This window comes from Schistocerca nitens, chromosome 3, assembly GCF_023898315.1.
Source record: "Schistocerca nitens isolate TAMUIC-IGC-003100 chromosome 3, iqSchNite1.1, whole genome shotgun sequence".
In the NCBI taxonomy this organism is placed as follows: Eukaryota; Metazoa; Arthropoda; class Insecta; order Orthoptera; family Acrididae; genus Schistocerca; species Schistocerca nitens.
The window spans coordinates 891409209-891481297 of record NC_064616.1 but is presented as its reverse complement, the minus strand read 5'-3'; the positions used below and the strand labels follow the sequence as shown (position 1 = coordinate 891481297).

At 40.2% G+C, this 72089-nt stretch overlaps 1 protein-coding gene across 1 annotated transcript; it reads left to right on the top strand.

Moving 5' to 3' along the window:
• Window positions 1-11694: 11694 nt before the first annotated feature.
• Window positions 11695-56529, top strand: LOC126248946 (V-type proton ATPase 21 kDa proteolipid subunit c''-like). Its single transcript, XM_049950470.1, has 7 exons — window positions 11695-11852; window positions 12572-12620; window positions 16669-16752; window positions 21343-21490; window positions 33791-33926; window positions 45963-46078; window positions 55590-56529. The coding sequence occupies exons 1-7, from the start codon at window positions 11792-11794 to the stop codon at window positions 55620-55622; spliced, it is 627 nt and encodes a 208-aa protein (XP_049806427.1). The 5' UTR covers window positions 11695-11791; the 3' UTR covers window positions 55623-56529.
• Window positions 56530-72089: the final 15560 nt, after the last annotated feature.

The following is a 72089-nucleotide window of genomic DNA, read 5'->3' as shown; positions in this document are numbered from 1 at the left end:
TTCCTGTAGGCAGTATCTATCTTGCCCCTAGTGATACTCGCTTCTACATCCTTACATTTGTCCTCTAGCCATGCCTGCTTAGCAATTTTGCACTTCCTGTCGATCTCATTTTTGAGACGTTTGTATTGCATTTTGCCTGCTTCACTTACTGCATTTTTATATTTTCTCCTTTCATCAATTAAATTCAATATATCTTCTGCTACCCAAGGATTTCTACTAGCGCTCGTCTTTTTACCTACTTGATCCTCTGCTGCCTTCACTACTTCATCCCTCAGAGCTACCCATTCTTCTTCTATTGTATTTCTTTCCCCCATTCCTGTCAATTGTTCCCTTATGCTCTCCCTGAAACTCTGTACAACCTCTGGTTTATTCAGTTTATCCAGGTCCCATCTCCTTGAATTCCCACCTTTTTACAGTTTCTTCAGGTTTAATCTACAGATCATAACCAATAGGTTGTGGTCAGAGTCCACATCTGCTCCTGGAAATGTCTTACAATTGAAAACCTGGTTCCTAAATCTCTGTCTTACCATTATATAATCTATCTGATACCTTTTAGTATCTCCAGGATTCTTCCATGTATACAACCTTCTTTTATGATTCTTGAACCAAGTGTTAGCTATGATTAACTTATGCTCTGTGCAAAATTCTACCAGGCGGCTTACTCTTTCATTTCTTAGGCCCAATCCATATTCACCTATTACATTTCCTTCTCTCCCTTTTCCTACTACCGAATTCCAGTCACCCATGACTATTAAATTTTCGTCACCCTGCACTATCTGAATAATTTCTTTTATTTCATCATACATTTCTTCAATTTCTTCGTCATCTGCAGAGCTAGTTGGCATATAAACTAGTATTACTGTAGTAGGCATGGGCTTCGTATCTATCTTTGCCACAATAATGCGTTCACTATGCTGTTTGTAGTAGTTTACCCGCATTCCTATTTTCCTATTCATTATTAAACCTACTCCTTCATTACCCCTATTTGATTTTGTATTTATAACCCTGTAGTCACCTGACCAGAAGTCTTGTTCCTCCTGCCACCGAACTTCACTAATTCCCACTATATCTAACTTTAACCTATCCATTTCCCTTTTTAAATTTTCTAACCTACCTGCCCGATTAAGGGATCTGACATTCCACACTCCGATCCGTAGAACGCCAGTTTTCTTTCTCCTGATAACGACATCCTCTTGTGTAGTCCCCGCCCGGAGATACGAATGGGGGACTATTTTACCTCCGGAATATTTTACCCAAGAGGACGCCATCATCATTTAACCATACAGTAAAGCTGCATGCCCTCGGGAAAAATAATGGCCTAAGTTTCCCCTTGCTTTCAGCCGTTCGCAGTACCAGCACAGCAAGGCCGTTTTGGTTATTGTTACAAGGCCAGATCAGTCAATCATCCAGACTGTTGCCCTTGCAACTACTGAAAAGGCTGCTGCCCCTCTTCAGGAACCACACGTTTGTCTGGCCTCTCAACAGATACCACTCCGTTGTGGTTGCACCTACAGTACGGCTATCTGTATCGCTGAGGCACACAAGCCTCCCCACCAACAGCAAGGTCCATGGTTCATGGGGGGGGGGGGGGGTCATAGACAATGCGATAGCATATCTACGTAGTTGCTGGAATCCACTTTTATACGAAAATTACTTTTATCGGACACACATGGTTTGCAGCTTGTGGGGATTCCTTGTATATTAGAGAAGGGAAACAGAAGAGTGAACCAATGCAAAAAAAAGAAGAGTGTGGTTCCAAAAAATGGCATTATGTGGAACGGAAGGGGAATTTCATGCTCTCTACAGGGAGTCTGAGGAAGAGAAATCAGCATTTTATAGATTTTTAGAAAGTCGAAGCACCAATTTTTTCATTTGTTACATCAAATCGCACACAAAATTAGTAAAAGAAACGCAGTGTTATGAGCTGCTGTAACACCCCAGGTAAAATTGGTCGCTTTAGGGTTAATTTTAGTTTGCATACCAGTGCAAATTTTCATATAATAGTCGTATCTCTCTCAATACATTTCCCTTCAAGATTTATAGGTTGCCTTTGCATCTTATATTTGGTTTTTAATAGTTCCAGTGCCTTATTTGTACTGAGGATAGCTAGTGAAATCATAAAAATACTGACCATAGATGCTCGCAAAACTGTTTCACAAACAATCCAGAGAGCTACTTAAATTTCACTTCAAAATCTATCTGATTCTTCCCACAGTATTTCCTTCACTTCAAGTTGCAGTCATATTGCAATGCATTTAATTGCAAAATATTAAATACCGCACTGGCATGTATGAAAATCCACTTCATAAATGTAGTAGAGGGCAAGAATTTTAGTATGTTTGTGTCGTACAGTTCAGACTGCTGCCTCACAGCTTCAATTAATCTTTCGTCATTCAGTATGAAATCACGAATTTTAACAAAAGAAATAACGAAACAAAGCAGTTTATAACAAACAATAAAAATGACGAATAACAAAGATTTCGAATAACAGGTGATATCAACAACGAAAAGAACGACGAAACAAAGTATGGAGATGAGCGAACGGCTGAGAATCGGGAGGAAACGAGCACTTAGATGTTAGCGCCAGACGCCATCCTAGAGCTTCGGGCTGAACGCTAGCTAGGAGAGCCGAACTGCTATAGTTTACGAAGCGACGCTGCAATCCATGCTCTCAAAAGAAGTGCCGATAGCTTCCTCTTATTGCATTTGGTAGTGCAGTCCGTGAAGAAAGCAGTAGCTCTTCGTTATTGTATTCGGTGGTGGTGTCTATTCAACACGAATATGTCGTTCTCAGAATGTGGGATTAGATACAAACGCAACAAAAATCTGCAGAAGCATGTTTCTAATGCTCACCAAGAGGAACTTAATGAATCAGGTCATGACTAAAGCGACAGGTATCTTTTGCATATAGCTGTCAAATCTGTGGCAAGAGTTTCAGTTATGAGTACAATTTTAAACGACGTCACCGAGATCATGACGATGAACCACTGACTGACAACGAATTCCTTGAGTGTGGGGTCGCAAGTTCAGTGTTTAGTAAGGCTCATTTGATAGTGTTATGTTAACAATTATGACAGGAAAAATATTAGTTGCTAATGACTCACCATGTGCATCAGGAGGGCGACAGAAAATGGGTGTCTGAAGTTGTAGAGATCAGCCTCCTGTGGGATGTATGTATTACACTTCACAAAATGGACATCGTTAACAGTCAAGAAATGTTCGAAACAAACCATTAACTTGCTCCATGAACACCGACTGAAAAATGGCGTGCTACAGCGATTACAAAGGCTCATGGCATCAAGATCGAAGGTAAACTCCTGGAGACTTACAAACCATACAAGACATTCAGCTAGATATCCACTCTCAAAAAATGCTTATAGAATCAGACTGGTGGAATGGGGTGATGAGAACTGATGGAATGTAATGGCATGCAACTGAATGCAACACAGTCTGTTGTGGAGCTTAACATGAGACAAGCTATCCTTTAAGGCGTAAGGCATAGCAGATAGTGTGATAATATGTTTTTTATAGACACGGAAGCAACAAATATCCAGAGGCTGAATGTGTCCAGTGGTTCCATGTGGTATGATCTGCAATGTCACCACTTTTCAGGAGAGGCAGTTTGCTCTCAAGGAGTATGGTATCAAGCAAAAGCAAGTTATTTTCATCAGCTATTTGCCAAAACCAGTGCTCATAACATAGTTGTAGTTCTCTTACTCCCATTTTCCCACTCTGTAACATAAATATTACCTACTGCCTCTGCAAGATCACACATATGAGAAAGAATCGTAGGGGACAGAGCACCTACAATTTCTTGCAGCACAATAAATAATTTTCAAGCCAATTTACCATCCAGATTAACAGTCAGCGTAATGGTTTACGAATGTGTTAAGGCATTAACGTTAGTTAACTCTCTAAGTACCCCTAATTTTCAGGATTCCTTACATATGCATTTCTTCTTCATATTTCTACTGGTTGGAGTTGAAAACAAAACTGAGCGATAGGATCAATTTGCTTGTCTTACCTACAAATTTTCAGGCTGATTTCACAAGTTTTCTGTGCATTTTCAAGTTGATGCTTTGTATGAAATTACGTTATCTTATGTCTTTTAATTGTGTAGCACTGTTTGAAGTTATATAACCATCCACTGCTTCCCTTGAAATTACTATAATCTACGTTGCACGCAATTTTATGTGCATAACATAGTAGGTCACTATCATGCACATCCTGTAAATTGTATCCACCATCCTTGAAACACACAAACACCACCTTTTATACCAAGTCAGCATTGTCCTCCCTTGAATATCCGTAGCTTTTCTTGTGCACTACATGGTCGTATTGCTGCGGACTTATTCGAATTCTGTTCCTCACTTTTTTTTACTGTGCTGCAGATGATCTTCCATATGCCTAATTGTATTTAGTATTTGCTGCTTGGATAATGATTGTCCTTTACTGTGTTTCACTGGAGATGGGATTTGTGGCTCCCTGTCTGACAAGGATGATGAACTACATCACTCAACACCTATTTCAATATCACTTTCACTTGTTAAGCACATATTGTCATCATTCCACTCCTCATGTATGTAGTTCACATAGTCGAGCACATACAACGCCACTCATTCCACTAACTCAGCTTGCAGAAACGCTATTATTTCATCTACCGCTTCTTTCTCACTCTGCCAAATTCCTTGGGTCCCTTTCTGACGAAATTTCAACTTTGGCAACTGTTGTTGTAGATATAATGCAATGCTTGCTTTGTTTATCGTTTCCATTGCTCTGCTTTGTATCGACACAATTTGCACTGTAGCACTGTTGTCAATTACTCGACAACTAAGCAATTCATCTACACTCTATAGCTTCATACTGTACTCACTAGCCGGCCGCTGTGACCGAGAGGTTCTAGGCGCTTCAGTTCGGAACCGCCCTGCTGCTGCGATCGCAGGTTCGAATCCTGTCTCAGGCATGGATGTGTTAGGTTAGTGAGGTTTAAGTATTTCTAAGTCTCGGAGACTGATGACCTCAGATGTTAAGTAACATAGTGCTTAGAACCATTTGAACCATTTTTTGTACTCACCATTGGATACCTCCAATCCCGCCCCTTGTTGCCATTAGCAGCCAAAATTGTGGTTGCTTGGTAGACAATATATGGGGCATCGAATGCTGTAAACATCATTGGCCTTTTGCGAACCCACACACAAGGAGTTCCTTGTGAGACAAGATCAGTGAAGTCTAGAATATGTAATTATGAACTTCTTACAGAGCGCCATTATTTTGAACACTCAGGATTGGCACATGATGTACGAGTATAAAGTCCGAAGAGCTACGTTTTTCATCATTTGAATGGAATGTGGAAACTGAGAAGTCTGCACAAGTGATGTTTGTAAAATATCTTGCTCACATTTTCCCGCTGACAACAATATGACATTATTATGCATGTTATCGCTCAGAGAATTTTGTGTTGAGCAAAGGCATCAGGCTGCTCAAATTACAAGGCAGCCATAAAATTTGTGAATGTTCTACAAAAATAAAGTCACTCAGGTCAAAGGTAAATCCTGCCATGTCAAATCTGTGTCTACTAACGTTGATCACACACACAAATTAAATCACTTGCGATTGACTGAAACTGAAAAGAAAAGTGTAACTGTTGATATCACAAATAAAGTCCCTTTCCGCACTATACCAAATAAAGTTTGAGGCTCGGTTTCTGACCCTCAACTTGAAAGAATTCACCCGTTAACGAGGCAAGCCTTATGTAACACTATGCATTACTACAACCTGTGCTCTGCAATGCCTAGGCATCATAATGATGCTACCAGCGTAGATGCGTGGCGCATAAAGTTAAGGAAGGGCAAAGCCTGTGTGAATTATTTTATAAACTGCAGGACACAATTAAGGAGTCACACCCAAAGCTGAAAAGCACAGATTTTCTGTTAATTACAATGAACAATGTGCAGTAATTGTGATTTTGGGGCCATGACTGGTGTTGGATGATATGAGGCAAGGATTCCCATGTCTCCTCCCCACATCAAACAGAAGCAATCAACAAGCACTGTCCGTATTCTTCGAGTACACAGAAGCTGCAGTTGGAGTCATTTTATCAAAACTTATCATGCCAGACATGGCAGAAACTTTCTTTAATGGGTGGAAGGTTTCAAACGAAGCTCCAAAGAGGAGACACTATTGCATGTGGCACGTAGCCAAGGCCTGGAGGAAAAACATAAACATTAAATTAAGGGGCCGAGAAAAATAAGAGGAGGTGTATGGGATTCTGAGGACGATGTTACAGGACAGAGATATTGCTGCATTTGAAATTGTGCTACCTGCTGTAATAGCAAACTTAGAGCATGTGTCTGATACAGCAGAATATGGAACCTACTTTCTGGTGAACTATGTCTGCAACATGCACTGCTGGGTGTATTGCCACAGACTATATGCCAGACTGAACACGAATATTCATATCGAAAGAATGCATGACACTTTGAAATATATCTATCTGGAGGAAAAGCATGTTAGGTGTCTTGATAATGCTCTTTTTGTACTAACATCTTTTTTCAAAAATTAATTATGAGACCAGATAATGGTGATGATGAAAGGAAATCTCATCAGCAAGATGAAAGGTATTTGTCACAGGCATAATTCGAGTGCAGAAATAAGGAAGGACCTCAGTATAGGGAAAGATAGTGATTCGAAAGTGCATCTGACTCAGCTGTCATGGAAATTTATTTGATCAAAGACAATCGAGTGGAATGCAGCTGCAGACTGATGTGTCCTGACTACAAAACTATCATATGTCGCTTCGAGTGTAAAATGGAACGAAAACTGACACTGCACATGCCAGAAGAGAAAAATCATTCAACAACAGAGACTGTTTACAGCGAACAAGGCAAGAGCTACCCAGTCCATCCCATTCTCAAGCCCTGCCCAACAGAGAGCAATAGAATGGTGATGTCTTTGTTGAAAGATAAGAATGAAGGAATTGATGTTCCATCAGATTACAACACTGAATCGATGACTGAAGTTCGTGAGAAAATGGATAGTCGCCGAAACAAGATTTGATGAAACAACCTTGAAAAATACAAAGCCAGCTATAAACAGTATTATCAAGTGTTTTCTATTTTAGTTTCATATTATTTAGAATATAGTGTGGAAAGCATGATCACGTCACCCTGTGTGCATTCTGTCTGATGAAACTGTGCAACTTGCAACTCTTCAGCTCTATTTATTAATTTTTATTTATCTAGTTTTGGTCCTGTGACATCTTGTCAGATATAGGACAGGTCATTAAATGATGCAGAAAGTTAAAAATTACACACACACACACACACACACACACACACACACACACACACACACACACACACACATATATATATATATATATATATATATATATATATATATATATATATATAATGCTGTGGACTGCAAATATCTACATTAATAAAATTCTTTTTCATTGTGAGAGGTATTCATTTACAGAGGAGAAAATGTGGTCCATCAGAAATGACTTCAGCTTTTTTTGAGCAAGCTGTCTTGCTTTACCAACTTGATGTTGTTAGGAAGGTGGTTATATAATTGTGTACCGCTATGAAGGATACTCTTCTGGTAGGCTGATGTTCTGGCATATGAGACATGAATGTTATTGCCATTTCTTGTTGTGTAATTGTGCACTGAGCTGTTCAGCTGATAGGCATTGGAGGTTCTTAAATATTCTCATACAAAGACTATTGTTTCAAATATACAGGGTGAGTCACCTAACATTACCGCTGGATATATTTCGTAAACCACATCAAATACTGACGAATCGATTCCACAGACCGAACGTGAGGAGAGGGGCTAGTGTAATTGGTTAATACAAACCATAAAAAAATGCACGGAAGTATGTTTTTTAACACAAACCTACGTTTTTTTTAAATGTAACCCCGTTAGTTTTGTTAGCACATCTGAAAATATAAACAAATACGTAATCAGTGCCGTTTGTTGCATTGTAAAATGTTAATTACATCCGGAGATATTGTAACCTAAAGTCGACGCTTGAGTACCACTCCTCCGCTGTTCGATCGTGTGTATCGGAGAGCACCGAATTACGTAGGGATCCAAAGGGAACGGTGATGGACCTTAGGTACAGAAGAGACTGGAACTGCACATTACGTCCACATGCTAACACCTTTTTATTGGTCTTTTTCACTGACGCACATGTACATTACCATGAGAGGTGAGATACACGTACACACGTGGTTTTCGTTTTCAATTATGGAGTGGAATAGAGTGTGTCCCGACATGTCAGGCCAATAGATGTTCAATGTGGTGGCCATCATTTGCTGCACACAATTGCAATCTCTCGCGTAATGAATGTCGTACACGCCGCAGTACACCTGGTGTAATGTCGCCGCAGGCTGCCACAATACGTTGTTTCATATCCTCTGGGGTTGTAGGCACATCACGGTACACATTCTCCTTTAACGTACCCCACAGAAAGAAGTCCAGAGGTGTAAGATCAGGAGAAAGCGCTGGCCAATTTATGCGTCCTCCACGTCCTATGAAACGCCCGTCGAACGTCCTGTCAAGGGTCAGCCTAGTGTTCAGATGGTTCAAATGGCTCTGAGCACTATGGGACTTAACATCTGTGGTCATCAGTCCCCTAGAACTTAGAACTACTTAAACCTAACTAACCTAAGGACATCACACACATCCATGCCCGAGGCAGGATTCGAACCTGCGAACGTAGCAGTCGCGCGGTTCCGGACGGAGCGCCTGAACCGCTAGACCACCGCGGCCGGCCAGCCTAGTGTTAATTGCGGAATGTGCAGGTGCACCATCATGCTGATACCACATACGTCGACGCGTTTCCAGTGGGGCATTTTCGAGCAACGTTGGCAGATCATTCTGTAGAAACGCGATGTATGTTGCAGCTGTTTGGGCCCCTGCAATGAAGTGAGGACCAATGAGGTGGTCGCCAATGATTCCGCACCATACATTTACAGTCCACGGTCGCTGTCGCTCTACCTGTCTGAGCCAGCGAGGATTGTCCACGGACCAGTAATGCATGTTCCGTAGATTCACTGCCCCGTGGTTTGTGAAACCCGCTTCATCGGTAAACAGGTAGAACTGCAACGCATTCTCTGTTAATGCCCATTGACAGAATTGCACTCAATGATTAAAGTCATCACCATGTAGTTGCTGATGTAGCGACACATGAAACGGGTGAAAGCGGTGACGATGCAGTATACGCATGACACTACTTTGACTCAGTCCACGGGCTCTCGCAATGTCGCGTGTACTCATGTGTGGGTTCATGGCAACAGCAGCTAACACACCAACTGCAACCGCTTCTCCTGCGACGGGCCTGTTACTGACCTGTTTGCGTGCTACAACCATACCTGTTGCATACAGTTGGCGGTAGATGTTTTGCAATGTGCGGCACGTTGGATGCTCTCTGTCCGGGTACTGTTCTGCATACACCCTGCAGGCTTCAGCTGCATTTCGTCGACACTCGCCATAGATGAGTATTATCTCCGCCTTTTCAGAGTTCGAATACACCATAGTCACAGTTCCTACAACACTACACTATCACAGACGTCTGGTAACACGGTGTACTACAGTTGGTCTGCGTGTGGAGACGAATGCAGAACAACAATAGCAGCAAGCGCTACATGCGGACACTGCGACAGCTAGACCAAAGCACAACAGTGCACTACAGCCACACTCGTAAACACGGTTGTCATCGTAAACATGTCCCTGCAGATGCTGCTCGCCGACCGTGGCCCGTGTTTGTTACAACACGCAACTGAACGTCGGAGGTTTCAAGCGTCAACTTTAGGTTACAATATCTCCGGATGTAATTAACATTTTACAATGCAACAAACGGCACTGATTACGTATTTGTTTATATGTTCAGATGTGCTAACAAAACTAACGTGGTTCCATTTTAAAAAAAACGTAGGTTTGTGTTAAAAAACATACTTCCGTGTATTTTTGTATGGTTTGTATTAAACAAATACACTAGTCCCTCTCCTCACGTTCGGTCTGTGGAATCGGTTCGTCAGTATTTGATGTGGTTTACGAAATATATCCAGCGGTAACGTTAGGTGACTCACCCTGTATATAGGCATGGAAAGTTCAGTATCTTTAGAGTAGGGAAAAGAGAGCGACATGAACCTTGCCTCTTTATGCTGCAGATGATTGTGATAGCTCGTTGCCGGCCAGAGTGGCCTTGCGGTTCTAGGCGCTACAGTCTGGAACCGAGCGACCACTACGGTCGCAGGTTCGAATCCTGCCTCGGGCATGGATGTGTATGATGTCCTTAGGTTAATTAGGTTTAATTAGTTCTAGGCGACTGATGACCTTAGAAGTTAAGTCGCATAGTGCTCAGAGCCATTTGAACCATCTGATAGCTCGTTTCTGGGTTTTGAAAACAGATTGACTACAGGGTGCATTCCCCCAAAATATTATTCAATATCGGATTGCTGACTGGAAATGTGCGTGATATGCGTGTATTACTGTCTCTCTATTTCAGCTTGTGCTTAGTATCTGTAGCGTGTAACAGACTGACGGTAGCTTGGTTGTAAGAGCTTTAGTGTGTGTATTCCACTTGAGATCACTCTGCGGATATATTCCTAGGAACTTAACATCATCAACTAATAAGTGCAGTTTGGGATTCGAGTCCCAGGACGGCATATGTGACTAACGGTAAATAAATGAGATTCAGGTTCACGTGACTGACAACTGATGATGACGTCAGCCGTCAAAACTTTCTTCCCATGAAACTTTGGTGGTGGCGTGGTGTAACGTGACGTGACGTGATGTGACAGCCAGTATGGATCCCGCCATTTGAAATGCATTGCGGAATGTTTTGACGGTACGCGACTGATGTAACATAACGGCTAGTTTGAAATGGCCTTTATATACTAGAAATTAGGGTTTTTCCCTCATTATATGTGCCCTTCAGATTACTTTGAAGGTATTTTTCCACTGAATAATATGTCACATTTTAAAACTATATCTCTAATATTATCTTAAATTTACTTAGAATGAGGATATTTACTGATTGTGACAGTTTATTATACATCTTCAGACTTAGGTATTTGTGGCTATTATGTATCAGTGGATAGCCTTGAATACCACATGTCTAGCATGCCGTTATTTCTGGTACTGTGAATATGTACGTTCATTCTCGGGGAAAATTTCTGTATATTTTCTTTGTCGTGTATTAAGCAGTTATGCGTATAAAGACTCGGGAGTGTCATATAGAGGTGACTGAAGTGTTCCTTAGAGGATTCTCTGGGACCCTATCATTGTACGCATCTGATTGCTTTTTTCTGCAATCCGAAAACGCAGTTTATACCTAATTTTCCGTTAGGCCTGATTGATGAGCTACTATTCTTTTGTTACAGTTTGTTTACATAGTTTTTAATGACAATACAGTGTAGTAGTACAGCTGGCTTTACAGGCTATGGTAGTACATTAGGACTATCTTACTGTTGCATGCCACATAAATCACTGATATTCGTACATCCCGCCAAAGCTAGGCTCAACGTAGGTACTAGTCACGGGCTCTCCAAACGTTTTAAATAACACTGTATTTTACAGCTTTGTTACATTTAAGAATTCGATTTATCGAAAGAGCCAAAGTTTCTTGTTTCATATACTATGCCATTGGAACGAACTGCTTTATCTTGTTTTGATACTCTTTGTTGCCCGTGTCACATGATATTCATCGATCAGCTGACAAGTTAGGGGTGTTGGTTAGGTGAGAATTCCAGCGGGGAGGTGGCTATTTTTTTTCCTGAAAATGAGGTACGGGCTGGGATACACATTTTTAGCGACGCTTTCGTCTGCGGTGACTATAATAGGTAAGTATTAACAGCTGGTATTATATTTAGCTGCCGTTTTGTATTTTATGTATATGTAGTGCACGGTGTATGTTTAGCTACGGTATGTATTTTCAGTACGAAATAGACGTTGATGTGTGTACGGTAGGACACAAGTTACAAAAAATGTACACCCAACAGATGCGTATTGTGTTGTCACTTTGGTAGGTGTTGGAGCTCTCTTGTAGGGGTACAAAATGTAAGGAAGAGAGAGCCTTCGACGTTTGTGATTTGTATGTACGGACATTGCTAGAAGTTCGTATGCTGGTCTAGAGGAAATTGCATAAGCTTTGTGTACTGCGAATATTTGCCTTAATAAGGTTCGTACATGTCAGCATCCATGTCCCTGTACAGTGTTTACCGGTGTAAACTATTAAGCGACCTTATTAGAACAGAAAATACATAGCAGAAAAAACCAAGTCTTTGCCTTACGTAAGCTTCAAATTATTTTCGTACTAATGCTTATAACAAGTAACCATTAAAAGTTATATTCACTATCCATGAACACACACAGACTTTATGTGGAGCTAACCAAACTACACTAATCCAAAGGTTTCTTTTCTCATAATTAGTAAATTTGTATATTTGAATTGCTGTTACTACTGGTCACGTAACAAATTATTTTATTGCCAACTCATAACATTTTTAGTTCAGTCACTGTGTTTTCTTTTCTCAGTAATAATATTTTTTTTCTGTTTCAGTGCTGTATTATGTACTTACTGGGAAAGGAGAGAGGATTAGTTTTGGCTGGTAAGTTGAAATATTAAATTATGTTCTGTAAATTCAGTTCGGTCTCATAAAACTTAAAAGAAGCACTTCAGATGTAACTTAAGTTGATGTGTGTAGGTGTCACTTTCACTGGAGGAAACTGTGATACATACAAAACATTAGTTTTGCTGTGGTCATTGTAATTCAGCATGCTAGATTCCATTGGAATGATTGTGCCCCATGACTGATAGATATGGCAGCGCTGGTTGTAATGTCACCTGGCGAGTTCTTAAAAATCTAAATTTCAACTTAACAGTGCAGCTGTCGTCAGTGTGTTATGTGTAACCATTATCCAAGTAGACTCAATGTAATTATAACAAATTAGTTGGACTAATGCTTGTTTATGCATAAGTTGGATTGAAATATGTGTTATAACTACATTGAATCTACAGGACTACTTATAATGCACTGATGATAGCTGCACAGTCAGTTGAAATCTAGATCTGCAATAAAGAACACAGATGACATTATGACTGATACTGACCTTGCGTCTTGGCCCATTGTAATTGTTCTTATGACACACATTCTTGGTTATTGGGTGACTTTTATCTTGACCTGTACATGGTAGTGCATCAGTGTTTCCTTGTGGCATGTAACTGGAAAAAAGGGATCCTGCAGCAAATGGTGTGCTGTAAATTTTTAAATAAGTCTTCCTGTAAAAATATGCCCAACTGAAATAAATGGTGGTTAATGAAATTTATAAAAACAGCAGATGCCAGAAAAGTTAAGATTGTAGTGCATGGGTGTCATTGGTGCACAGGGGCAAAAGAGCACAAGAATTACTCATCATACTGTAGCCATAGATGAACAGGTTATTTACATAAGTTGGAATATGCACTGATCTGGTGGATTCAACTTTCAACAACTTAAATTGCTGTGCTGCATAATTTAACGATGTTGTAGACCGACAAATATTAATGAAATTTTAAGTACTGTGTGAAAAGAACAAAGTCTGTATTTTGAGTGCCTGTATGTGATGAACAGAATCACAGCTGTTGCAATTTTTTTCAATTGCTTGTTATTGTTTTACACAAATCTCTCTTCTCTTCTCTGTGTGTGTGAATTTAGCTCCTTATTAAAATGTTGCTGTTTAAGCTGTGTCTGAAAATTGTCATGTATTGATTGTATGTATACTGTACTGTGTGTAGAGTAATTAAAATTACTTTTTAGTTCACATGTCACTTACTGAAACTCAGGCTCTCCAGTCAGAGCTGAAAATGTTGTACATAACACGAGTATTACGGAAATGCTCTGTGAACTCAAATGGGGATCCTGGTGGAGAGGGATGACATTCTTTTCACGGAATGCTATTGAGAAAATTACTGTTGAATGCAGAGAGATTGTACTGCTGCCATCCCCCTCCCCCCCACCCCTTTTGGACATAAGTTTCGTGCAAGGGATGTGAAGACAAGACGAGAGAAGTTGGGGCTCATATGTACGCACATATGCACACCAGACTTTTACCTTCCCGCCATTTGGAAATGGAAAAGGAAAGGGAATGACTAGTTGTGGTACACATTACCCTCTACTCTGAACCATGTGGTGGCTTGCAGACTAGGCATGTAGTTGTATACTCCCTGCTGTTGCTAATATGCAGTAGTAAAGTATCAGTTCACTTGCAGTGTTAAAATAACTGGCACATGCGAGCCACAATCTGTTTAACTTTCATCAACCGCAGCAGTACGTTTTATCTGTAGCAGCCACTGGATTTGACCATGTACTAAGTGAAAGGCAATAGAACGCTGTCAGGGCCATGTTGTAGTAGCATATTTTAGACACCACCTAGCAAATAGTTGTAATTGGACTATAATTAGACACACAATTTTTTTTCCAAAGTTTTTATATCCGAGACTTTTTGTCTGACCCAAGAACAAAATAAGGGTACCTAATCTGTACTCTGATTGTTTCTCAGATGAAGCATCACAGTGGAATTTGCTAAGAAAACTATTTTCGTGTGGTTTTATTGTGTGGTTGGTAGCATGTCACTTCAGCAGAGATGTAGTTGTTTTTCATAAAAGCAACAATGGTTTTGCACTTGCGGTATGTTCTTTTTAGTGTGAATAAAGGAATGCACTGAAGATGTTGGGGAAGCAGTAGTTTTCAGTGTGTTATGAAAATGATTCTTGGCTGTACCTGTTGAGTTTCTAAAATAAACATTTCTGAGATTTCTGTGTTGGATGGTGATTTCCTTTCAATGGTTGCTTTGTACATAGCATTTTCTTGTTCTTGATTTGCAGAAATCTCTGGAATTGCCATCTAAAAATTTAAACAGGACGAGAGATTGCTAAATGTTGGGAACATAGTGCATTAATGGGAATAATTTAAGGATAACATTGATTTTAGGCTTTTGAAAGTAAGATCCTTTGCTCAAGTGTCAAAGGAAATAAGGTCTAAGAGTGACACTTTAAACTGAATTGGTAAGATCTCTGGTGTACGTTAGTAAATGTATATGGAAACAATGACCAGAATAAAATGGTTAATGTGATAACAAGCAGTTGTCATTGTTTGCCTTAAACCAGTTCTGTCATGTACAGTTGAAACTGTCTGTGCAGTTCAAAGGGTGTGGCTGAAAGAATAATGTTGACTGAAATTTTATATTTTCAAAATTTCAAGACCTCTGATACAGTCACATTTTCTCTTTGTGTGATAGGAATGTTGTGTGATTATTGTATTTTTACTTTTAGATGTGATTCCCTTTCATATAGCATTCACACAGGGTTTCTGTGAGGAAGTGTAATTGTTTCTTACAGTTTTTGCTACACACACTTCACATCCTTTTATTAATGGTATTATAAGATTTCCATTCAGTATAGTAATTGGTCATAACATGAAATCATAAATTACTTCTTAGGAATTTGGAAAATTATTTGTAAAATTTTGTTTGTAACAACAGGATCCATAGAACTTCTGTTAATTATGTGTTAAGATACGTTGGATGATTTGATGTGGACTGAGACGAATGATGATGTATGTTGGGAGTACTTGTAAAATTGTTAATGGGAACAAGTACCTTCCAATTTTGGGTGTAAGAATGTTTACTGAGTACCTACCCAGATTTTTGATAATCATAGTTATGGAGATCTCCCTGTCATTTTATAATGAAATATTAATCAATTGGAGAGAGAGAGAGAGAGAGAGAGAGAGAGAGAGAGAGAGTGTTTTTCTATCATATTCTTAAAGTTATAAAGTTTTACTTATGTTTATTTGAGAGTGAATAAATATATGAACATTTGTGTCACTGGGAATGAGTTGGCTTTAAAATATTAAGGCCACTAATGACTGTGCTGAAGGAGTGGCAGGATTGTGTGTGTCTGGCACGACAATGGGACTGTTCGTTGGAGAACTTTTCCTGCATATTTGCTCGAGAATACTGAAAAAGGACAATAATTGTGCTTCATATGTGAATGTAGGCTCTCCTGGTATATACTGCCGATGAAATCTTCTCGGGCTTCCATCCAGGTAGCTGTGTTGAAAATCCACAACGTTTCGATGAGTATCATTCTCATTATCTTCTGACAAAGTGAAGATATGAATAACATCATCGAAATGTCGCGGATTTTTGACGCAGCTACCCGGATGGAAACCTGAGAAGATTTCATCAATAATTGCACTGTTGACCACACAAAATACTCATTACTACTGTCATTAGTGTTGGCTGTTAACCATTCAAGTATAAAATAATAAGCTTCGAATAGTCACGTCACATGATCCATACAAGAACAAGTGAGAGAAATAGCTCTCAAAGGTGATCCTTTTCCGCATAGATACTCAGTGAATGTATGGTTCCTTTTTAACCCCTCTAAAAACCTGATACTTCACATTAGAGTAAATTGCATGTGTCGAATTTTTTCTGTATATGTAGACTTTAATTTATCCTCCAATTCGACATGTGTAAAGATTTATTTCTCTTCCATGGTCAGACTAGTTCCAGTTGTTAACATTGCTAAATATTTTCGTTAGGATATTTCAGTTGATTTTGTTGCACAACTGCTACTTTGTGCACCTTGGTTGGAAAAACTTTCCTTTGCAGGTTCCTAACGGAGACTAGCCCATACATGTGGGCAACTGTTGGTGTTGGATTGGCTGTTTCTCTGTCTGTGGTTGGAGCTGCACTGTGAGTGGAACCTCTTGTCTTACAAATGATTATAAATTCTAGTATCTCAAAAATTTAGAATGAGACTCTTGGAGAAAGATGGCACATATACATGCCAACATTCTTTTAGAAAGCTGAAATTATTTTGTCCATAATCAAAAGTAAATGGATAACAATACTTGTAACTGTTTATTGTTTATTAGTTCATTGGGGTCGACAGAAGCGTCCGATCCCACGCGTCGGTTTTGATCCGTGACGTAAGGGTGTTGTTGTGTGTGACGTCATGATGGCACGGAGTTTGGTTTGAGTGTGGCTATCTCCAGTTCTGTTTTATCTTATTTTATTTACTTTTCTGATCTGTTCGTTCTATCTCGTGAGATTTTTTTTAAATTTAAAAACACTTATTACTTATTTTAATTATGTTTCCTCCAATTTCTGTTTTAGTTTATTATATTTATCTTTCTGATCTGTTCGTTCTATCCCGTGAGATTTTTTTAAAAAGACAAAAAACACTAATCAGCTACTGAAGCATCTTTATCTGCTATGGGTTGCAGGGGTTACGACCCCTGGGGAGGTGGGTGGGTATTCATGCATGGCTGTCTTCACTTACACATTGTAGCTACGCAAGGCATCTAAATTTGTTTATATTTAGTTTGCCCCCCACCCGTTAGTGTCATTAGGCTTCTTGTGGAAAGTGTGTGTGTATGTTTTTGTTTCCACCATATTTGTGACGTCATGGGTCAAAGCAGACGGGCGGGATCGGACGCTTCCGTATTTCTGTTCATTGTTAAAGAGTGCAGTTCGTATCAGTCTAGTAGTTATGGCATAGTAATGGTTCTGGCATGATGATGAAAAGGTCATTCTTCACAGAAAATTCACAAGTTATTGTTTGTGATATAGTATAATTTCCATAAAATAGTATGTGTATGCAAAAAAATTTTGAAGTATTTTGATTTAGTTCATAAAATTAAAGCACTGCTGTAGACATTAATCAGTGAATAACTGAAACAACTCTGAAACTGAACTGTTGTTCTGCCTTTTGAACAATACAAGTACAAATATTGCTTTCTACTTTATTTTTCTATGTACATGTAAACTTATTGTTCCTAACATTGTTAATTTGTGCAATACTGTAGACTGTTGTACAGTATACCAGTTCTGTATACTAAACCACAAAGACAACTTCATATGATGAAAATCTTTGAGACCTTTGGTATGAGGACTATCTTCCCCTGCTAACCTACCTACCTGTGTCCAAAAATGGTATACTACTGCATGGTCAACCCAAACAATATCTTTTTCCCTGTGCCCTGAATTTTTGTTGTTTTCACCACCAACACCATGATGGCCATTTCACATATGCCTCCTGGACTATTTATCGTACATTAATCCTGCCCCTCCCTTCTAACAGACCATCATAAGCACCTAAAAGAACTTTCGCTGCATGGAAGCTCTGGGAATTACTAAGTAATCAGAAATTATCTGGTACTTTGATCCCCCCCCCCCCCCCCCCCCCGCAATGATTTTCTTCCAAAGCTCTTTGTTATTGTTTCTTTCATTGTAAAGTTGCAGGTTTTATCAGCACAGTGGCCACTCAGTATATTATATACTGAAGTGCCAAAGAAACTGGTATAAGCATGCATATTCAAATACACACACATGTAAACAGACACAATATGGTACTGCGAGTGGCAATGCCTTTGTAAAACATCAAGTGTTTGATGGAGTTATTAGATCGGTCACTGCTGCTACAATGGCAGGTTACCACAGTTTAAGTGAACTTCAATGTCGGCACGTGAGTGATGGGACACAGCATCTTCAAGGTAGCAATGAAGTGGGGATTTTCCCATACAAGAATTTCAAGAGTGTACCATCAATATCAGGAATCCAGTAAAACATCAAGTCTCAGACACTGCTGTGTCTGGAAAAAGATCCTGCAAGAATGGGACTGACGATGACTGAAGAGAATTGTTCAGTGTGACAGAACTGCAACCCTTCTGCAGATTGCTGCAAATTGCAGTGCTGAGCCATCAAACTGTCAACGTGTGAACCATTCAACGAATCATCAGCGATATGGGCTTTTGGAGCTGGAGACCCACCTGTGTATCCTTGACGACTGTACATCCCAAGGCCTTAAGTGTTGCCATGGCCCGTCAACACCCACATTGGACTGTTGATAACTAGAAACATGCTACCTGGTCAGATGAGTCTCTTTTCGAATTGTAAAAAGCAGATGAATGTGTACGGGTATGGAGACAACCTCATGAATCCATGGACCTTGCATGTCAGTAGGGGACTGTTCAAGGTGGTGAAGACTCAGCAATAATGTGGGGCATGTGCAATTGGAGTGATATGGGACTGACTCCTGATATGTCTAGATTCAACTATGACAGGTGACACATACATAAGCATTCTGCCTGATTACCTGCATCCATTCATGTCCATTGTGCATTCTGACGCACTTGGGCAATTCCAGTGGGACAATGAGAGACCCCACACATCCAGTACTGCTACAGAGTGGCTCCAGGAACTCTTCTGAGTTTAAACACTTTAAATGGCCACCACTCCCCAGACACGAACATTATTCCCTGCAGAGTGGAAATCTCATTCTGGATTATTGAGCATATCTTTGATGCCTTCCAACGTGCTTTTCAGAGAAGATCTCCACCCCCATAATCTTACAGATTTATGGACAGCCCTGCAGGATTCATGCTGTCAATTGGCTCCTGCACTACTCCAGACATTAGTGGAGTCGGTGCCACATTGTGTTGTGGCACTTCCTCATGATTGTGGGGACTCTACACGATGTTATGCAGGTGTAAGAGTTTCTTTGACTTTTTAATGTAGGTCTTGTGTGATCTGTTTCTGATTATAGTGGTTAATTTGCATGCTGGGGGAACTGTAGGATTTTGTGGTATTTGTTGGTATGTATTGTTGACTTGGTTTCTCTTAATTTTGTACATTTCTCCATAGCTGCCAATATAACTTCTGCCTGAAATTTCCACAGATATGAGCCTCTGTCTTCTGAATTATAGTGTCATCAATACAACTTGTGAATTGTAACTATTTTTGTTTGGGGTTGACATCTTTATAGTTAGGCATAATAAATTAATGTATGTGAATTTTCAGAGGAAACACTGCAGTCACAACCCATTATCATGCATAATTTGGTGTAGGAAAACCATTTACATTGAAAACAGCTTCCAGCTGTCTTGGAATGGATAAATACATGTCCTGTATGGTTTTTTGAGGAAATTTTACACCATTCTTCCTGCCGAATAATGAACAGTTCAGCTAATGATAGAGGTGGATAGCGACCATGCATCCTTCTCTCTAAAGTAAACCACAAAGGCTCAATCATATTGAGACCTGGTGACTTTAGTGATCAGGAGAATGCAACAGTTCATATTCTTGCTCACAAAACCAGTCCTATGTGATGTGGGCTGTGTGAACACGGACCCTGTCATATTGGAACACAGCATCATCATTGGGAACCATCGTACCATGAGAAGGACCTGATCAGCCAAAATGGTCACACAATGCTGGTAGTAAAACAACCATACAGAGTGACCATAGGGTCCAAGGAATACCAAAATACAGCTGCCCTTATCATTACTGAATCCTCGTCATTGTTCACTCTTGGGATGTAAACATGGCTAGGAGTTGGAGACTGTGTGTAAAAAGACTTGCCCAACCAAATGACTTTCTTCCATTGTTCTCTAGTTCAGATTTATGGCTTTGGCATGACGTTTTCCTGTTATGGGCATTTGTGTCCCTGATGAGTGGTTTTGGAATTCCAGGTCACCCTGCAGTTTGCTGCTTATGGAGTTCTATCCATGTTGTTTAAATGCTGACAGGATTTGTGAGCATGACATTCAGCTCTGCAGCATATTTTTCAGCTGTTTATTTTTTGTCATAATCCTCTTCAATGAGTCTATCATCACTCAACACACACTTTTGTCATGTTGAGATGCAATGGGTGATATTTTTCTGCTTATCCTATATGTGGGATAAATTTTTGATATGTTGTATCGTGAAATGCCACACACTTTGTCTACCTTGGTTATGGAAGCACCCACCATATGAGTAGCAACAATTTCCCTACATTCAAAGTCACTTACCTCTGAGTAATGCACACACAACTCCACAGAACACAGTTCCAACCACGAATGATGCTTGCAATGTATTGAGGGAATTGCACGCATGCCGTTCATGATCAAATCCAACACAACCTGCAGGCTTGACTAGCATATGCATTTATGTTCAAGCATGCATTTCTTATGTTTCTATATATTTGTCCAACTTTTGTATAATTTGCCAATAAAATAGCTGTAATTGTGAAACACAACTCACAATTAGTGAAGTGGTGTAAATACTTAACTGTGTGCTTTGTTTTGCTGTCATTGTGAGTAAATTAATTAAACTTATGCACAAGACAGTTTGCTGGGCCACATGGGTTTGGCATTCTGATGATGCTTTGTGGAGTCTTCACTAGGTGCTGCACTGTTCATATTGATATATATTAGTCATAGTTGTGCACAAGATTTTTCTAGATACTGTGATTTTTATTGTAATACAGTGATTCAGCTTTATTTTTCTTTTTCCTTACAGAGGCATTCATACAACAGGAGTCAGTATTATTGGTGGGGGTGTAAAAGCACCCAGAATAAAAACAAAGAACTTGATATCAGTCATATTCTGTGAAGCGGTTGCAATCTATGGTCTCATTACTGCAATTGTTCTTTCTGGGCTGATAGAGGTAATTATATAACAGCTTTTGTTCAATATTTTTGTCAGATTGTCTTGTTGGACCAGGTGGTGGTCTTTGAGCTTTTATGTATTTATGTGTACAGTGTATAAACTGTGGTGATGTAGAGGAAGTGTAGATGAACAGTTTGATATAGGACACATGCCATCTATCAGGTTGGAAAACTGTCAAATTGGCTTACAAAAACCACCTAAGCTACAGCGTGCACTTGTATTGACCAGTCAGGACTTGTAATATGTTGTTTGTGGCACTCCCTCCTACAGCTGTTCAAAAATTTGTGACTACATGAATTGTTTCCCATATTCAATGTTTTTCGATCTATGTTAATTGGTGTGTTATGGCCCTGGTGTAGTCATGCACTTATAAAAGTGACATTTGTGTTGGTTTTACCTCAAAACTTTATTATTTTATGCTGTTAAAATTCTCAATTTTGTTTGTTTGGCCTTATTACTAAGAAACTACTGTGCTTGTTAAGTTTGAATCGAATTGTAAAATAATTAATTTGTCCATAACATTTGAAAGTCTCTTTTGTTGCCCTTCTGGGGAAGCTCAAATTAATGATGTTAATGAAATAGTAATTAAGATGAGTGAAGACCAAAGGAGGTCAAAGGTGGGAAATAATTCATGTACACAAACTTTTACAGTGGTAGGAAGGAGTGCAATTGACAATGTACCAAAAACCCTGGTGGTTGAATATAGGGCGGGGGTGCATTTGAAGGTCACTTTGTATGTTTTCCTTGAATAACTCAAACTGTGGTGTCTGGTGAAAATGTGTCCCAGTGCAAAATTTCACTGCATTACATTTCCTTCCAAAAAAGGGTTCTAGTCCCTTTTTCTGTAGGACTAATAGTTTACATGTAGAGAGTGGGTGAATATTGGAAATCTTGCACAATGTGCATGCACTGTAGCTTGGGTGATTCTTGCAGGCCAATTTGAGGTAGTTTCCTGACTTGATAGAGCACAAATGTCATATATCAATTTGTTTCTCTTGACTACTTCTACACCACTGTGCTACAGTGTAAAAAGTTTACATGCACTGATACGTAATATGGCGTGTCTGTAGTTTTACTGTAATTTTATTGTTGTAAATGCAATATCATTTGTGTATTCATGTGCTTTGCCGTTCAGTTTTTGCCACATATCAAGGAGGGAAACCTGTTTCAATTTCCTGTTCAAAATTGTACAATTTTTTGGGCTGTACTATAGTTCCAACAGCTTGAGAGACTGAGTGTGCTGCATAACATCATTTATATATTCAGTAGCTTCTTCAGGAATATTTATTTTTCAAGAGCTCATTTTGTTCCTCTTCATCTACAACTATTTCCTCATCACTGTCTTCTGTGTTCAGAATTTCTTTTATATCTGTTGCCAAAGTAAAACTAGAGTGAGTTGATAGTCATTACTTTGAATGTAGTCATCTTGACTACATAAAATGTTCTGCATTTGAATTGATTCAGCAGTTTGCTGCTGAATTTTTGAGAGCTTTGACGAGTACTGAAGTATGTTGTTCATAACCTCCAAACCTTGCTTTTTTGAAGCACTTGGTGGCAGTTTCAGGCTTTATTTCTCATACTGCCAAACAAATCCAATTTACTGCATCCAGAACAGAAACTGAATGTGCAAGTGCAAATGTATTTTCAACTTTTTAAATGCTAAAAATAAGGAGACTACATCAATAACTGCTTAAGACAGGATTTAAATGTGGAAGTAACTCCCTTGGCCATTGGTTGTGTGAGGTTGGTTGAACCTGGATCGAATGAAGCCAGTTTCACATTAGATAACTTGACGTTGGGTGGCAGGTTGCATTATCTAGGAAATGGAGGACTTTATGATTTTCCTTTTTTTTATTTTGGCATTTAAAGAGCCTAGCTGCTTTTCTCTAAGACCACTCACCATCTGCGCCTTTTTATCACTTTGCCATGTGACCGGAAGCTTACTGATGGTCATGTTTCTGAAACAACAGGGATTTGCAACCTGTTCAATCACTAGTGGCTTCTCCATTTCACCTAACATGTTTCCACACAGCAGTATTGTGAATCTTTTCTTGGGCATTTTTCCACCAGTGTACTTTTCACTTTGAATTGCTAGAGACTAAGGCAGTGTGTGATAAAAGGTCCTGTTTAATTGGCACTGAATGTCTCTTTTGGATCATAATTTGCAATTAGATTGTGCAATATTGTCTTCCATTCAGTTACATTTTCCTGCTCATTCTTAGCTTCTCCACACACTTCATTCCACACAACGTTGTGTCTAGCTTTGAAATTGTTCAGCCATACAGTGAATGCCTTAAACTCCATATTCCCAAGCTCTTCGGCGACCTTCAGAGCTTCACTCTGTAATGTGGGTCCAGACAAAGGTAAGTTTTTGCCCATACATGTATGAACTATTCCCACACAGTCTCATTAATCCCTTCATTTCCTACCTTCTTTCCCTTTCTTTTCCCATTTCCTTTCCCATCTTTCCCTTTTTCATTTTCCCATTCCCTTTTATCACTTCATCCTGTAACTTATCTTTGTTTTATAAAGTTTCATAAATTTTTGTTGACCACATTTGAAACAATATTTTGTGCAGTGTGTTTGTGTGTCTCATTTGCCTCAACCAACCCCCCTCCCCCCCCTCCATCCCCTGCCCTGAGGGGCTTACTACTATTTGGTGAGTATATGCTTGCCTACATGGGGCCCAGCCTTGCAGCACTGCTTCCCTTTCAGTGCTGCATGTGTGTCCTCCTGCTATTCTTTTCCTGCCCCTTGAAGACTGAGTCATACTTTCTTCGGAAAACACATTTCTTGGTAAAACTGTGTATGAGTTCGTCCTTTCCCCCATCCATCCTGTTCTTACCCTTCCTCTGCTTTGGCATTTGAAGTCTCTTTTCCTTTTCTTCTTCCTGGCACTTGAGAGCCTCTGCGGTGACTGCCCCCTCATTTTTCCTATCTCCTCTCTATCAGATGTGGCTATTTTCCAGTGGAACATTTGTGGCATCAGATCCAATAGGGTTGAATTACAGCTCTTCTTGTGATCATACTGTTGTTTTCTACCCCCAGGAACAAAATTATGCCCTTAGGACAACTATCATCTCACACACTTCACCTCAATCCGTTTTAACCTTTCCACCTGAGGTGGGGACTCTAGCTCATAGTCTCACCATTTCCTTGCACACCCAGCTTCAAGCTGTTGTCTGTAGCTTGTGGTCTGGTGGCTAGCATTGCTGCTTCTGGATCACGGGGTCCCGGGTTCAATTCCCGGCTGCTGTGGGGATTTTCTATGCCCAAGGACTGGGTGTTTGTGTCGTCATCATCATCATCATCATCATCATTCGTGACAGCGGCTAGACTAGACTGTGAAACAAATTGGACTGTGTAAAAATTGGGAATTTGTATGGGTGCTGATGACTGCGTAGTTGAATGCCCCCCCCCCCCCAAAAAAAAATAATAATAATAATCATCATCATCATCATCATCAAGCTGTTGCTTTCAGTCTTTCCCTTTCTGGTTTCACTTTCTCTCTTTGAAATGTCTACTCACCCTTGTACCCTTGTCTTCTGCTGTCACTAGGGCAGACATTTCACAGTGTATTGCTCAACTTCCTCCTCCCTTGCTGCTTGCCTACTTCAGTGCCCACCATCCCCTTTGGGGCTCTGCACTCCTCTGTCTGAGAGGCTCTCTCTTAGTAGGTATCTTCAGCCAGCTCAATCTAAACTGTTTGAACATGGGTACACCCACATTTCTTTCTGATTCCATACACTCCTTTTCCCACTTGGACCTTTCGATTTGTACTGCTCAGCTTGTTCGTTGTCTCGAGTGGTCCATTCTCTATGACACACACTCACTCAGTGACCATTCTCTCTTTATCATTAGTTTGCTTACCTTTATCCCATCTGTGAATCCAACCAACTGGCAGCTCTACAAAGCTGACTGGCATTCTACTCCTCACTGACCTCTTTCGATGAACACCATTTCCTCTGCATTGATGACCAGGTAGAATTCCTTACAAATGCTATCCTTAATGCTGCAGAATTTTCCATACCTCGCACCTCTTCCGTGCTGTGACCCGCCCCTGTTCCCTGGTGGATTGAGACATGCCGCAATGCAATCTGTGTGCTGATAAGAGTTCCCTGCAGTTTTAAATGTTGTCCCACTATTTCAAACTGTATCCACTTTAAACAGCTATGTGTGCAGTGCCGATGCGTTTTCAGGGATAGCAAAAAACTAGTTGGCTTTCTTTCCAAAGCTCTGTTTTACTCCATCTTCTGTTTGGCGTAATCTGTTAGCTTTCATGAACCACAGTTCCTGGTCTGACTATGGCGAACACTGTCGTTGTAGACCTCTTGGTATCTCAAACACCTTGGGCAGATATTTTGCAGGCATTTAGAGTTTCATCCACTACCATCCTACCTTCCTCCCTCTGCAACAGGCAATGGAGGCAAGGATATCATCCTTATCCTCCCAGAATTGTGACTGTTGCAATACTGCTTTTACTGTCAGGGAGCTTAAACATGCACTCTTTTTATCTGGCTCATCCGCTCCAGCAACGGATGTCATGTACATTCTGATGTTGCAACACCTCTCTCCTGAAGGTTTATGCTTTCTTCTCCTTACATATAACTGCATTTGGATAGATGCCACATTTTCCAGTCCCTGGTGTGAGACCATTATCATTCCTGTACCTAAACCTGGTAAGGACAAACACCATCCTTCCAGCTGCCATACAGTTTCTCTCACCAGTAGCATCTACAAAGTGATGGAACATATGATTAATGAATGGTTGGATGTTGTGGTGGCCAGTCTCGGAATCTCCTCGCTAACGCCCAGTGTGGATTCTTTTGTCATCGATGACTGTCGAGTCTTGTACGAGGATAATTGAGGGAGAGGATGTTTTTTGGTGGCCGGTATCCTCTCTACAACAAAACGGCACTGTATTAACAGGATTCTTTATTTATTGGAACAGAATGGTACTTATCTTTAAACTAGTTGTTGTAGTACAAGCTTTTTCGTAATAGTGCACATAAAAGTCTCGCTATAAACACTACTCTGGTCACTCTGAGCTAGAGACTGTGACTCCATCAGCCTGGAACTGTCACTGACTGAGCCCTCCAATCCGTGGTGGCGATCTAAATACTGGCGGCACATTGCTTTTGTGTCTGTCATTGGCCTGTCTTCTGATAAGCACACTTGATTCAGTGCCTGTTATTTATCTTGCAGCCTCTTTGCTGACTGGTGTACTGGCAACAGCTTACGCCAGCACAGATTCAGTAGGCACTGCTCTGCTGTTGAGATCTCGTCACCTTGTCAACTCATATTATGAACAATTTTTTGTGGAAGCGCAAAATGGTGGCCATATTTTTTGATTTGGAGAAGGTGTATGACATCTGCTGGAGGATGGGTATTCTCTGTAGTATGTTAGAGCGTGGCTTCTGGGGTTGCCTGGGCCTTTTTACCTTTTTATCCAAGAATTTTTAAAAGACAATGTTTCTAAGTTACATGGAGGCTTGGCTCTTTTGGACACTTTTATTCAAGAGAACTGGGTGCTTAACGGTTCTGTGCTCAGCATCATCTTATGTGCCCTGTTATGGATTGTCTCCTGCCAGGTATCTCGGGCTTTCTTTTCTTTTCGTTGAGGACTTTGCGGCCTATTACATCTCTCAATGAACCTGTCTACTTGACACAGCGTCTTCAGCGATGTGTTTATGCTCTTTGTGTACAGCATGAACAATGGCTTCCACTTTTCTGCTGACCAGACTGTATGAACTTCTGGTGGTGCCAAGAGTTTCTTCCCCTGTCCCTATGTCTTGACCCATTCCTTTTTCTGTTCATTGACATGATTAAATTCTTGGGACTCACATTTGATAGGAAACTTAGTTGGTCTTGACATGTCCTACCTAGCAGCTCATTGTACTCACTGCCTCAGTGTTCTGTGTGTCCTATGCAGCACCTCATGGGGAGCAGATTGGACCATCCTCTTCTGTTTATACTGGTCCTTTGTCCATTCAAAACTGGACTATGAAAGTATCGTATATTCATCCGCATGTCCGTCTATCTTAAGTAGTCTCAACACAGTCCACCACTACACGATATGTTTAGCCACTGGTGCCTTCTATACTAGTCCTGTTGAGTCTTTATGCTGAGGTTGCTGACTTACCATTGTCCTACTGGCGGGACATTCTCAGTTGTTGCAGCAGCCATCTGTCTTCTGTGCCAGGTCACACATCCTATGCTCCCTTTCTTTTGAAGATCCCATTGACCGCCAGTATGGGCTGCACCTGTCTTCTGTTGCCTCCTGGAGTTCAATTTTGTTTGCTGCATAGACAGCTTTGCTGTACACTCCCTGCCATGTTCCCCATGAGTGCAAGCTCTTCACTGCTCTGGCTTCATGCCGACGTACGGGTTCATTTCAGACTCCATTCGCTTCCTAAGGACACTACTTCTGGTCTGGTGCATTGCATCAAGTTTCTCGCTCTTTGCAAGTGGCTTGCGGACAGTGCCTTCCTCTGCACCGACAGTTCAAAGACTACTATGATGTCGGGTTTTCCTTTGTACTTGGCAATGATCCTTTTCAATATTGGTTTCTTGACCAGTGCTCGATTTTTACCATGGAGCTGTATGCCTTTCATCAGGCCGTTGTCATTCTGAGCTCCCCACCAAATCGAAGCAGCGGCGAGACTTTCCATAATTAAACAGCAGCCATACTGTCAGTAGTCGACTTAGCAATCCCCTATTCTTCAGGATCCCCCTGTGGGAAGACAGTACCTGGGTAGACCTCAGAAGTTGCCAAGTCCATTAGAGATCATAGACGAGCTCTCCAATGCCATAAGTAGCATACATCAATAGAGGGCACATCATTGCCTTTAAATGGCTCCATGTCCAAGTCTTCCAATTAAAGTGACACAAACAAGAATGCTGACAACGTTATGTTTCTACCATTGGACCACATGCATGTCCTTCGCAGGTTTGGGTGAAGGTCAGGCGCCTCTATGTATACCAGTCCTCTGCATGTGCACTTGGTATTTCCTTGAATGATGCTGTTTTCACTGACCTAGTCTCCGTAGCTGAACATTTTGCTCTGCATAATGCTCTAGCATGTGCATCTGAGAACTAGCAATCTGCCTTTCATGGCTTTAAACAGTGAATTGAGCAATTGCACTTATTTTTCACTGCACACTACCTGGAGCTCTATACTGCTCCATTCAGTGAGTGAGAATTCTTCAGTGCCTTAGACCTTTGCCCTGATACAGCTCCAGGACTATACCACATCCACAACCAATGCTCAAACATGTATCAGTGGGTTGTCAGCATCATCGCCTTACCATCTTCAACCATATCTGAACTGAGGGTGAACTCCCATCTCAATGGTGAGAGAGCATCATCGTCCTGTTAGTGAAATTGGGCAAGTATCCCCTAGAGATTGACAGCTATTGCCCAGCTAGTCTCTGCCAAGGCCATTCAACTGCTGATAATTTCGTTCACCTGGAGTCTGCCATCCAGACAGGTTTTTAACTGATGTGAACACCTTATTGCTGCCTTCTTTGACCTACAAAAGGCTTACGACATCACATGACAACACTACATCCACACTACCTTATATTAGTGGGGTCTCTGTGATGTGTCGACAGAAGTGCCAACACAGTGTGGTTTGAGGAGACCGATATGCACGCTATAAGCTCACGCAGGATGGCGTGAGGTCTGAAACAGGATACGTAATGAATGCTATAAAGAAAAGTACGTACCTTCTGGAATACTTAACTTTAATCCATCATTTGTATGCATCGTTCTTGACGAGACATGCTTCATACGATAACTATCAATTGCCATGGCGCCTTGCTAGGTCGTAGCCATTGACTTAGCTGAAGGCTATTCTAACTATCTGCTCTGCAAATGAGCGAGGCTTCGTCAGTGTGCATCGCTAGCTAAGTCGTCCGTACAACTGGGGCGAGTGCTAGTCCATCTCTCGAGACCTGCCGTGTGGTGGCGTTCGGTCTGCGATCACTGACAGTGGCGACACGCGGGTCCGACATGTACTAATGGACCGCGGCTGATTTAAAGCTACCACTTAGCAAGTGTGGTGTCTGGCGGTGACACCACACTCTGGGCCCACTTCAGACTTTTGTGCAGAACTTTGTGTAGCACCATACTTTCCATGTTGGAGTTGGTGCTTCCCGCAGTATCCCCTACATCCAAGAGGATGGGGTCCGGCAGGGCTTTGTATTAAGTAAGTGTTCCTCTCTTTTTAGTGGCCATAAATGATCTAGCAACAGCTGTAGCATCTTTAGTATCACCCTTCTTCTATGCTGATGAATTTTGCTTTTACTGTTGTTCCTTTAGTATAGAGTTTGCTGAAAGCTACAGTTACATCTATGTCTACATGTACACTCCGCAATCCACCTCATGGCACGTGACAGGGGGAACCTCACACCAATACTAGTCATTTTCTTTCCTGTTCCACACGAAAATAGAACGAGGGAAAAACTACTGTGTATTTGCACCATACGAGTCTTAATTTCTCGTATCTTATCTTTGTGGTCCTAGGTTGGTGGCAGTAGAGTCATTCTGCAATCAGTTTCAAATGCCGGTTCTCTAAATTTTCTCAACAGTGTTCCTCAAAAAGAATGTCACCTTCCCTTCAGCGATTCCCATTTGAGTTCACGAAGCATCTCCATAACACTTGCGTATTTTTTGAACCTACCAGTAACAAATCTAGCAGCCTGTCTCTGAATTGCTTAGATGTCTTCCTTTAATAGAAACCTGGTACGGATACCAAGCACTCGAGCAGTACTCAAGGACAGGTTGCACTAGTGTCCTATTTGTTGTCTCCTTTACAGATGAACCACACTTCCCTAAAATTCTCCCAATAGACCTAGAGTTGACCATTCACCATTCCTATTACAATCCTCACATGCTCATTCCATTTCATATTGCTTTGCAACGTTATGCCCAGGTATTTAAATGACATGACTGTGTGAAGCAGGACTGTACTAATGAAGTATCTGAATATTCCTGGTTTGTTTTTCTTACTAATCCACATTAACTTAAATTTTTCTACATCCAGTATTAGAAAAGTCTTCAGAATTGATTAATGCCAGAATTTTTATTTTTGTATGGTATGTCAGCTGGTGCTTAAAAAAATTATTTTGAAAAACTGATGGATGTTATTTTTGAAAGGAGCTTTCAGTTTCTCACGCACTAAAATTCGTTCTTAAAAGTTTTTGAAAGCTTCACATTCAGTGCTTCATTTTTGTATCACATAATCTGTACTCTGTCCGCTATACACTTCCACAAGTTTCTGTTCTCATCTTCAGTTTCATTGAGATAATTTAAATCAGAATTATGATTCTATCGCATTATTTACAAAGATATTACAACCACTTGATGGATGAATGTTGTTATATTCTGCAAATAAATAAATTTATAAGTAAATAAATAAATATTAGAGAAGTGGAAAATAAAGATTCTGTTTGTTTTTCCCCCTCTTGAAGTCGTCTGTATGTGACTACAATACAGAAACAATGCAGCAGTCTTTTATAGTGTTTCAAATTGAGCTTTTAACATAAGTGCAATATAGGCAGTAAAAAGGTAGAAAGATCAACTTCTGTAACAACTGGCATGGAAGAAATTTGCAGAGTATCACATTATGCGTTGTTGTTCTCAGTCCAGAGACTGGTTTGATGCAACTCTGCATGCTACTCTATCATGTGCAAGCTTCTTCATCTCTGAGTAACTACTACAAACTTCATCCTTACGAATCTGTTTAGTGTGTTCATGTCTTGGTCTCCCTCTACGATCTTTACCCTCTGTGCTTCCCTCCAGTACTAAATTGATGAACCCTTGATCCCTTGATGCCTCAGAGCGTCCTACCATCTGATCCCTTCTTCTAGTCAAGTTGTGCCACAAATTCCTCTTCTTCCTAATTCTATTAAGTACCTCCTCATTAGGTATGTGATCTACCCATCTAATCTTCAGCATTCATCTCTGGCACCACATTTCAAAAGCTTCTATTCTCTTCTTGTCTACACTGTTTATCGCCCATGTTTCACTTTCATACATGGCTACACCCCATACAAGTACATTCAGAAGAGACTTCCAGACACTTAAATCTATATTTGATGTTAACAAATTTCTCTTCTTCAGAAACACTTTCCTTGCCATTGACAGTCTGCATTTTATATCCTCTGTACTTCGACCATCAGCAGTTATTTTGCTCTCCAAGTAGCAAAACTCATCTACTATTTTAAGTGTGTCATTTCCTAATCTAATTCCCTCAGCATCACCTGATTTAATTCAACTACATTCCATTATCCTCATTTTGCTTTTGTTGATCATCTAGTATTCTCCTTTCAAGACACTGTCCATTCCGTTCAACTGCTCTTCCAGGTCCTTTGCTGTCTCTGACAGAAGTACAATGTCATCGGCAAACCACAAAATTTTTATTTCTTCTCCATGGATTTTGATTCCTACTCCAAATTTTTCTTCTGTTTCCTTTACTGCTTGCTCGGTATACAGATTGAATAAAACTAGGGATAGGGTACAACCCTGTCTCACTCCCTTCTCAACCACAGCTTCCCTTTCATGCCCCTCAACTCTGCCATCTGGTTTCTGTACAAATCATAAACAGCCTTTCGCTCCCTGTATTTCACTCGTGCCCATGTGTTCCAACATTTTTACAGAATCCAAAATGATCTTCCCCGATGTTGGCTTCTACCAGTTTTTCCATTCGTCTGTAAAGAATTCGTGTTAGTATTTTGCAGCCGTGACTTATTAAACTGATAGTCTGGTAATTTTAACACCTGTTAACATATGCTTTCTTTGGGATTGGAATTATTATATTCTTCTTGAAGTCGGAGGGTATTTCGCCTGTCTCGTACATCTTGCTCACCAGATGGTAGAGTTTTGTCAGGGCTGGCTCTCCCAAGGCTATCAGTATTTCTAATGGAATGTTGTCTACTCTCAGGGCCTTGTTTTGACTTGGGTCTTTCAGTGCTTTGTAAAATTTTTCACACAGTATCGTATCTTCCATCTCTTCTTGATCTACATCGTCTTCAATTTCAATAATACTGCACTCGAGTACATTGGCCTTGTATAGGCCCGCAATATACTCCTTTCCCCTTTCTGCCTTCTCTTCTTTGCTTAGAACTGGTTTTGCATCTGAGATCGTGAAATTCACACAGGTGGTTGTCTCTTCTCCAAAGGTCTCTTTAATTTTTTTGTAGGAAGTATCTTACTCCTAGTGATATATGCCTCTACATCCTTACATCTGTCCTCTAGCCATCCCTGCTTAGCCATTTTGCACTTCCTGTCAATCTCGTATTTTAGACATTTGTATTCCTTCTTACCTGCTTTGTTCACTGCATTTTTATATTTTCTCCTTCCATCAATTAAATTCAATCTCTCTTCTGTTGCCCAAAGATTTCTACAAGCCCATGTTGTTTTACCTACTTGATCCTCTGCTGCATTCACTATTTTATCTCTCTTTCCCTAATGCTCCCTCTGAAACTATCTACGACCTCTGGTTCTTTCAGTTTATCCAATACCCATCTCCCTAAATTCCTACCTTTTGTAATTTCTACAGTTCTAGTCTATTGTTCATAACCAACAAATTGTGGCCAGAGTCTGCATCTGCCCTGGAAATGTCTTAAAATTTAAAATCTGGTTCTGAAATCTCTGCCTGAAATCTTCCAGTGTCTGCAGGTCTCTTCCACATGTACAGCCTTCTTTCAAGATTCCTAAACAAGTGTTAGCTATGATTAAGTTATGCTCTGTGCAAAATTCTACCAGGCAGCTTCCTCTTTCATTCCAGCATCGCCTTAAAAAAATAATGTACCATTATAAACACTATTGAACCTGACATCCCACTGTCTAAGCTATTCTTATTATAGTACACAGAACCATGAGGCACTACACACTTCAGAATTTTGCAAAAAAGGGAAAGGTCCAACACCACTCCCATCATATTTGTAGTGTCCAAAGAATATCAGTAGTTTCAAGGATGATTTGAAGCATCAGAAGGAACCCTTACTGTTTGCAATCAAGCACTGATTCTTGTTACTGGGAATGAATGAAAAAAGTTGTTTCGGGCCTGACACAATTATGTTGAAGATCAGAATCAATAATTCGAGTAGTGGCAGCAGTATGTATTTTCAGGAAATTCATTTCTTTTAAAATGTTTAAATCCCTTCTTGACTGGCCCTAATATATTTATTTAACTTGTATGTGAAACATTACACACACTTACTTTAACCATACAGATCATGTGCTTTTGCAGATGTATTACTATTTATAACTAATTACAAGTAATTTGTTTCAGAGTTTCAGTTGGGATGCCGTTCAAAGTAATATTGATCTGAAGAGCCAGAATTGGCTTTCTGGCTACATAATGTTTGGTGCTGGATTAAGTGTTGGTTTGGTTAACCTTTTCTGTGGAATTGCAGTTGGAATTGTGGGTAAGCACTGAACAGAACCATGTAATAAAATGTTTGACACACACACACACACACACACACACACACACACACACACACACACACACACAATTTTTTCTGGTATTTCGGTAGATATTTGCAATTTTGTTTCTTCAGTATTCAGATGAAGTCAAACAACTCCCCATTTCAAAGGAAAATGTTAGTTTGTTTCCCTTTCAAGGGATTTTTTTTAAGTGAAAGCTTTTGTGCCCTTTAAATAAAGCGTTCCCAAATTAGTCCCGTGTTGTGTTCAGTTGAATGATGTATGTTAACAGAAAATCATGAATAACCAGTACTCGAGTAGTTCTGTTCTATGGGGACAGTGTGACCTTGCACTTAAGATATGGCTAGTTGGGCATGTTAAAGATATTTTCACAGAATAGCTTGAAAATTATAACTGTACTAGGATACTGTGTATTAGTGTCTTCAGCTAATATATAATTAATGTTGTTCCTACATGTTTTCGAACGTTGTCTTCCCTTCTTCATGTAGGTCACATTCTTGGTCTTTCCTTATCTCCTGAAATAAAGTACACTTATGCAGCCCTTCTATCACCCCCTTACCTGGCTGAATGTCCTGCCATCTACATTTGAATTTCATAGTGGTCATAATAGCCTTCTGCTCCAGTCTGTTTCCTGACATATTTATTTTTCTCTCTTAGTAATTGCCAGTGTGCACCTCGCTGTTGCTCTCTGAAGAACCCTCAGTTTTTGAATGGTTTTTGAATGGAAAGATTGTTCCCCACTGTCATTAGGTCAAAACTGGTTATACACAGTGGATGTGAACTTTCCTTTGTATACGAGTCAGAAATTTCATTTGAAAACTGTTTAGTTTGTCAAAAGCGCTGCAGGCAATTTCCTACTTTGTCTTTCGCAGAGCAACAAATTGGCAGTAAAATTATTCAGACTTTCGCTGCCATCATTTGTAGAATTCATGTGGTGATTGATTCTGTCACACTTGTTGTGTCTGTAGTTGTAGAAGGTGGTATAGAAAACTAAAAAGTGAATAAATGAATAAAACATTTACACTATTTATAGAGTAAAGAATGAAATACGTATCATTGGATCATTTGATTCTCTGTTCCAGCAATGTGTCTAATTCGAGCACTTGGTAGCCATTACAATATTAGTAGTGTCATGCTGTGTCATTCTGTTTTCACTGTGAGTGTTCAGACAGCTGGGGCAGAGCTTGGTGTGCAGCATCTTAAAAAAGATATGTGGAGGGTTAAATTTACATGCAGTGAACTGAGGCAAAGACGGCAACCTCTGATGGCATCCATAGTGCCACCCATTGGAAGGTTAAAACTCCTGGAGAGAGCTTGGATTGCGGTGATGCTCTTTGTTCCTGTTTGTGCGTTTCTTCCACGGAGATGTGAGTGGCACGTGGTACATCCTGTGTGGTTGAAAAAGACACCACTGATTCTGCATTCCTTCCTCCCCAAAATTGCACTATCTTCACATAGTGGGGTATGATTGATACTGTGGGGAAGGTGTTTGCCATGGTGCAGCTGATGGAGTTGGATGTAGCAGGCAGCACTAATCAACCGGTGTCCTGACCGTCATCTTATTAACTGCCAGAAAACTGCAATGCGCATAATATTTGTATGCTACTGCTTCTGAAATAGATTTCGAATTAAGATGCCAGCCCATGTCGATGTAATAATGGAGCACTTGTAGTGATAACTTGTGTGACCTCCTGACAATCAATGGGGAAAAGCTTGCAGCAGTAGTCAGATTGATCAGTTTGAAGATAGATTTCTGATGCCTTGAATTTGGATCACTTCCCATAGGTCACTTCCCATAGGCAAGTGTGCCATTTTGTCTGCGTTTGCATGCTGCGCCATAGAGCAATATATTTCATACTGATAAATCGAAAGAACTAAAGACCAATTTTGCGGTTCTGCACTGTACAATCAGTTGAATCCTTTGTCGGATAAAAAAGAGCAGTCAAAAGCTTGTGATCTGTCATAAGAGAATTTTCTGTCTTGCAGACACTGATGAAATTTTGTGATGCCATATATGATGGCTAAGGCTTCCTTTTCCAGCTAACAGTAGTTGATTTGGGCCTTGTTCAACATCATAGACATGAAAACTATGGAGTGTTCAGTGTTTCCAATGTTGTGAGATTAAACTGCGTCTACTACGTGTGATCATGTATCAACTGCAAGCACTACCTGTTTATGTAGATTGTAGTGAAGATGACCTAAGTGGCTAAGCAGTGCATTTTTCAACCTATGAAATGATTGTTTACATTCTCCATTCTATTGGAAACTAATGTTTTTATGCCTGAGGTGATGAAGAGGAGTTGCAGTTTGTGCTGGGTTTTAAATGAATTTAATGTGGTTTGTTTTCCACAAACTGCCTGCAGTTCCTGTACATGTTTAGGTGAGAGTGTTCTTAGAATAGCCTTTAAATTCTTAGTTGAGGGATAGTGACATGAGCGTCATTGAAATGACCCAAATATTCAGTTTTATTATTGAAAAATGATTTTTTTTTCTTCAGTCAAATCAGTTAAAACTTGAAAAAGTGTTTAAATTTTGGAGATGCTGTTTGGCGTGTGGACAAGCACAAAGATGTCATTCAAATAATTAGGAACCAATGGAACTTTGGATGTCACGTGTTGGAGAAAGTGTTGAAACAATGTGAGGGCAGATGTGCATCCGAAGGGAAGCTGTTAGTTTGATACAAGTAGATACACACATTGACCACCACAAATCTTTTATGTTCAATCACCCAAGGGGAGCTGAGAGCAAGCTTTGGCTAAATAAATTTTGGAAAAGGATTGTCCACCTGTATGCAGTTTGAAGTTCCATGATGCAGCGAAGCAAGAAAGAATCAACAATTGTCTTGAGTGCTAACTATGGCCTTAAAGTCTGCATGAAGTCTGACTTCCCTGTCCGATTTTCTTGTGTTAAATAGAGATACCCAGTCATGGTGAATTGGGTTTCCAAACACTGATTTGTTCCAGTCTGTAGAGTTCAGAAGCAACTTCATTGTGAATAGGATGAGCTACTGGATGTACACTGTAAAACTTTTGGTTTCTTGAGTATAATGTATGCTTCAAAATTCGTTTGAAGCCCCAGTGAACCATTGAGCAAATGTCCTTATTTTTCACACAGTTTTTGAATGCTGGCATGGGAAAACTAATTATCGATAGTATGCATATTGTCGTGAATTTCTGAACGAAGCAAATCAAATGCATTGATGGCAAAAAATATTGGGACTGGAACTTGATAAATTTGTACTATTTTTGTTTCTAGGAGTTCATAGTATGTCATTTTAGTCATACAATTAATTTTTGAGTTTGTTTCCACTCTTATTCTGTTAAGATCTTGCATTCTTTGTTGAAATTATCTGCTGAACTGACACAAATTTCAGTGTTGTGTGCAAAATGAAGGTGGTTCAGATATTTTCCTTTAAAACTTAAGTCTTCTTTGTTTTCACTGTTTAAGCATCTAAAAACTACCTGTAGGACTGTAAAGAAAAGCTTCCTTGATGTGGGGCATCTTGCCTGTAAAATATGTACATCAGATACCAGCTTGATCTTCTGCTCGATTACAACTAATGTTTTTTCAGTATAATTGGTGATATTTTTGTAAATATATTTTAAATTACAGTAAGAGACTGGTACACATAGTTTGATTTCTTCTTTCTTGTGAGGTAAATAAGATTTCAGTTTTGGGAATTGTCTTCTTTCAAAAAAATTCTGTAAGTTGTTTTAAAAATTCCATTTGTATTACGTTCCCTTAAGCTTTCATAAATTCTATTGAAACACCATCTCCAGATGTGTGCCCTATATGCCCTCTTAGCTGATGAAATGTGGTGTCTGCCCATTATAAGATTCTATTTTGTTTTCTTCATACTTCCCTTGTTATCAGTTGTTGCTTTCACCATATGTTCATTGTACTCTTGAAGACATTTTTGAATAGTTTTTTTTTTTTTTTTAACTAAACATACTGTGTCATGCTTGTATTATTGGTTGCTTGGGATTTTTGCTTCTTCATTAATAACTGCCCTGACATCTTTAGTTCTGTAATACCTTGCTTAATTTCATGTGACTCATCTCCCCATTCCTAAATAATCATCATCTTATGCATTGCCAACTTCTACTTTGATTCTATGTGATTTCTATCTCCGTGTATCTTCTTTCTCTTTCTACAACCTCCACCCCTCCCCATTTTCCACCCTGTTTCTTAAGTATGTGTTAGAAAGTATATCAGCACTGACACATCCTGTATAATCACTTTATTATTTAATAAAATGTTACACTGCTAAGGGGAATGGTAGGACTGGGTTGAACTGTGAGTGTTTCTTGCTCCTTGCTAAAGTAATTTTTATTTTATTCAAACAAGTTCTGAATATTTATTTTGTCATAAAAATAGAACAATTTAGAAATTTAAAAGATAATTACTTTTTCAGACCAAAACTGTCACAATATGGGCAAACAAATCAACTGTGTAGCTACTCAACAAGAATTTACTCAACACCAAAATGCTCATGTAACAGTATGAAATTCCACTGCAGTGAACACACATGAAGCATGAGTGCTGCTTCATAACAAACAATTGATTTAAAGTACATACATATTAAATTACACTCAAAACCATTACTCAAGGAGCAAATTCTACTTCAAATCTTTAATAGAATTTTTATCATAAAAAAAAATCCAAGTAAGCGTCACCTGCAACGTGACAGTTAAATAAGGAGCAGGTTGATTGCATTGAACAAAATCAAGTGACATCAAATTCAGTGGCCAAAAGAATACACATCTGAAAAAAGGTAATCAAGAATTGACAGAGATGAAGCACAGCTTGGAAGAAAAGTACTGGTTTAATAATGTGTGCTTATTGAGCTGAATTCAGTCGGTACACACCACAGCCCACACCATGTAATAACATCTGCAGACCTCCAACACGAGAGAACAGCCCTGTCCAATAACATACTCACACATTCAATTCTGCTGTCTTCAGGTTCTGCTTTGGTAACAGCCAGCCAGATAGCCCTGAAGAAGTATACTTCTCACAGTCTTGCCATATCGCAAGTATCTGCCAACACTTTCTTCCTTATCGTCCACCATGGCATGCAGTTAAATCTAGTGGCCGCTTCCACTGCTGAGCTCTGGCCCTGACAGATAATCGCTCACCATATAAAACCAGACACCCCGTACTGCTAGCTGTTCTGTGAAGGTTCACTCGGAGGCAGCTGTGTCAAGACTCATATGGCACAGTGCCGCCACCGAGCTGTTCGATCATGTATACCATGCAATGCCCCAGGTTTTAACATGTGGCAGCTGTGTGATGTCTTGTGATGGCACAAATGTGGTTAATTCCATTTGGTTCTTTTCATGTCCATTTTATATTTTTGTCTGGAAGTACGAAACAAACATTTAGCTATTCTTCTTTGCAGATTATATCAAAGCAATGCCTTTGTCATTTGTTGTTATATCTCAAGCCTCCTACCAAAGAATTATTGTTTAGTTATCCCATTTTTGCATTAAAACCATCAATTATCATCTTCTAGTGGAGTTTTCTGTCAATCAGTTACTGTAACACTTCATAGAAGTCCTCTATCTCATCATCAGAATGTGGGGACCCTGCTGCGGGTCCGGGGGTTAGAATAGGCCCGAGGTATTCCTGCCTGTCACGTGAGGCAACTAAAAGGAGCTTCACACGTTTCGGTCTTTGATGCACCTGATATCCAGCACCATAGCCAGTCCATTGTGGTGGGGCCGCCATGTACCCTGTTGGTTGTAGCCCCCTTACCACACAGGCATTGCTCTGCTGATGGCTGCGCCATTAACTCCCCACATATGCCAAGGGGTAGATGCCCATCCCCCTGGGGCATCAGGACTCCCGGCAATGGCCATCCTGCCAAGTGACCTTTGCTGCGGCTGGGTGGCGCCCGTGGGGAGGGCCCCTTGTTCGGAGTGGGTGGCATGAGGGCGGATGACACGTGATGAAGCGTAGTCCATCATCTCTTGCTGGTGGTGAAACACCAGCAGTTTGTAAGTGATCACGAGCTCAATTCAACGCACAGAAGTATGACCCCAAATCGTTCCCGTCCCTGGCCTCACCATTGGAGGAACATCAGGCTAAGGATGGCAGTGGATCTTACTTGCCCTGGTACCTTGTATCTTCGAGAGCTGATGGGGAATCTTTCATGACGATGAAGCCTCAGAATTTTGTTGAGCATTTACAGGAAAAGTTCAGGGAGGTGGAGGGCTTGTCCAAAATGAGATCTGGGTCAGTCTTCATCAAAATAGCATCCTCTGCCCAGTCACGGGAGTTACTCACTTGTGACAAGCTGGAGGATGTTTCTGTAACAGTCACGCCCCATAAGAGCTTAAATATGGTCCAGGGTATCATATTTCACAGAGACCTTCTTTTGCAGTCCAACTATGAGCTGCGCACTAATTTAGAGCGGCAAGGTGTACATTTCGTCCGGCGTGTCCACCGGGGTCCAAAGGATAATCAGGTTGCCACCCGTGGCTTCATCTTGGCCTTTGAGGGAGATACATTGCCCAAGAAGGTCAAGGTGATGGTTTACTGCTGTGATGTAAAGCCCTGTATCCATCCCCTGATGCAGTGCTTAAAGTGCTGGAAGTTCGGCCATATGTCTTCCCGCTGTACTTCCAGCATCACATGCTGAGATTGCAGACGCACATCACATCCTGAGATTGTGGACGCACATCACATCCCAATACTCTATGTGCCCCGCCTCCCGTCTGTGTCAACTGCGGAGAGCATCATTTGCCTTGCTCGCCTGACTGCAGGATTCTCCAGAGAGAAAGGAAAATCATGGAATACAAGACCCTGGGCCGACTGACCTACACTGCGGCTAAGAGAAAATTTGAACACCTGCAACCTGTGCATATGACATCATCTTAAGCCGCCGCTACAACAGTTCTGGCACCATCAGCTCCGCCAACTCGGGTCACCTCTCTGGAGCCGGAAGACTACACCTGCCCCTTGATGTTAAGGGGTGTGGGGGGGGGGGGGAAGGCATTTCCCTGCTTGTTGCTCCTGCACCAACTACCTCGGGAGCAACCCCCCCCCCCCCCCCCCCTCCCTCCCCCAACCATCGGGGACGTCTGTTCCACTTCTAAGCCGGAGAAGCATAAGTCTTCTTCGGCTTCTCTCGCTAGGAAGGGGTCCCTTGGGTCACTCCCTTCCCAGGTTTCTTCTGGTGAGAAAGAAGACACCCGCCAGTGGCTGAAGAGCCTGAAAGCAGCTGGTTGTAGGGCTTCATGTTCATCCTCAGTCCTGGAGACTGAGCCAGTGAAGTCCTCCTAGCCAGGGAAACCCAAGGAGCAGCGAGAGAAATCCAAAAAGAAAACCCCAAAGACCAAGGAAATTGCAGTGGCACCCACACCACCACTACCTACAAGCTCTGCGGCTGAGGATGGGGTGGGGATTCTGGCATCCGCTTAGGACCCGGATCTTGCTGGACCCTCATACACAATGGATATAGACTGCTCGGGCAAAAAGTCATTGGCAGCAGGTGACCCTGAGGTGTAACATGCCTCATTGAATGTTCCATGCCTTTCCAGTCTCACTATGTCATCCTCCAGTGGAATTGTGGCAATTTTTCCATCGCCTGGCTGAGTTACGGCAACTGATAAGCTTTACGCCTCCTATCTGCATTGCCCTCCAGGAAACCTGATTCCCAGCAATGCGGACCCCTGCCCTCTGCGGCTATAAGGGGTATTACAGGAACGGTACCGACTATAATGGAGTGTCGGGTGGAGTTTGCGTTTATGTCCTAAACTTGGTCTGTAGCGAACATGTGCCCCTTCAAACCTCTCTTGAAGCTGTGGCTGTCAGAATAAGGATGACACAGGAAATAACTGTCAGCAACGTGTATCTTCCTCCAGATGGTGCAGTACCCCTGAATGTATTAGCTGCACTGATTGATCAACTCCCTAAACCTTTCCTGCTTCTGGGGTATTTTAATGCCCATAACCCCTTGGGGGGCGGTAGCATGCTTACTGGCCGAGGCAGAGATGTCGAAACTTTACTGTCTCAGTTCGACCTCTGCCTCTTAAATATTGGGGCTGCCACACATTTCAGTGTAGCTCACGGTAGTAACTCGGCCATTGATTTATCAATTTGCAGCCCAGGACTTCTCCCATCTATCCACTGGAGAGCACATGATGACCTGTGTGGTAGTGACCACTTCCCCATCTTCCTGTCACTGCAGCAGCGTCAGGCACAAGGACGGCTTTGAACAAGGCGGACTGGGGAACTTTCACCTCTGCTGTCACCACTAAATCTCCACCACATGGTAACATCGATGTGATGGTTGAGCAGGAGACTAGCACAATTGTTTCTGCAGCAGAAAACGTGATCCCTCACTCTTTAGGGTGCCCGAGGCGTAAGGCAGTCCCTTGGTGGTCGCCGGAAGCTGCTGAAGCAATTAAGGAGTGTTGGCGAGCCCTGCAGTGGCATAAGTGGCACCCCTTCCTGGAGCACCTGATAGCCTTTAAACGTACCCGTTTTCGCTACCTTATCAAACAACAGAAGAAAGAGTGTTGGGAGAGATAGGTCTCCACCATTGCGTGCCACACGTCACCTTCCCAAGTCTGGGCAAAGATGAAACGTCTTTTCGGGTACCAGGCCTCAACAGCTGTCCCCGGTGTTACCATAAATGGCAAGCTATGTACCTATGAAAACATGATTGCCGAGCACTTTGCTCGAGCCTCTGGGTTGGAGAATTACTCCCCAGCCTTTTGCACACTCAAACGGCGGCTGGAAGGGAACGTCCTTTCATTCACTACACACTGCAGTGAATACTATAATGCCCCATTTATAGAGCGGGAGCTCCTCAGTGTCCTTGCACATTGCCCCAACACAGCTCCTGGGCCTGATCGCATCCACAGCCAGATTATTAAACATCTGTCATCTGACTGCAAGCGACATCATCTTGACATCTTCAACCAGATCTGGTGCAATGGCATCTTTCCATCACAATGGTGGGAGAGCACAATCGTTCCGGTGCTCAAACCCAGTAAAAACCCAGTTGATGTGGATAGCTAACAGCCCATCAGGCTCACCAACATTCTTTGTAAGCTGCTGGAACGTATGGTATGTCAGCGGTAGGATTGGGTCCTGGAGTCACGTGGCTTGCTGGGCCCATGACAGGGCAGCTTCTGCCAGGGTCGCTCTACCACTGATAATCTTGAGTCCATTGAGTCTGCCATCCAAACAGCCTTTTCCAGATGGCAACACTTGATTGCTGTCTTTTTTGACTTGCGTAAAGCATACGACATGACTTGGCGACATCATATCCTTGCCACATTGTATGAGTGGGATCTCCGGGGACCACTCCCGGTTTTTATCCAAAACTTCCCGTCGCTCTGTACTTTCCATGTCCAAGTTGGTGACTCCCATAGTTCCATCCATATCCAGGAGAATGGAGTCCCACAGGGCTCTGTATTGAGTGTCTCTGTTTTTAGTGGCCATTAATGGTCTAGCAGCAGCTGTTGGGCTCAGTCTCACTTTCTCTGTATGCAGACGACTTCTGCATTTTGTACTGCGGCTCCAGTACTGTAGTTACTGAGCAGTGCCTCCAGGGAGCCATCCACAAGGCGCAGTCATGGGCTCTAGCCCACGGCTTCCAGTTTTCAGCCGCAAAGTCATGTGTCATGCACTTCTGTCTGCATCGTACTGTTCGTCCGAAACCGCACTTTACCTTAATGACGATCCACTCACAGTAGTGGAGACATATCAATTCCTAGGACTGGTTTTTGATGCTCGATTGACTTGGCTCCCTCATCTTCATCAGCTTAAGCAGAAGTGCTGGCAGCACCTCAATGCCCTCCATTGCCTGAGCAACACCAATTGGGGTGCAGATCGCTGTACGCTGCTGCAGCTCTACAGAGCCCTTGTCCAATCCCAAATTGACTATGGGAGTGTGGTTTATGGTTTGGCAGCGCCTTCAGCATTGCATTTACTCTACCCTGTGCACCACTGTGGGGTTCAATTAGTGACAGGAGCTTTCAGGACGAGTCCGGTAACCAGCGTACGGGTGGAGGCTGGTTTCCCTCCACTGCAGATCAGACGTGCGCAACTGCTTGTCAGTTACGCAGCACACATTCATAGTTCCCCTTAACATCTGAATTACTCTCTCCTTTTCCTGCCCGCGGCAGTCCATCTCCCGCATCGGCGGCCCAGATCAGGGCTAACGATTGCGGTTCACGTGCAGTCCCTACTCTCCGAACTGGAGTCCTTTCCCATACCATTTCTACTTGTGGTCCGTTCATGTACGCCTCCATGGTGTATGCCTCAACCACAGCTTCGACTGGACCTTTTGCATGGCCCTGAGGACTCCGTTAACCCCGCAGCTCTCCACTGTCACTTCCTCTCGATTCTTGACATGTTCCGGGGCTCTGAAGAGGCTTACACTGACAGCTCAAGGGCTAATGGTCACGTAGGCTTTGCATATGTTCATGGAGGACATTGAGCAACACTCCTTGCCAGTTGGCTGCAGTGTTTTCACTGCAGAGCTGGCGGCCATATCTCGTGCACTTGAGTACATCCGGTCATGCCCTGTTTACTGACTCATTGAGCACCCTACAAGCTATCAATCAGTGTGCTACACTCGCCCCCCTCTGGTAGCGTCCATTCAGGAGCATCTATGCCGTGTAACAGTCCCGCCATTCCGTGGTGTTTATGTGGACCCCAGGACACATTGGAATCCCCGGCAACGAACTTGCCGACAGGCTGGCTAAACAGGCGATGCAGAAACCGTTTCTGGAGATAGGCATCCCCGAAGCTGACCTGCGTTCTGTCTTACACCACAGGGTTTTCTGGCTTTGGGAGACGGAATGGCATAACAGCATGCACAACAAACTGCGTGTCATTAAGGAGACTATGAATGTATGGAAGTCTTCCATGCAGGCCTCTCGCAGGGAATCAGTTGTCCTCTGCCGGCTCCGCATTGGCCAATTGTGGCTAATGCACGGTTACCTACTCTGTCGTAAGGACCCACCTCAGTGTCACTGTGGCTCCCAAATGACAGTCGTCCACCTCTTGCTGGACTGCCCACTTCTAGCCGCTCTGCGGCAGACTTTTAACTTTCCCAGCACCCTGCCTTTGGTGTTGGGTGACAATGCCTCCTCAACTGCTTTAGTTTTACATTTTATCCGTAAGAGTGAGTTTTATACATGTATGTAGGCTTTAGCGCATGTCCTTTGTCCCTCTGTGTCGTCGACCCTAGTGCTTTTAGGGTGGTGGTTTTAATGTGTTGCAGAGTGGCTGGCTTTCCATTTTTATTCTCGTGGTTGGCTAGCCACTGTAATCTGCTTTCATGTTTTACTCTCTTCTGTTTCTACCATCTCTCCATTGTTTTCTTGTCCTCTTTTGTTTCTTTTAGTGTTCGTTGCCTTCCCCTTCGTTCTTGTGGTTTTTCCTTTCTTTCTGTTTTGTGTTATATGTTTCATCCATTTTATTCTCACACTTGTGGCATTGTTTTATTAGGAAGAAGGAACCGATGACCTCGTAGTTTGGTCCCTTCTCCCGCCTTTAAACCAACCAACCAACAGAATGTGGGGACATTGACGAATAGATGTGAATGATTTCGTTTGAGTTTCTTATTTATTGTAAAAATAGGTCTTACTATTCTGTCTGTGATACACCAATATCTTTAATATTGTGAAAAATTGTGACCTGTTTAGCACATAAGGTGGCATATTCAGATTAAGTTTCTCACTGATAACACCTGAATGTAGGCAGGTTTCTCTGAGAGCACTACTATAAAGTTTGCTTGTCAGATAAAGCTGCATGAAGTTTTGGTTGCATTGTATACGTGAACTTCAGAACTGTCATGAAAAGAACTAAAACACTATAAAACAGTGTGTGTAAAATTCTGATTAATGGTGCAAAACATTTCAGATAATTCAAAATTTTGTTCATAGCTTCATTTTGACGATGATTTTCCCATTTTAAGATCACAAAGTCAAACCTTTTCAGCATATTGCATTTGTTGTTTACTTGCTATATGAGTGTCAAATATTTTACAGGATCTGGTGCGGCCCTAGCGGATGCTGCAAACTCGGCATTATTTGTCAAGATCTTGATCGTAGAAATTTTTGGAAGTGCTATTGGACTTTTTGGACTCATTGTTGGAATTTATATGGTGAGTCAATTTGAAATTTGCTTTCTAAAAGCTGTATTAATCAACTGAGATTTGTTAACTGTCAAATGTTTTGCTGTTAGCACCATTCACCAACATTTGCAGTCAAGTACTAATGTTGTTCATCTGGGACAGACATTGTGCATATATTTTATACCAGTAATTGTGCATGTTTGTTCTTTATAAGTTTTGGTAACTTTGTAATATACAAGGGACAGTCAAATGAAAATAAGACATGGGAAAAAGTAAGTAAACCATTTTTCACGTCTACAGTAATTGCCATAACCATTACTACACTTATCCTACAGTGAGAAAAGATGCTCAATACCTTCGTGGAAAGATGTTAGTGGTTGCATCAGAAATGTGGAGATTGCATGGGGAGAGATTGGGATTGTATGGAGAATGTGTCAGCAAAACTTCTGTTGTTTACTCGGACACACACACACACACACACACACACACACACACACACACACAGGTCACTCTTTGCAGAAACTGAAGCATGCCATTACATCCAAATGCCCAGGAATGTTGACGGGTAGTGGCATTCTGTTGCAGGATAATGGGTGCCCACATGTTGCCAAAGTTGTTTAAACTGTGCTGCAAAAGTTCTGCTGGGGAACCCGTACACATCCTCCATACAGTCCTGATCTCTTCCCATGCATTTTCTGTGTTTTTTGGAGTCCTGGAGCAAGACATTTGTGGCAGTCGATTTGCTTTGGGTGAATAGGTGCATGTCTGGGTACAATTATAATTCTGACATCCTCGTTTATGCCTTGTTTCAAGCTGACAGCCTGTATTGAAATGTTTCACCATTCTGGCAAAGTACTTGTATCTGCTGTGAAATACCGTATCTAAACAAGACGTCAGTCGCGCAAGAAATCGTGCATGGGTGGTGAGGAGTGAAGGAAATGTAATAATAGCAACAATTTAGCAGGCCACACACAGCTGTTATTACTGCTATCCATTGAGTGGTGCCACACCACTTCTCTCAAAGGGAAAAGCCAGTAAAGTCATGGCGATTGTCTACCAGGACTTTCAAGGGCTTATTCTGATGTCCTTCCTCATGGTGCAACGATCAACTCTGAACTGTTCAATAAGTAAAACAACAAATTTTTTCTGAAAGCATGTTGGTTCTGTTCACGATTCCAATCACCACGTTATTCCGCGTTCTTTAGACTACGAAACTTTATTTTCAGCATAATCTCTGTTCAATCTGACAACCTTACGCCACCTGACGGGGAGGGCCTGTGTTGCCTGCATGGTACCACTCTACTGGTTGATGTTGGAACCCACGTCTTGGTGCATCAATAAAGTGTTGTCCAGTGGAGCAGGAAGGCATTTGAGTGTGATCTGTTGGCCATCTTGAATGGATGTCGACATGTTCCAATATTGCAGGAGTCACAACTGCATGCAGTCGGTTGGCACGTGGGACATTGGACAGGTTTATGCAACCTTCTTGTGATGAGATGCCTCGCCCAATGCCTCACTGTGCTTTTGTTCACTGCCATATCTCCATAGACACTCTGTAAGTGTATATGAATATCTGATATGCTCTGGTTTTCTGCAAAAAGAAACTCAAATGACAGCTCTCTGCTTAGAACGCACTTCCTTTACAGATGCTGTTTTGAAGGCTACATATAGTGCTGCCATCTATCAGAACTTCATGAAACTATAGGGGCTGAAGCAAGAATATTCTGCAATGTCTCGCAAAAAATTCCATTTTTTAAACCAAAATTGGCTGAGAAAAAAGTGTTGCTTTACTTGCTGAATGCCCCCCCCCCCCCCCCCCCCCAGAACCTGGTGTGGTGAAAGTTCATCAGAGACAAGGGTACCATCAGGAGTATCCTGTGGAAGTGTGAAAAGACTGCTGTTATTTTTTATGTACATGTATGATCTGGTGGACAGGGTGGGCAGCAATGTGTGGCATCTAGCTCTAAATGTAGAAAAAGTGAATGTGAATGAGTAGGAAAAACAAATATATAATGTTTGGATACAACATTTAGTAGTGTCCTGCTTGACACAGTCAAGTCATTTGAATATCTGGGCGTAACATTGCAAAGAGACATGAAATAGAATGAGTATGTGAGGCTAGTGGTAGGGAGGGCAATTGGTAGACTTCAGTTTTGTGTGGTTCATCTGTAAATATAGAATGCTTGTCACCTGTTCTTGAGTACTGTTAGTTTTTGAGAGCCATACGAGGTTGAACTAAAGGAACACATTGAAGCAATACAGATGCAGTCTGCTAGATAGGGTACCAATAGATTTGAACAACATGCCAGTATTACAGAGATGCTTCAGGAACTCAAATGGAAATCCTTGGAGAGAAGGCGATATTCTTTCTGAGGAACATTATTGAGAAAATTTAGAGAACTGGCATTTGAAGCTGACTCCAGACTGAAACTACTGTTGGCAACATATGTTTTGTGTAAGGACCATGAATATGAGATTATATGGAGGCATATAGACAGTCATCTCTCTCTTGCTCTATTTGCAAGTGGAACAGGAAAGGAACCGACTAGTAGTAGTACAGGATACTCTCCCCCATGCACACCATATGGTGACTTTTGGAGTCAGTATGTAGATGTAGGGCCCAAACAATATCTGAAGAAATATGCCATGTCATAATCTTCATATTCTTTTAAAATCCCTGTTGTTTTTAAAGTCCTGACAGGATCTCAAACAGTGAATGTCACATCTTAATGTGCAGTTTTCATTTTACTTGCTGCACAAAAATCTATATTCCTGACTGTCTTGTCTGTTGTCACAAATGCTAGTCATGAATACTGCCACACACACTCATGAAAGTCATTGATAGTTTTCACTTTTTTATTGTGTAGTGAGTTAATAATTGTTAACCTCTTCTAAAAATAATTATGTTCTGTGCTTTAACAGCCCATATTGACAGTTTTCTTATTTCATTAAAATAGTCCTGAACTGGCATGATAAAGGCTGCAGTTCTTAGTAAGGTGCCAGTTTGGTAAAGTAGAGACTGGTTGGTTTATGTAAGATGATTTGTAGGTTTGCAATTAAGTGTCAGTAACTTACAAGGGAACCTCCCCATCGCACCCCCCTCAGATTTAATTAGAAGTTGGCACAGTGGATAGGCCTTGAAAAACTGAACACAGATCAATCGAAAAAACAGGAAGAAGTTGTGTGGAACTATGAAAAAAATAAGCAAAATATACAAACTGAGTAGTCCATGCGCAACATATGCAACATAAAGGATAATGTGAGCTTAGGAGTGCCGTGGTCCCGTGGTTAGCGTGAGCAGCTGCAGAACGAGAGGTCCTTGGTTCAAGCCTTCCCTCGAGTGAAATTTGTACTTTCTTTATTTTCGCAAAGTTATGATCTGTCCGTTCGGTCATTGACGTCTCTGTTCACTGTAATAAGTTTAGTGTCTGTATTTTGCGACCGCACCGCAAAACCGTGCGATTAGTAGACGAAAGGACGTGCCTCGACAATGGGAACCGAAAACATTTGATTGCAAGGTCATAGGTCAACCGATTCCTCCACAGGGAAACACGTCTGATATATTCTATATGACACTGGTGACGACATGTCCGTCACGTGAAAGGAATATGCTGTCGACCCACCTAACTTGTACACTTGGTGAATGGGTAAAAAGATTCTTCTACCTTGCCCGATTTAGGTTTTCTTGTGGATGTGATTATCACTCCCAAAAAAGTGATCGCATCGGACGGATAGACGGACAGATAATAATTGTCTGAAAACAAAAAATTAAAATTTTCAGTCGAGGGAAGACTTGAACCAAAGACCTCCGGTTTCGCAGCTGCTCACGCTAACCACGGGACCACGGCGCTCCTGAGCTCCCACTGTCCTTGATGTTGCCTATCTTGCACATGGACTACTCAGTTTGTATATTTTGCTTCCTGTTTTCTCGATTGATCTGTGTTCAGTTTTTCAAGGCCTATCCACTGTGCCAACTTATAACTAAATCTGAGGGGGGTGCGATGGGGAGGTTCCCTTGTTAGTACATATGTACTGTAGAATTTTCAGTTAATGACAGGTGTGTCCACTGATTATCAGAGTATATGTTGTGGGAGCCTATTATAAAGTTCAGTATGAATAAAAGTTGCTTTGCTGATACAAATGCTTATCTGTTGAGTATATAACACACAATTGATCCCTGCCAACTTTATTCTTGCATTAGACACAAGCTGTGTGTGGATCAACATTGTCCCGTTAAAAAGTGGCACAAAAATATTCTTTAGTTTAGTTATGTCATGTTCCATATATCATTTTTACGATTATTTTATTGATATAATGTGGAATAAGTCAGATTACAAGAGAGAACACACGAATTACCAGTTCTGAAACATAAACTCATCCATGCAATAGGGGTTGTACAAAAGAAATGATTTTAAGCTAGATTTAAAACTTGGTCTGCTGCCTGAGACACACTTTGTTGTTGGGCAAATGATTCAAGATTTTTGTTGCTGAATAATGTACTCCTTTTTGAGCAACTAAAGGTCATTTTTCCCTCTCTAGTGTTGTACGCATGAACATAACTGTTCTTTGCGAATTGAGATGGATTATTTATAACGAATTTAGTTAGTGAATATATGTTCTCTGATGGTGCAGTTAAAATACCTAACTCCTTGAATAGGTGCCTACAGGATGTCCTTGGGTGAACACCACTAATTATTCTCTCTGCTCTCTTTTGTGCAATCAATACTTTGTGTCTAAGTGGTGAGTTAGCCCAGAAAACTATTCCATAAGACATTATTGTGCGGAAATATGCAAAGTACGTTAGGAGGTTGATCTGTTTATTACCAAGGCTAGCGATTATACAAAGAGCGAAAGAAGCTGAACTTAATTGTTTGAGAAGCTCTGTAATATGCTTCTTCAGTTAAAGTTGTCAATGTGAACACCCAAAAATTTGGAGAAATCTACCCTGTTAACTTAGCCCTGTTCATATGGTACATCAATTGTCAGTATGACTATTTGGTGTACAGAACTGGATATAGTGAGTTTTTCAAAATTAAGGGATTTCTGAGAACCACTTAATAATTCTTTGAAAGACATCCTTAACAATATCTTCAGCTGCTTTTTCTGGAATGGGATTTATTATAACACTCATGTCACCTGCAAAAAGTATTAGTTCTGCTTGCTGAATGTTAAGTGAGAGGTCATTCACATGAATAAGGAACAGCAGAGGACCCAAAATTGAACCCTGTGGGACTCCCTTCATGATAACTCCCCATTCACTAGAATTTACCACCCTTCTAATATTATTTGTGTTATTCAGCAAAACTTCTTGCTTTCTGTTCAAGTATGATTCAAACCAGCTGTGTGTATAGCCTTCAATTCCATTAAACCTGAGTTTTTCTAAGAGTGTGACATGATCCACACAGTCAAATGCCTTGGGGAAATCACAAAAAATACCAACTGGGCGATAATTTGTTATTTAGGGCTTGTGCTATTTGATGGGTAAATGTGTAGATAGCATTCTCAGTCGAGTAACCGTTCCCGAATCCGAACTGTGACGTGCTGAGTAAACTATTTTCACTTAAATGTGAGACTACTTTGGAATACATAACTTTTTCAAATATTTTACAAAATGAAGTCAGCAATGAGACTGGTCTATAATTATTTAAGTCTCTCTTTTCCCCCTTCTTATGAAGAGGTTTGACAATTGCATATTTCAATCTGTCTGGAAAAATTCCCTCTTCCAGCAAAGCATTACATATATCACTAAGGACTCCTTATTGAATTAGAAAAACACTTCTAAATTCTGTTAGAGACTCCATCAGCACCACATGAGCTCTTGTTTTTCAGTATATTTATAATTCCCTTAATTTCAATGGGGGATGTTGGTGCTATTTCTAAAGGCCTAAAATCTTGGGGAATGACATTAACATTTTTTGCTTCTTCAACTGAACCCTTTAACCCTATTTTTGCTGCTACGTTCAGAAAGTAATTGTTAAAAATACTTGCCACATGTGAATTATCACTCACATCATTGTCATTTAGCTTTACTGCTATGGTATTCTGTGTACTGTCAGGCTGCCCCATCTCCCGTTTGACAATATTCCATATAGATTTAATCTTTTACCCGCATTATTAATTTCTGTGAGAACACATAAGCTTCTCGACTTCTTAATGACTTTCCTTAAAACATTAGTATCTTTTTTAGTAAGCAAGTAACGTCGGATCCTGACTTATTCTGGCCTGTCCATATATTTCTGTCTTCCTCTTACACGATATCTTAATTCTCTCAGTAATCCATGGCTTACTTGACTTTGTAATGACTTTTTTGGATAACATTTCAGGAAAGCAACTCTCAAATATTGAGACAAATTTATGGTGGAATAAATTGAATTTGTCATCAGCATCATTTTCTGTGTATACTTCATCCCATTCTACCTCTTCTAGGCTGCTCTTAAAACTTTGTACCCTGCCACGAGATGCAACACAGGAGGAAGCCAAATGCCTGTGATGTACTGTTGTGCCATCAGAGTTCACTCAGACAGTATCTGCCATGACATAAAGTCATACCTGATGGCTCCTCACACAATGCCTGGAGTAATGATGCTGTGCTGTTTCAAATCGTAGGAAGACTGGGACCTCTCCCCAGCTTGTCGCCATACTCCCAGATGATGGTCATGTGGGGTAGTGCAGAACTGTGATTCATCACTGAACACAGTGCAATGCCACTCGTCAGCATTCCATGCTCCCTGGTCACAGGATCACTCCTAACCTGGCTGTTTGTGTTGTGGTTGGTTAACGACAGCTTACACATAAGATGGTAATTCCCTAGTCTGGCTACTGCTAGTCTCTGACCAATGGTGTGGGATGGTGCAGGGAGTCAATTACTTGTTCTCAGATGGCAGCTGCCGATATGAAGGGGTTACAATGTGCTTGATGCACAATATGGTGACCTCTCTTCTGGTGGTTGTGGTTGACTGGAACCTAGATGAGTATGCATGCCCTCACATTCACATGGAGTCCAACACTGAGTCACTGTCAAATCCAAATGGCCTGCAAACATGGATATTGCACGATTTGAGCAGCTGTGCAAATGGAAATCCACACTGATGTGCATGTGCTGCTGCCCCCCCCCCCCCCCCCCCCCGCCTCCCCCTTTTCCAACACTGATGGGTGCTGATAAGACTGTACCTCACAATACCTTCACAGTAATCAATCGACATCTGATGCTGTTCACACTCCTTATATAGGTTATCAGGGCTTGCAGCAACACTAAACATGAACAACATTAAAGCAGTCCATAGCCTGTTGTACTTGTCACAGTCTGCCACTTTTGAAAGGCTTATGTTATGATTAGTGCCCTGTGTGACTCTGCTTGACATTCCTAAAATGTATTAAATCTTCAGCCCTTCAACATAATTTTCATCTTGTGGAAGTGGAAAAAGTCGCACAGAGCTAAGTCTGGTGATTTTCTTTGTCAAATATTCCTGAGTAAGCTAGACTTTATGTGGACCTATATTGTCATACAAGCCTACCAGTCATTCGTCCACCATGTCTGTGGACTTTTCTTCTCATGTTTCAAGCCATTTCTGGAAGAACATGATGATTGAACTCTCTTGAGCTTTAGTGTCAATCTGTGTGTCTGAACAATCCCATCAGTGCATCAACAATGACTTTCTGTTACTCTTGACATGTTGAGCTTTTTTGGTCGTGGCGAAGGACTCTTCCTTCGCGATGACTGCTGCTTGGTTTCAGGGCTATAGCCATAAACCAAACTTTTGTCACCACTAGAACCTTTCAAAGTAAATTTGGATTGTCTTGTAGTTGTTTGTTCTCTGAAGAGTTCCATACAATGCTGCTTCAGATTGTCTTGAAGTAGTTGTGGCACAAACTTTAGCCATAATCCTTCTCATGTTCAATTGTCCTGATGAAATAGACAAGAGGCATTGTCATCAGAAGCTGATATTTACACGTTTCTTAAATGGTTATACCAGTCAAGTGTCTTCCAAAATCTTGCGTCAACATTTCCTTCATTTCTGTAGTGGTTTTCCTAAGTTTAGAACAAACTTCATACTGGCACCCTTTTCTTTTAGATCCACCAGTGCAAAACTACACTCATGGTAACTTGACAATGGAAATATCGCCTAATTTTCTTAGTTTCGGTATTACCCTTTCAGGTAATCCTATGAAAGTAGGAGGCGGCTCTCACTGTTAAGTGTAAGAATTTGTGGGAAGTTTATGAGAAAACTCTCATGTAATGCCTCAGTAGTTTTACATAACATGATGCAGCATTATTTTGTCGCCACACTACTTATCTGTATTAAATAGGAGTTCAGTGACTCTTTTGATCCATAGTCTACAGTATATTGCCATCCTCTATAGGTGCAAATATTTTTTGTAGCAGTTGGGAGTTTCTCCTCATAACTGATGAAGCCATTCATTTGAAGGGGAATACCACTGTTGAAAATGATTTTCTTCAGGAAGTTGATGTGGACAGTGACTTAAGTTTTTTGCAACAATTGGGCATTAAAAGTATGATACTGTAAGTGTTGCATTGATCTCAGATATAAACAATGAGACAGTGTTAAAATGCATTACTCCTGTTAAAATCCACTGTATAGTGGTATAAACAAGATTAACTCCATAGGATCACGTTGCATTAACATTTATGTGCTCACTTCACACAAGTGCGCACGCACACGCACTGCCAGCAATAATAGAAAATTTTTGCTTGCTTATACATGATAGTGTAGGTTTGAAGTAAATCTTGAATGTCTTCATTTTCCACACTCTCTTTGTTCAGAAATTTTGTGTGGACTTAGTGTTTGTGGTGCATACAAGATTATAAGAATAAAATTGTTGTAGTAGTACTTTCATGAAACTTGTCACATCTCATTTGACTGAAAGGTGTCCAAGTTTGTCAACAACAAAAACTACTACTACTACTACTACTACTACTACTACTACTACTACTACTCCAAAGATGCTCTTCTGCTAATTTTGAATAAAAATATTGTTGGGAATAGATACACAGGCCTGGGATTGATTAAAAATTTAAACTGGGTGGCTTAGCTGATCAGTATTGTTTGAGGTTGTGTTTGGTTCCCTATGTGATGTGAGAATTGCGCGATGTGTAGGTTATTTTGGATATGGTCTTTGAGCTGTGGCTGTATCTTCTCTTAGAAGTTTCCTGATACATTAAGGTAGCTCAGATGTCAGTAATACTTGTGAAACCATGGAAGCAGATTAGTCTAAATCTGATGCACACTTTCATTAGAAAGGAACATTTTGCTCCAATCTGTGTTTCATTTGAGCATTTTCACATGTGCACAACTTCACCAATAATAGAGGTGTAAAAATTACATGTTTCTAGAAAAGATGAAAATAATACTGGTACCAGGTGCTGTTTGTCACAGTCTGTGTGATAAGTTGGAATATAGGTGCAGAAGAGTGTCTCAGTTAACGCATCCCTTTTTGAAGCTCTACTCCCTGTATATCTGTCTCACTTCAAAGCTAATTTGAATTTCAAAATATATATATTTATGTATATTTTTAATTTCAGACTGCCAAAGTAAAGATGGGGGACAAGCAGTAAAAAAGTGATCCATTTCAGCAGACAAGAAATATGGCTGTTTTTGGATTGTACAGAGACTTCATGTATAAATTAGGGGTGCTGGTGTACAGAAGTGAGTGTGCTTTGTATATTTGTAAAAAATAAAGTGGGTTTAGAGAAGATAAGTATTATGTAATGAAAATGTATTTGTTATTACATTATTTTAATCAATTACATAGATGCGTGATTGTTACTCCTGATATGAACTGTATCATATGTACATAGTTTTCAAATTTGAAGTCTCTCTGTCTCACTTTGTATACATAATTATGCTTAGAAGAACCTAGTGTTTATACCAGAAATATTTCATAAATTTGTGTTAATTTAATGAATCTAGCTGAGAATAGTGCGTGTAATTTATACTTGTGAAGTATGTGGGGTGATTTGGTAATGAAATATAGTTAATGTGTGAATAATTGTTGAAGTATACACATTGTAATTAGAGCATCATTCAGTATTAAATATTTTGCAGTGTGATCACAATTAAGGCAGAAACTGTTGTCCAGGCTCTTCAAATTGTAACTTTCTTGGTTGGTAGAGCAAACAAGTAAATGGAAACAATACATACATGAAATTGTTGTTTACACAGTGTGCTGATGACAAGATGATGTGGTAGGGATATAGAGGAATGGACAATTAATAGTTCATTTCCATCAGGGTTGAGAATGAGAGGGCATTACAAATGTCCGCCTGTATTAATTTTATCAAATCACTCCTCTATCCTGCTTGCATAGTCAGATGTTAAATATTATCTTGCACAGAATTCATTATTTTGTAAGTTTTGTCACCTGCATATTATTTATAGTGCTCATATACATGAACTATTTGTTGTACTGATTCACTGTCCATTATGTATTTCTCAAACTACAATATCAGTATTTGGTGTCAAGATTGTGTCTTTTTTTTTCCTGTACTACCATGTAGGTGCCATCCACAGAATATTGTCATCAATGAAATTTATTTGATGTTGCATGTTGTCTCATACATTGTAAGAATAACCATTTTTGCCAAGCTTAACTCAGAGCTTTGCACAATTATCTATTAGTAATTTTGTGTTTAATCTTAGGCTTCTAAGTAACTTGATTGCTGCTTCAGATGAAGATAATCGGGAAGCAAATGGAAATTCTTGCCTTCAGTTTGTGTTCCAAAAAGTTATGCTGAAATTGAAAATTGCTTTGGGGGGGGGGGGGGGGGAATTGAAGTGCAATTTTAAGTATGGGACCTAGTGACAGTTCACTTTTGAAAACATGAATGCTGAAACCATAAGGATGTATTAAAAAAAGCACTGCCACACTGAACAAACAATATTATAATTATATCTGAAAAGATGTGGTAAATGAGTTTCTAATTTGATATTAGTGCTTCATGTGACAAGTTACCTTTCTCATCATCATCAAGCAGTGCATTCAAGTGTTATAGACACAATTGAAAGATATATAAATGGCATATCTTACACACAAAGCAACTTTTAGTAGTACAACTTGACATTTTCCACATACTGAACTGTCCAGATACAAAGGAAATGTCATTTGAAAATTGAGATTTCGAGCAGAGGCCTTCTGCTGCAGTCGGATAACTACGTGTTAAATGAATTCTATGTAGAAGTAATTTTGGAGGAGATGCTGAAAATTTTAGCAGTGTGTTGAATGCACTGTAGCATATAAGACACAATGCTAACATTTTTTGTGCAAGTTAAAGAACACACACTGTAAATAAAATGTAGGGTGTGGAGTAGTCTGAAGTACTGTTTTAGTGCATATTTGCTTTACAACAGTATTAAAAAGCGGCATTTAAGGGTAAAACGGGTGTTCATTGTGCACATTTTGGATTTCATATATTGTACCCCCCCTTCCACCCCTCTTTCATTTTTTTTTCTTTTTTTTTCCCTCTCAATATATGAACTGCAGATTTAAGTTGTTGGAATGATGTTTTGCAATTTTGACAGGAAGCATATTTAGTATGACTACCAATTAATTTTTGTACAATTTGTCATATGAGATTGTGAGTGTATTACCAGTAAAATATAGCTGGCTGGATGTACAATAATTTGTCAGCAGTCAGTTGTAGATGTGGACAGTCCTTTAAGTAAAAACCAATGAAAAACAATGAAATAATAGTTTGAGAGAAGAATGGTGATATACAGTAGTCATCATGAATTGCAAGAGAAGATGAAGTACCCCACAATTTTCAGTTGATTTTTATCAGAAAATGTACGGGATACTTTTTTTTTTTTTTGTACTGTTAGTTTTTTGAGGTTTTTATTTGTTTGTTCCTAGTTAATACATGTCAGATCACACTACAATTGAAAATGAAGATACGAATGTAGTCTGATCTCTTACAGATTCTGTGGACACAGTTAATCTTTGTTTGAAAATAATTTGTACAAACTGTATTGTCTTCAAACTTTATGAATGTTTCAATTTCCACATTCGTGGTCCTCTCTTTCTCATGAGTACGTTTCTAAGAATGCATTTACTTTGTTTTAAATTTCATTGGTTGTGCAACTGGCTAAAAAGAGGTGACAGAGATTGTCACCTGGGCTATGTACTTACAGCCCTTTGTGAAAGGCATCTGACAAAGACTTCAGCCGTAATTTTGTTCCCATAATCAGATGAGATGCCTAATCATGATTTTAGATTAATGACCTGTTAGCATGATACACCCTGCAAGCATTTCATACGAGCATAACGAAGGTGAGAGTACTATTCATTGTTAAAGTATGTAATATATATATTATGAAAAACTTGTACAAGATAGTGCATCCAAACATCATTTTAAACATTGAAACTATGCAAGTTTATAATCTGAAGTAAGGTTAAAAACTTCTTGTTTGCACCTATCAACTGCTCAGTTCCTCCACTGTACTGTGAGTGTTCGTTCATATTCCACCCAGGATCAAATTAGAAACTCAATATTTTAGTGATATGGAGTAGATAGATAAGTGTGGGGCATAAGTAGACTTTCCTGTGTCTTGCCAGAACAGAGAAAAGTGTGTTTTTAAAATACTTGTTCAGTAAAAATTGCAGTTTATTAATTACATCAATTAATTATAGTTCTGTTTATTAATGGACTTCAGCACACATGTATGTAGGATCATTTCTTTCTGACATATTTAATGGTAGTTGATGTTTAGAAAACATCTCGTAGATAAATGCAAGTCAGCAGTGTCAGTAATGAAAGATTTTGGCAACAAAGTGAAACTGGGTTGAATTTATGTAGCCTGGTAGCTGTACATAATTGTTGTAATAATGTTCTCAGCTTTTACACACAGTTGCAACTTGCAGACAGTATAGTAACACACAAACTATTGAATAATATGAAGTATAAATTGTCAGTGCACAGCTGACTGTTATGGAAATCTGTAGACATACAGATCAGATGAGTAATCCATTCCTACCACTTGTACCATGCTTGTAATTGTTCTCATGGTATTTGTTACTTGCGCATTGTGATAGTCAGCATGATTGTTTCTGTGGTAGATGTTTCTATGGAACTTGAAATCAAGCTGCCCAAATAAAATGTGTGTGGAGTATAATGAATATTTATGATGTGGCAGCTGTTTTAATAGGCTTCTGAAGTTCATACATGCTATGGGTGCTCCCTTCCCAGATTCCTGATATTTACAGGGGTGAGCAAACTACTGATGTAAGATACAGTGGCCAGAAAAAAAAAATCATCATTTCAAACATTCCATTCTCATGTACCTGAATTTAAAATTTTCCTTTCTTTTTATTATGGCATTAGTCATTCATGCAAATACGTGTTAAAGCTGTTTCCACGGTATTGGTCTTCCAACTGTGTAAAAATAAACTCTGTACCATGTGAATTGATAACGAACCTTAAGGGTGAAATATGCTATTGTTGGTTTGTGTATATGGTTGATTTTTGTGTATGTGCAAATTTTGTTAAACCTTGCAAAACTTTATATTGTATGTGTGAATATTAAATGTTGGTACAGGGATTTTAATTGTCGACATAAAGCTGTCTGTATGAATAAAATAATAAACTTTGTAATAATTCAGCTCTGTGCTTGCCTGAACAGCTGTCTGGTTTTTGTATGTATTTGAAATTAAGAAAGTATCTTGCTGCATTGAGATGTAAGGTACTTCAGGAAGAACAAATCTTTAAAAGATCCTGCACATTCTTGACTTAAAAAGTCACACACTCCAGTTAAACTAATATTTTTTATTCTCAGAATATTTCCAGCCTGAAAAGGAAAATGGCATGTGAGTCTTTTAAGAAATTAATGTAAATAAGAAAAAAGACTAGTTAAGCATGGAGAAAAAAATATGCCATTCAAATAGTGAGCAAGTGATTGTTTTCCATTGAGGGCAAGATGTGAATATGGATTTCCAGGAATCAAAGTAACTAGAAATTACTTTAAGTTCATATGTCATGCATCTGAAGGAATTGGAGACTGATTGTTGACACACACACACACACACACACACACACACACACACACACACACTTGAAAGAGGCAGAGTGCAAAAGGTAATCATAAATTGTGATAACATGTCATGTCCGAATAACTTGCAGCACCAAATTATTCTCAAAAACCACAAGATCTGTACAAATATGATTAACAGCAATAAAAGCTACTCCTGTTAGAGAAGTACACACGACAGGAAGAAAATTCGGCCACTGTAGACAAAACAGCAGAAGATTCCCTCCATTTGGCAATACCATCAGAAAAATGTTTCCGGATCTGACATTAAAATGAATCAGTGGTTCAGGAAACAAGAGGTATCTGACACTCACTTCTTAACTGTGCATGTCACATGTGAAAGTATTGCTTACTTGACTGACTATAAGAGCATGCTTTAAAATGCCTGTTGGGTACAAGACAGATTATGGATGTGACTGAACATTCAAAAACTGGGATAGCAATTGAATACCAACTTATATGAAATGAAGGCTACAAAAATTTTAAGAATTTTTTTTGGAAGGTCACTATCTACCATTCATGATTAACTGCTAAATTGGAAATAAATAAAATTTCCTACTATACCAACATGTTAGGCAATTTTAGGCAATCTTCATCTTTTGGAAACTGAAGTTAGAACTTTGCACGTCTGGGAATGCAGATCTATAGTTCGCGTGCTGTGAGTAAATACACTCGTGTGGTCTGTCAGTTATCTCATAGTGTAATGGTTTGGGTAGTAGAGGGCTGATCTGAAAATGCAGTTTTTTTTTTTTTTAAATTTAGGAAAATTTTTCTCCAAACTATACAGTTCATCAGAAAATAATTACAGATATGGAGTTCTGTTTCAGAAAAGTATTCAAACATTGAAATAAATTTTTGGAGAGTGATTTTTGAAAGAACTGAACTTTACTTCACAGTGATTAATTTTGGCAGTACACACACACACACACTTATAATCTGTGGGCATTGGTCACATGTTTCCGCTAATTCCAGAAAATAATAATTATTTTCGTGTGCTGTCATAGGGGTTCAATAGCAATTTCAGATTCTCAAAAAGCAAGTGTTATTTAGTACAGAGGTACAAGCTTTCCTGCTGGCAGCTTCTGGTAGTGATGACTATGTGCTAATTTTGTTTCCAGTAGTGATGACTAATTGCTAATTTTGTAATTCAATATAGTGTGCTGCAGTGTTCCATTTGGTGGTTAAATGGAACATGGTAGTGAGGAATCTTTCTTGTTCAGTGATAGAAAATAGTAAGTTAACAGAATGTAATCAGATAGCTACAGAGCTGATAATATATAGGTGGTGGTGATTTTTTGTTCTTGTTTCGAGGGTCACTGGGGGCTGCTGACCCTTGTCTAAACTGTTTTGTTAATAGACAAGTGTTGCCTTTTACAAAACTGCACACCTTACCACACTGCAACTGCGTTGACGCTATTGCGACCATGAGCTACCAGAGTAAGAATACATCTGTGACACGTTACAAATTTGTTTGTCATTTAGAGGCAATTAAATTTAGGAAAACTAACAAACAATGAACATGTTCTGGTGCCTAAATGTTCGGTCTGTTCCACTGTTATATTTTGTTAACCTTTGCTTGAGCAGCTGGCCACTGTGGCCGAGCAGTTCTAGGCGCTTCAGTCCGGAACTGCGCACCTGTTACGGTCGCAGGATTGAATCCTGTCTCAGGCATGGATGTGTGTGATGTCCTTAGGTTAGTTAGGTTTAAGTAGTTCTAAATCTAGGGGACTGATGATCTCAGATGTTAAGTCCCATAGTGCTTGGAGCCATTTGCATTTTGCTTGAGCAATTTTGACTTCCCACTACGGGTTTGCTAGTCTCAGAATCTATTTTTTGTTCCCTCATGTTATATTTATGCGACCCCCAAATTTTCAGTTACGCATGAGCTGATGGATGGGCAGTCGCAACAGGAGACAGGTTGGTGTTCCCAGGACTTACCTCAAAGGCATTATTCCACTTTACAATAGCCTCCAAGCTTTTCGACTGGTTTTGGACATACTGAACACTTTATAAGTCAAAATCAAATGATTTCGCTTATCTCCCATTAAGCATTCAACTAGCTTTCTTTATCGGAGGGTTTAGCTGAAACAGAGAGCAATACTCATGGAGCACAACGTTAGCTTATGTCCTGCTACATAATGTTGGGAGGCTGAAAGTGCAGTATTTGTCACCTCCACAGCAAGGTCTCACTCTGCAACAGATGAAAGTTATCTAACGGTACCTATTTAACAAACTGTTCAATGTCATTGAATAATTAATTAAATTATGTATTCACAATTTTTTTAATTTTCTTATCTGAGGCAGAAGAATGCTGGTATTAACATGTGTGTAATTCAAGAATTTAATACGTTTTTCCCCTTCAGATCTATGAGGTACTGAATCAGTTTTATGAGATGATGTACAATGTAAAGGTTTTCTTAAGATTTCCTTGCTGATATTGGTCTGGCAGTTTAAAGAAGAAGAAAATGCTGATGCAGTATACCAGTCCTCCAGCCAAATTGGAACCCACAGCTAATACACTCTGTTTCAGAAGACAGTCATTTTACCATTCAACTAGCGAGCCATTACTGTGATCTACAGTCTATCACTGACCTAATGAGACGAGATTAGTATTATGTTCTGCATGGGACGATCTTTTTTGATACCCCATTGTCACATTCTACATAAAAATCACTGATTATTCAATGTAAATGATGAGAAAATATTGTGTAAATTTAGCATATTAATGAAGTAATTTGATCATGTGGTTGCTAAATATGTTTTGCAGTGATGTCAATTATATTAACCACAGCGAATGGTTTCCTGAATAGGGTTTGAAGTGAGGGGTGGAGCTTGTATCTCAAAGATGGGGCTGCCAAGTTGACCGAGGACCAAAATACCAAAAGAGAAGCCAGTTACTTTAACCCTTAGTTCTGTAACTAGACTTATGGGATACAGCACAGATACTAATAATTCTCAGTCACACAAACTGTGGGATGCGCTACATAGTCATGGCTTGCTGTCAAATGATGTCAAAATAATGTGTACTGTAAGCTGAGCATGCAGTTGACAACTTTGGAGATGCCATATCGATTTCTTCATAGTTCGTTGTTCTATTCTGACATCACTTCTGAGTCACGAGTGAATGTAATGCATACCCACCGAATGCAAGCTGAACAGAATGAATCAATAGCTGTCACAATTATTATTGCTTTACTTTCTTAAGCATACTGTAAACTAGAAAACTCATTCAGCAGAGACAAACCACTCTTTTGTAGCATCTGTGCTGTTTATAGGGTAATACGATGTAAGCATTACCTATGAGTGACATCTTTTGATCTTTATAGACTTAAAAACAGTTTTCTTGAAAGTGCTGCTATTTGTACTACCCTCCGAAAACAGAAGAGTACAAATGAGAAGACAATAGCAGAGTACCAAGTGTAAAATGTGAACGTCCACAGGAAGGTTTCATGAGTAACATGTAATTTAAAGTCTCAAATCATTCAAATTGACTGTGGGATAAAACAGTGCACAGTGACCAAGAAAGAGCACCACAGTCATAAAAAACTGAAAGTAGGGAATCTAAACAGGAATGCAATACACTAACAATAGTCTATATTAATCACAAGAACTAAAAGTAGCTCCTATCCATAATTATTGCGAAACAATACTTGTTTGATGCTTTGCCTATAAAAACAAAAATATTCTGATGAATAAATAGTTCAACTTGCATTAAGTTTAGGACAGAGAGACACAGCAATAGCAGTAAGAGGTTCTTTTAGCTGATTGTGGGGTGTATTTAGAATGCAAAATATTACAGCCAGTCTAGTTTTTTCTTAATTTATTGACTGATGGTTTCATGTTAAGGGGCTCCGGAACGCCCTATACTTGCAATGTTAAAATAACGCTTATAAATTACATCTTTCCTCACAAAGTATTTGAGGTAGGAAGTTGAAATTTTTACAGATTATGGGCTACAACTTAACACAGGGATTTTACAAAATTTTAGTTCAGTTATTAAAGATGATTTTTTTTTTCAATAGTAATGAAAATTCACAACATTTTTTGCAATTTTTATTTATATATTCAAAAATATACAGTTTTTTGGAAAGAGGCTGTGTTAAATTATGCAGAAGGTACTGTGTAACATTTAAAGTTTGAAACAAATATGTTTGGAAGATCCTTAGAAAACATGTAATTAGTATGAGAAAATAGTTTTGGGAATCGAGCGACAAAGAGTGGATTAACTTTTTAGTGCATTCCAGGTCCATAGGATGGATTATCTTCATCCTCTGCAAACTCCTCCTCCAGCTTCCTCTTGTTCCTCCTCCTGTTTACTCTTGCTTGTATTTCTAGACTCTTTACAGCCCTGTCTGCAGCCCAAAGGCATTCCTTGTCTAAAGCAAGCATCGCTCGTACCATGTTAGAACCTATCTTCATTCCCATATTTCTAAATACCTTGCACCTTACAATGTTGCCATCATTGAAAGTCGCAACAGCATCATACACACCAAAGTGAAGTGTTTCTATTCCAACAAATACAGTCTTGGGGATTCTCGGCCATATAACACTATTTACACTTTCATTGGGGTTTTGAGTTTTTCCGTGAATACACTTTTTCAACAGTTCAGGTGCTGCTAAGTCTCTGAAAATAGGTTTTATCACCTCCATTATTGCATGAGGCAGACTATGCTTATGAGTGTACACTTCACCAGTTAGCAATCCTTTGTTATATTTACACCAACTGTCTTCTTCTTTGGGACACAAGCTATGTTGGGGATTTTCATCGTCTTTATTGTTTACAGTAATAACACATACCTTTGGCTTTCCAACATTTCTCCTTTTCTTAAAAGCCTTCAGAGGATTTCTAATAACTTTACTTTTACTCATTATAATACTTCAACAAAACAGAGACTCAAGAAACAGAATTAATTACGAATATTTTCGAGATAACAACAGAGTAAATAAACATGAAACAATCGACAATCACACCAGCGATATATATTGAACCATCACAGGTTAGCCACAACACACACTTTATCTCACATCACTAAAATGTACCTGATGAACACGGACGTTAATAATAACACCATTTGACAGCAGTTTAACAGCGCCACAGTGGGTCACGCCCATGTAGAACACATTTCAAAAAAAATTTAAAAATAGTTGTAGTCTTCGGAATTGAGTAAATTATATATCTATTAAAAGGTAATAGTCTGCAGATTCAGAAAACGCAAAAAAGTAAAAATTGAACTTTTCATGATTTTGAGCCTTTCCGGAGCCCCTTAACAACACATCAAAGCCATTATATTTATATGAGAGTCACTGAGATGTAATTACTAGTACAGACTGCTGCATTAAATGGTAATTAGTAAAATATTTTGAAACATACTCTGCTGAAGAGCTCAATGACACCAAGCCCTTAAATGAAAAAAAAGGAAGGTTTTAATTTGGAGTGGTATTTACGCCCAGTGCCTCACAACAACATTAGGAAATACGAATAGGATGATTCAAAAAATGGCTCTGAGCACTATGGGACTCAACTGCTGAGGTCATAAGTCCCCTAGAACTTAGAACTACTTAAACCTAACTAACCTAAGGACAACACACACATCCATGCCCGAGGCAGGATTCGAACCTGCGACCGTAGCGGTCGCGCGGTTCCAGACTGTAGCGCCAGAACCGCTCGGCCACCAGCGGCCGGCTAGGATGATTCAGATTGGAGTTGAGTTGGAATGTGTGGAAACTATGGACATGATATTAATTCGTTATGCTAAATTATCATCATTCCATAACAGCAGTTGTTGTAAGGTGGATTATAGCCCACACTTAATTTCTGCCAGTGAAAGGATGGCTGAAAAATGTGAAGAACATTTAACTTCTACACCCAGAATCATGTGTTAGTTATTTGTGGAAATTGCCTTATGATGCATCTTTCTGCAGATGACTTAATTCCTTCTGAAGCAGATGGTCACCTCAGTGTTGAGTTGATAAACAAGAGTAACAGACTATCACACCACCATATGCCCCATCTCAACACCCTCAACTTGTCATTTCTCATCAATTATGAACCTGGTTGCATTAGAAGATTCTGTTATTTGAATATAATTCTCCATTATATCTAAATTCCTTTGGTAAAGGGATGTTGCAGACAGGATTACCACTGATCCCTTTGATGAAGGCATGTTGCAAATAGGATCACCAGTGCTAGATAAACAAAATTGTTGAATCCCAACCCTTGAAGTGTTGCACATGTCTCAAACCAGTCAAAAAGCCTCTAAGCAGCTCATGGACATGTTCACTATTCTCCGGGTACCATTGCACAGTAGCTCTTCTTCAGATGAAAGTTTTTGGGTCTGTACAAATAGAGCAAAACCAGAATGACAAACAAGCGCAGAAACTAGTGATCTTGCAACTGATATTACTAGAAAAACCCTGAAAAGTCATTAAGAAGTTGAAATAAATGGTAAAGCAGTGGGTTTAGATGATACTGGAGATGGACTAATTGAATATTTCAGTACCAAAATAAAATGCAGTACTTCTGTATGTTTTTCTGTGTTGATTTGCCCTTACATTATGAAATTACCTCTAAGACATGACACTGGTGTCCTCTTTGAGATTTATTGTAATAGCTCAACATCATGGTCATGACCAACAACATAGCCCTGGTGCAGTACGGCATGAGGTATCACTATGTGACAATCGTGCAAATGGGCAGTTGGTGCTGAAGTATGGGGACAACAGCCAGATGCTGCTCAATTGTGATCTAAACTACTACAATTCTGAACAATGGTACATATACAGTGAGGAGACACAAGCCAAGGATAGTGATATGCAAATATACAGATGGCAGCAGTATTGAATACACAAAGTATAAAAAGGCAGAGCATTTGTGGGGCTGTCATTTGTACTCGGGGGGGGGGGGGGGGGGGGTTCACGTGACAAGGTTTATGACATGATTAAGGCTGCATGACCTGAATTAACCCTTTCACTATGGTAAACTTCTGTAGAAGTCTGGAGTGTATGTGCTGCTCAGCCGGTGGACTGCTGCAGCAGTCGAGTGCGGCTCGTGCTGCCCAACCAGAGAACTGCTGTAGCAGCTCCGCCTCACTTCATATTTCTCTGCTCCACTACGCTCGACTTGTGTGGAAGTTTGACCTATGCATCATCTAGCGACTTTGTTCAACATCTGTAGTTAGCAACAGAGTCACCAGATGGCAGTTGCATTCAATTTCAAAGCATTGGCTTGAGTTGGCTGCTCATTTCCCGCCTCGTTTTGAATCTGAAGTGACGTGTTGTTAACCTCAATTAGTTCGTACTAGAAGTAATATGGCAGATAAGCAATATATTGTGAAGGAAGGTCTTTCTCTCATACTGGATAGTGACTTTGAAGATGAAAGCGAATCATCATCCGAATCTGATGACGAACTTGAAACACCCATTGTAGCTGCTTCTGCATCAGGTATACATGCTACTCCAGCTGTTCCATTGACATCTCCAGACTTGGATTTGTGCACAGACACGACACAATATCAAAAACATGTATGATTTGTATAAATATTTTCCTGAATAAATATATAATATAAAGTCCAATAATTGCGATACTCGTAAGAGTGTGAAAGCAGGACAGAGTAGCACCACGGGCAGCGTGAAAATTGCACCATACAGCGGTCACAGCTGGGTGGGACTGGCGCTCGTCCACAGCGCATGGTGCAACAATCACGGTGCTGGCGTGAAAGGGTTATCATACTTTGAATGAAGAATAATAGTTGGAGCTAGACTCATGGGACATTCTGTTCCAGAAATCTTTAGGGAATTCAATACTCAGAGATCCCCAGTGTCAAGAGTGCACAGAGCCTTCACTTGATGACAATAGTGGCATCTGCATAGAGTTGTCAGTGCTAGCATACAAGCAACAATGCATGAAATAACCACAGAAATCAATGTGGGATGTACAAAGAACGTATCCATCAGATCAGCATGGTTCAGCAAAATTTGGCACTAATGGGCTGTGGCAGCAGTGTCTTTGCTAACAGCATGGCATTGCCTGCAGCGACTCTCCAGTGCTTGTGATCATATCGGTTGGAACCCAGACGACTGGAAAACCAGAGTCCCAATTTCAGTTGGTAAGAGCTGATGGTAGGGTTTGAGTGTGGTGCAGACCCCACAGACCCAGGTTATCAACAAGGCACTGCAAGCTGGTGCTGGCTCCATAATGGTGTTGGCTGTGTTTACACAGAATGGACTGGGTCTTCTGGTCCAGCTGAATCAATCACTGACTGGAAATGGTTATGTTCAGCTACTTGGAGACCATTTGCAACCATTCAGTCTGAAACAATGATGGAATTTTTATGGATGACAATGTACAATGTCACTGGGCCACAATTGCTCGTGACTGGTTTGAAAAACATACTGGGCAATTTGAGCAAATGATTTGGCAACTCAGATTGCTTGACACAAATGCCATTGAACATTTATGCGACATAACTGAGAGGTCAGTTTGTGCATAAAATCCTGGGTCTTCTGGTCCAGCTGAATCAATCACTGACTGGAAATGGTTATGTTCAGCTACTTGGAGACCATTTGCAACCATTCAGTCTGAAACAATGATGGAATTTTTATGGATGACAATGTACAATGTCACTGGGCCACAATTGCTCGTGACTGGTTTGAAAAACATACTGGGCAATTTGAGCAAATGATTTGGCAACTCAGATTGCTTGACACAAATGCCATTGAACATTTATGCGACATAACTGAGAGGTCAGTTTGTGCATAAAATCCTGCACTAGCAACACTTTTGCAATGATAGATTGTCTGTAGAGGCAGCATGGCTCAATATCTCTGCAGCAGACTTCCAGTGACTTGTTAAGTCCATGCCACATTGAGTTGCTGCACTATCCCGGGCAAAAGGAGATCCGACACAATATTAGGAGGTGCCCTATGACATTAGTCACCTCAGTGTAGATATTAGCTGCAGTTTCACTTGAAATAAGTAAACACTTAAAATTATGCAATTCTATTATTTGTCCATAACAGCTTTTCTACCACTTATTTTCAATATTTTTAGAGTGATGGGGTTGGAAGAATGGAAGCCAGTATGTTTATTTCATTGTCAGAGCAAAAGGAAAACACCAAGAGTAGCTGATATGGGAGGCAATGCAGGTACAAATCTACAACCACTTCATATGATTTATCACCACAATGAGTAAGCATTCACTCTGGGGCATGTTACCAAACTATTAATTAATACATGCTACCAGCAAATGACAACTGTGTAGTCTAGAATGGTTTACTGTTGTTTCAACTGCTGGCTCCATTGAAGTAAGCGAAAAAGGTAGACAATGTTTATCACATTGGCAATCTGGTGCCTAATTTACAAGGTATGAAGAAGTGAAACTACAGGGCACTTTCTTGCTTTTGGGTCAAACCCCCACAGTTAAGACTGTGAATTTCTCTTGTGATACTAGAAACTATTCATAAACCCTTGGCTTCCTCAATTTGGTATATTTGGGAGTAGGCATTGGCAAAAAGTTATTTATTGGCCTTGGGAACAAACTGGTAGAAAAGTAATTTATTCCAGTCAGTTTCTGATTCATAGTTGGAATATGGTTTCTCATAACAGTGGGATGAGCTGTGGGAAATTTAGAGAATTTAAAGAGCTAGTGGCTGTATGCTTCCATTTTTATACAGCCATTACTGATGGGATCCCACTTTCATCAGCTGTCCTGAACTTTATGTGAGGGTGTCTTGTGATGTCACAAAAACTTTTCTGATGCTTATTGTGAGATAGGTACTTGAGATTTGATCAGATCACAGCCTGTAATAGAATAATGCTTTTAGAGGCACAAGAGGCTAGACTATCACAAAATTCTGCACGTGTGGCAAGATGCCAAACTAACTGTAGCTACAATGCTGATTAGTGAAAATGCATAGATGTTAAAATATTCAAGGGACTGCTAGAACCTTGTAGAATCGACAAGCTGATTGATGCCCCTCATCAAGGACAGAAGAGAGGTCTTAGTGGTCAAATGGAAGTAGAACATCTTGATTTCTCATAGTATATCAATTTCTCAGAGCTGGCTTTTCGGATCCACAGGAATTGGCCAAGCTCATTTTGGGCATAGAAGACTACAAGAGTAAGTTATGTTTCTATGTGTGGGTGTCGAATTTCATCACCAGTATCTGATGGCAACTACTGTGATTTAGCCCAGAAGCACTTGACTTGACCCTGGCAGCTTCCGGTATTGACACGATTGGTAGCTTTGTTCTTCAAAGTGTAGTGCATGGGGACAGAAGAAGACAGTGTTATTAATTGAAGGCAGCCTTATAGAGTAAACGACTAGTGATGGTAGTTGATGGTCATTAAGAGGCTCATCAAACTGGAATAAACCATATTATTTTGTTAGACCTGTTTTTCTGTTCTGCTGAAATTTCTTATGGCAGTGCGTGATGGTAGCTGGGGACTAAACAATGCATGTTTGTTTCTATTTCATTTTTGATTTCTAAATAAATTTTTCACAGTTTTCCTTGGTGAAATCACCTGAGAGATTGCTAGACTCCATGCCTACTTGTCTTTCTGGTTTTGCACTAGCTGTCTAACTGATTTTTTTTCATTAAAAGAGCTATTTTGAAGGAGTTATTAAACCCATACAGTAATCTGCCATGGTGTGGGTTCCTGTAGTCATGTCCTAGTTCATGAACCACGGGCAACGTATGAGTGGCCAAGTAAGTGGTCCCGATAGTCGGGATACCAGTTACTTTGGAATAAGGCTGGGCATCTCGGACATATTCTGAGTCGTGGTCACCTTTGTGCTCATACGGCAAAGACTACCAAATCCACCGGTTAGTCCCTCAGCCGTTAGGGGTAAAACCCAATGGGACTCGGGGGCAAGTAAGGCTAGCAACCTGCTTCCCTGGTACTTTAAAATATGATGCTGGCAACAATCAGAGCAAAATGCCTCAGACCTTTGGAGGTGACGGAGTCCCATCTCTAACTGACAAACCAGGGACTCCTAAGATACGACTTGGCAAACAAATGGTAATGAGATGGGAAGCTATTAATATCAATGGGGGCTGCTCTGGGAAGAAGGTAGAGCTGGCAGAGGCTGCAAGTAAGATGGGGCTGGACGTTTTAGCTGTTAGTGACATTCGGGTAAGGGGTGAGAAAGAAGAGGAAGTGGGAGAATACAAGGTCTACCTGTCAGGAGTCAAAGCAGGAATAGCACAATGGGGTGTAGGGCTTTACATCAGGAAAGAAATGGAACCCAGCGTAGTTGCAATAAGGTATGTAAACGAATGACTGATGTGGATAGATTTGACAGTGTCTAGCAAGAAAATTAGGATTGTGTCAGTATATTCGCATTGTGAAGGGACAGATCAAGGTAAGATGGATAGTTTTTATGAAGCACTCAGTGATGTAGTTGTTAGAGTAAAGGACAAGGACAGTGTTCTGCTCATGGGTGATTTTAACGCCAGGATTGGAAATCGAACAGAAGGGTATGAAAAGGTTATGGGTAAATTTGGAGAGGATATGGAGGCCAACAGGAACGGGAAGCAACTCTTGGATTTCTGTGTCAGTATGGGCTTAGTAATCACAAACTCCTTTTTTAAACATAAGAACATTCACCAGTATACTTGGGAAAGCAGGGGAACCAGATCTGTCATTGACTATATAATAACAGATCAGGAATTCAGGAAGGCTGTGAGGGACACACGTGTATTCAGGGGATTCTTTGATGACACTGATCATTATTTAATCTGCAGTGAAATTGGGATTGTGAGGCCGAAAGTGCAGGAGGTCAGGTCCATATGTAGGAGGATAAGAGTGGAGAAACTTCAGGATAAGGAAATCAGGCACGAGTACATAACAGCGATCTCAGAAAGGTACCAGTTAGTTGAATGTAGTCAATTACAGTCATTGGAAAAGGAATGGACAAGGTACAGGAACACAGTACTAGAAGTGGCTAAAGAATGTCTTGGAACAGTAGTGTGTAAAAGTAGGAGGAAGCAAACAGCTTGGT

Coding starts and splice junctions, on each gene's coding strand:
- LOC126248946 (XM_049950470.1), top strand. CDS start 11,792: ATGAGGTACGGGCTGGGATACACATTTTTAGCGACGCTTTCGTCTGCG. Junction 16,753..21,342: donor TCTGTGGTTGGAGCTGCACT/GTGAGTGGAACC, acceptor TTTTCCTTACAG/AGGCATTCATACAACAGGAG. Junction 46,079..55,589: donor TCATTGTTGGAATTTATATG/GTGAGTCAATTT, acceptor TTTTAATTTCAG/ACTGCCAAAGTAAAGATGGG.